The 72089-nt window shown below is 41.9% G+C and overlaps 1 protein-coding gene across 2 annotated transcripts; it reads left to right on the forward strand.

The window, feature by feature from the left end:
- Positions 1-8117: 8117 nt before the first annotated feature.
- Positions 8118-40898, forward strand: TIMD4 (T cell immunoglobulin and mucin domain containing 4). Of its 2 annotated transcripts, XM_044230662.1 has the most exons (9): positions 8118-8210; positions 13233-13571; positions 15911-16165; positions 17967-18050; positions 19157-19240; positions 36419-36465; positions 37866-37956; positions 39222-39261; positions 40168-40898. In XM_044230662.1, the coding sequence occupies exons 1-9, from the start codon at positions 8153-8155 to the stop codon at positions 40250-40252; spliced, it is 1083 nt and encodes a 360-aa protein (XP_044086597.1). In that variant the 5' UTR covers positions 8118-8152; the 3' UTR covers positions 40253-40898. The 2 variants fall into 2 exon arrangements, with proteins under 2 accessions (XP_044086597.1, XP_044086606.1); XM_044230671.1 differs by lacking the exon at positions 39222-39261 and having other exon boundaries at positions 40168-40324.
- The last annotated feature ends 31191 nt before the right edge of the window (positions 40899-72089 follow it).

Below are 72089 nucleotides of genomic sequence, written 5' to 3' on the forward strand. Positions count from 1 at the left end.
ACTACATATATCAAGTTTCAGATTGATGGGTAAATTAGCCATCCTTTGTCTTTTCCCCCCAAGATTCCAAGAGTCCATGGTTCTCCATGTATGTGATTGAACGAACATTTCCAAGTCAACCAATCTACTTTCTTTGCCTTGTATCAATCCGCACAAGGGAATAGGTTATACCTAAGGCATATTCCTACTCTACTATATGACAGACTGGATCCACATAGACTGAAAGAGGGTTGGTTCCACAGAGGAAGGGATTCAGAGTAGGTAATGACAAGATATGTCCACTATAATAGGTCATTCTTTCCTTTGTGTTCTTCTCACTTTCCCTGGGTAATAGCTACTTGAATAATAACTATTTCTTTGGGGTTCACTATTTGCATGGCACTCTGCTAAATGCTTTCCATAGACCATCTCATTTAGTGCTCACAGCAATCCAAGATGTAGGTACTACTATCTCCATTTTATAAAGGGTAATTAAGCATGAAGACATTGAGTAATTTGCTTATAGCCCCCCAACTGGTATGTGGTCAAGATGGAACCCAGGTACTGTGATTTCTCACCCCACAGGAAATCACAAAAAATAGAGAAGCTGATGCTGGGGTCACTGAGTGAGAGGAAGCTTGCCAAATAGACTCCCAAGGTTGCTAATAAGCAAGAGAGAGTACCCTTCTACCCCTCAGTAAAAAAACTCAGAAAATAGCTCCAATCCCAGGTTGAAGTCATTTCCTGACCTCAGAAATACAGTCATAACCTGCCAAAGCTGGAAGAGATTTAAAGATCTTACAACTAGTTAGTTCTAGGCACATTCTGATGAAAATGCTCTCAGTTATAGACTTCTTTCTTTTATGGGTTTTGCTCTCAAACTCAGTAATCTTTCCAAAAACATGGATTCCTTTTTACTCTCAGACAGTGCCCACCTTCTGGCTTATCAGGTCCTTCATGATCTGCCCTGGCCTGTGTTCCAGGCTTCTCACTTAGCACTTCTATTTCCTCCCTCCTGATAGGAGATCCAGCCATGGAGAAATTTACACACACAAGTGCACGGACACACGCGCGCGCGCGCACACACACACACACACACACACTGATCATAATCCTCAGATCACTACATTGTTTCAGTGTTGGTCTACACATAGCCCTGTTTTCCTTTCTTTCTTTTTTTAAAAAAATATTTTATTTACTTATTTATGCAAAAAAGAGAGAGAGAGAGAGAGAAAGCACGCGCACAAGGAAGCATGAGTGGGGGGAAGGGCAGAGGGATAAACAGACTCCCCACTGAGCCAGGAGCCTGATGTGGGACTCCATCCCAGGACCATGGGATCATAACCTAATCCAAAGACAGCTGATTAACGGACTGAGGCACCCAGGCACCCCACACAGCATGGTTTTTTTTTTTTTTTTTAAAGATTTTATTTATTTATTTGACAGAGAGAAATCACAAGTAGATGGAGAGGCAGGCAGAGAGAGAAAGAGAGGGAAGCAGGCTCCCTGCCAAGCAGAGAGCCCGATGCGGGACTCGATCCCAGAACCCTGAGATCATGACCTGAGCCGAAGGCAGCGGCTTAACCCACTGAGCCACCCAGGCGCCCAGCATGGTTTTATTCTGTTTCTTCATTTGGTGTGTGTGTGTGTGTGTGTGTGTGTGTGTGTGTGTGAACGTTTAAGTTCTACCTTTACCTTTTTTTTTAAGAGGGAGAGAGGGAAGGAGAAGGGAAGGAGGGAGAGATAGAGAATCTTAATTAGGGTCCATGCCCAGCGCAGGGCCCTCTGTGGGTCTTAATCTCACAACTCTGAGATAGTGACCTGAGCTGAAATTTAGAGTTGGATGCTTAACTGACTGAGCCACCCAGGTGCCTCAGTTCTACATTTATTTTTAAATACTATAATAAAGACCTGTGAAGCTGAAATTCTCTGGTTAGTCTAAAATACCTCACTGTTATCATCACTGAGCTTTTATATTCTCTTTCCTCTGCCTGAAATTCTTTCCATGACATCCCAACCCCCTCCAATGTCCTTGAGGTCTATATTTAAAAAGTGTCCTTGGGACGCCTGGGTGGCTCAGTTGGTTATGCAGCTGCCTTCGGCTCAGGTCATGATCCGAGCATCCTGGGATCGAGTCCCGCATTGGGCTCCTTGCTCAGCGGGGAGCCTGCTTCTCCCTCTGCCTCTGCCTGCCTCTCTGTCTGCCTGTGCTCACTCTCTCTCCCTCTCTCTCTCTGACAAATAAATAAAATCTTAAAAAAAAAAAAAGTGTCTTTGATTTTCTTCTTCCACCTTCAAGACTGGCTGGGAATCTTCTCTCAACACTCCCATACTATTCTCCTTTTCCTATCACAACATGCTATATTGTCTGCTAACTTGCTTGTCTCCCACTAGTAGGCACTAGCCTGTGAGCTTATTGAGGATAAGAATGAGAGGTCTAATATTCCCGTCTTAGTGTTTAACACAGTGCATGGCACATAGCATGAGCTCAATATATAGTTCAAAGGTTGGTAAACTCTTTCTCTTAAGACCAGATAGTAAGTATCTCTGGCTTTGTGGACCATGCAGTATCTGTCGCATTTACTCAATTCTGCCATCGTATTGTGAAAGCAGCTATAGATATTATGTAAACATATGGGTTGCATTAATACTTTATTTACAAAGATAGATGATGGGCTGGATCTGGTCCATGAGCCACTGTTTGCTGATCTCTGCTATAACTGATGAAGAAATGAATGAATAAAAATGAATGAGTGGGGTTATATTTAACCTCATTTGCCAGAACAGAAGTATTGTTTATCATAAAGAACTCTTTATTTAAAAACCTGGATTCTATTTCTTTCATATTACTTAACAGTCTTTTATCTTCTCTGGCCTCCAATAGCTTTATCTTTAAATAGTAATTTATATAATACCTCTTTTGCTTAAAATTTGGAATTGTCAGGTCCTGATAAGTAGGATCTATGGCTTATTTGTCTTTATCCCCAGAGCCTAGCAGAATTCCCTTAGGCCTAAAGTATAATAGGTTGACAAGCCACTTGCTGAATGATTGAAAGATTAGCATAAAGCAGGTATTTGGTGAATCAGTACTTGGGCCAGATAATTGTATAAACTCTTAATATTGGAAAAACTTTAGTCATCAGCTGAATTACCACTTTATAGGAGTCCTTCTAGGTTTAAGAACGTGGGGCATTTTGATTCCAAATGACTGAAGACCCCATGTAAATTGGCTTATGCTCAAAAGGAAATTTATTAGCACATTGATGTGTCTTGTTTCAGAGGTTCAAACTTTGTCAAGGACCTAGGATTCTCTATTTCTCCATTTACCTTCTGCCTGATTGGTTCTCTATTCAGGCAGTCTTTACCCATTGGTGATATAATGAATATCTTTGGATTCAGGCTCATATCCTCATAGTTGAAAAATCTGTGGAAAGTAGGGAGTGTTCCTGTCTCTCAAAAGTTCCAAGAAAAGTGTCAAGGTTATGTATCCTTGACTTTATTTGAATCAATTGTTCATCCTGATCCAAACACCATGACCATGAATGAAATCAATGCTGTCTAAACTGCACTGACTGAGAATGAGGAAGGACTGGCTCTCCAGACAAAAACCTCCATATGCAGAGGAAGGTGGCAAGGACATGAATTACCAAAAACTGCTATGGCCCTTTCTCAAGAATAATATGCTTCAATACAGCAATACAAATCGAGCATTCAATATTAGGATGTTTGTGAATTCCCTAAAGACTGTCCAGGGACCCTTATTTAGGAAGAGAAGATAACCAAGATTGGTCTCAGTCTCTCTTTCCAGTGTGTAACCCCTTCCAGATATTAAATTAACATTTGTATTTCTTAAAATAAAAGAATATGTATATTAAGAAAATCTTTGTTTTAGAATAGTTTTAGGTTTACAGAAAAATGATGAAGATAGAATAGAGAGTTCCCATATACCCTGCACCCAGTTTCCCCTATTGTTAACATCTTACACTGTGGAAATGGTATATATGTAATAATTAATAAACCAATATTAACACATTATTATTAACCAAAATCCAAAATTTCCTTTGTTTTCACCTACTGGCCGTTTCCCCTTCCAGGAACCTATCTAGGATGCCACATTACATTTGGTTGTCACATCTCTTTAGGTTTCTCTGGGCTGTTCACATTTTTTCAGACTTTCCTTGTTTTATATGAACACAATGGTTTTGAGAAGTATTTGTCAAATGATTTTGTAGAATGTGCCCCAGTTTGGTTGATGTTAAATGTTTTTTCTCATGATTATACTAGGATTATATTCTTGGGAGGAAGACTTGATCACAGAGGTAAATTGCCATTCACACCACATTTATCAAGGGTGCAAACCATCAACGTGACTTATCTCTGTTGATGCTGACTTTGAACATATGCCTGAGGTAACATTTGCCAGATTTCTTCACTCTAAAGGTAATCTTTGTTCTCACTGTCTTGGCTGGATGTTTTGGAAGAAAGTCACTGTGTCCAGCCCACACTCAAGGAGTGGGAGTTATGCTCCACCTTCCCTTTAAGGGTGAAGTCTCTCCATAAATTATTTGGAATTCTTTTGAATGGAAGATTTGTCTCTTCTCTCTCACTTATTTATTGATTCAGTCATTATATAAGTATAGACTTCTATTTTATACTTTGTGCTATAATCCAGTACTAGTTTATTTTGTTGGTCAGGTTGTTCCAGCTTTGGTCATTGAGAACTCTTTCAGTTGTCTCCTGTATTCCATTAACAATTGCACCATTGTGGGTTCTATCTATCATCTATCTATCTATTGATCTATCGCTCTATCTATCTATCAAACATCTATTTGTTTATTCAGCACTTTCATAATTTCTAGTACAAGATGTTCCAGATTCATCTGAAGTACTTGTTGCCCTAGTCCTAGAATCAGTCATTTCTCCAAAGATCCCTGGTTCCTTCTATTGGAGAGTGGTATTTAGAAACTAATATCTGGGGGCACCTGGGTGGCTCAGTGGGTTAGTGCCTCTGCCTTCAGCTCAGGTCATGATCTCAGGGTCCCGAGATCGAGCCCCACATCGGGCTCTCTGCTCAGCAGGGAGCCTGCTTCCCCCCGCCCCCGCCTGCCTCTCTGCTTCCTTGTGATTTGTCTATCAAATAAATAAAATCTTTAAAAAAAAAAAGAAACTAATATCTGGGTGCCAGGTGTGCTCAATATGTACATTTTTTAAAGTAAAATTATCTTAAAAGGCATAACTAAAAAAATAGTCAGTTCCTTTCCTACTCCTTCCCATAAAATGTAAGCTCTTTTGAGTTGTTTCTTCTGGTTTTTTTTTTCCCCCCTTCCATATTACAAATAATGTACTTATACTGGTATTGTTTGACTGATTACTCTGATCACTATCTCTTGACCTCCTCTAAGGGTGACTAGGGTTTGGCTTGCTTGCCCCCCCCACTTCCTCTCTGCCTATCTTCCCAATGTATTCATATTATAATTTTGTGTTAAACTAGTAGCCAGAGTTTACATTATCATGACCGTATAACTGTGTTTCACATTGAGCAAATGTACTATAATTACATATTCTTTCTTATATAATATTTTATCTTTCCTGATTGTAATAATTGTCTCACATTTTCCTTTTCTTAATTTTCCAAGTGTTTATCAAAATTCATCCCAAACCACTCTACCCTTTTTTTAAATTTTTTTTCTAAATTTATTTTTTATTTATTTTCAGCATAACAGTATTCATTATTTTTGCACCACACCCAGTGCTCCATGCAATCCATGCCCTCTATAATACCCACCACCTGGTACCTCAACCTCCCACCCCCCGCCCCTTCAGAACCCTCAGATTGTTTTACAGAGTCCATAGTCTCTCATGGTTCACCTCCCCTTCCAATTTCCCATTCTACCCTTTTTTGTCAAAGATCTATTGAATCTGTTTTCAAAATACCTAAATGCATGAGATGATCTACCAGTTACACTTACCACCACCACTGCAGACCTTATCTCTCTGCCCTTCTGCTCCAGCCTGGTTTGCTCATTGTGGTAACTAGTCCGCAAAGATGCTTCCCCTTTACTTCCAGTGACCTTTCTGATATTCACACTCTCATATTGTTCCCTCTACTTGAATCTGGGATGGTCTTATAACTTACTTTTTGACCAATAGAATGCAGTAGAAATGATACTAAATCATGTGTAGGTTTAGGTAACAACCTTTGCAGATTCTTCCTGAGCTTGTTGGAACACTCATTTTTGAGAAAGCCAGATACTATGTAAGAAATTCATTTGCTCTGAGGCTGTCATACTGTAAGGAAGCCCAAGATGCCTTGAGGAAAGGCCATGTGGAGAGAAAGGGTTGCCTATCCAACTCTTAGGTCTTCTAGTCATCTTATCAATTTGCTATATATGTGAGGGGAAAAAGTCATCTTGGATGTTGTCATCTTTTTCATAGTAAAGACTTTCTCCACATGTCTCAGATCCTTGGTTGTCTGTTTTCACTTAAAATGACACTAATTTGGAGTGCTACACTCAAGACTGAGGCTCATGCACTGGTGACTTTATTGAAGGGCAATTGTGTTAATATTATTGGGAAAAACCTAAATACCAGTATCTGTAAGTGTTTTATTAGGGCTCTTCAGTTTATCCAGAGAATAAACCCCTCAGTTCCCTAAGGAGAGGATTCCACAATTCAATGGGTATTCAATGGGAGGGTTTTCCCTGAGTCCCTCATTTTCATTTCTTCCCCATTTTTCTGGCTTCTCTGAGTCCAGAGCCCCATCCAATATTTGTATTTTCACCAATACTTTTACTGTGAGCCATGCTGAATTTCTGAGGCTCATTTGACTGGTTACAATCAAATGAGGGTTTTTTTTTTTTTTTTTTAATCTAAAGCATTTGTGAATCCTTAAATTCCTTCTCTGGGGCTGGGTGGGATCTGATGGTCACTGGTGTGGGCGGTCCCATGGCTGTGTTACCCTAAGTATCACAGGTCAAAGGAGGGTGCAGTGGTTAGGGGCATGGGCTTTGGGATCAGGGAGACTTGGGCTTGAGCCTTGTTTTCACACCTTCTTAGCTGTCAATGTCATTTATGTAGCTCCCTTAAGCCTCAGTTTCCTCATGTGTTAAATGAGGAAAAATATATCTATTTCTTAGGATTGTGAGAATTAAATAATACATCTGTATCATGTAGCAGAGTACCTGGTATATAACTAAGGATTCAATAACCAATGATAATGATCTAAATCTAATTAATTAATTTAAAGTAGGCCATAGGCCCAGCATGAGGCTTGAACTCACAACCTTGAGATCAAGAACTGAGTTGAGATCAAGAGTTGGTCGCCTAACTGACTGACTATCCCAGGTGCCCCTAAGTCTATTTTAGAAAACACAACTGACTAATTTGGTTCCTTCTATAACTGGTTCTGTGGTTCTTATATAGATCATTGAATCTATAGAGTCAAACCATGTAATCTGGTTTGTGAATTATATTTTATCAAGTGACTTAAAAAGCAGTAGAATTGGGTCTGGACCTTGGGTTTCTTTATTATCTGAGCCCATCCAGTGATGGCCACAGTATGTTTCTTCTATTGAATTCTTCTTTCCTTGTCTAGTAAACTCTAATCACCATTATGTGATGGTTGATTGCAGCCCTGCTTTTCTTTTTTCATTATTGGGGTAAAGGAATCAAAGATCTGAGTGAAGGAGAAATAGGTGAATCAGGCAAAGGGAACAGAGGCAAATTCTAGGCTAACTTTCCTTTGGCTCCTAAGAGGAGTCCATTTGTAAACAGCTTCCAGTGAGGAGAGTTCATGGCATTTTATTCTGAGCTGCACAGTAGCCAGGAGGACTGTAGCTTGAGCACAGCTCCCACATGCACATACACATCAGCACATGCGTGGATGCTAACACACAGGTAGGAAATCCCTCGATACACGTGGACAAAGGAATACACATGCAACCTCATGATCTGTGCACACATTTGGCATACACTAGTGGCCAGGAGAAAAGTGCTCAGCACATTTTATCGTACATCCCAGATTGAGGGAAGCCATTCAGGAGGGGGGAAAGGGAAGATTATGAAGCAGAAAGAGAAATGAAACTAAAATGTCCTGCCCTGTCAGCATTCACTGGAGTATAAGAAATGGGCTTTGGACAGACAGACAGACTCCTGGGGCCTGCCAACCATCAAAATGTCCAAAGGGCCTCTTATTCTCTGGCTGCTGATTGAGCTTGGGCGGCTTTCTCTGAGTAAGTGTTCTGAATCCTTCCATGCAGGAGTCTCTGGATAGCTTGGCATCCTGTGTTGGATTCTCATGGCTGATCAGGCCTCCACAGAGCAGAAGCCTGCTTCATTCCTCCTTCCCTCCAGGCTTCCTTCTTTGAGGGTCTCTCCCCTTTCTTGTTAACACAGGATTTTTATCCTGCAACTGGTTTTGGAGTTTTAGGGTGGGACAATTTGTGTTCATATCAGAAAGGACCATTTAAGAAGAAACACAAAATAAAGGGTCAGATGAGATGGGAAAAAGAAATTTCTTCTGCAGGTATTATTAGCACAGTTGGAGTCTGGGGAATTTGTTCTATGAGAGCTCCTATTATAATTCTTACTTTCCCTCTTGATTTTTAGGAATTATAGTTTGCTTTTTGTTTGTTTTATTTTGCTGAGGATGAGGCTTCAAGGTGAGGTTTCTTTTCTGTGCATTGTTTCCAGGTTTTGGATGCTGCAGATGTATGCGCTCAGTTTGGGCCAGCTTAGACTTCTGCATTCTGGCAGCATTGGGCAAAATGCTCTGCACTGAGCTGCCCTTGTGTCTTGGTCACTAACCATTAACATTGGGAACCTTTCGAAAATTGCTGACTTTTCTATGTATAAAATGAGGGGCTTTCGTAAGCCCAATTTGAACAATCCATGATTCTGGAACTAGGCAGTATCTAATGTCCCTAGCACTTTCTAAAGTTCATAGTTATTTGCACATGATCTTTCAAATACGCTGCGTGAGAAAACACCCGCATTCAAAGGAAAACAAATGTATTCTCTCTACCCTTTGAACCTTTGTCATGCTGATTTTTGTCTGACTTTCTTTCCTCTGAAACTGCGTACATGGTCTCCACCCAAGTGAGGCTTTTCTGGAGCAACCACAGCCTCTGGAGCGGTTTAGGTGCTTCTGCTCTGAATTCTTATCTCCCATGGAGTCATTCATTAGAAAATTTATCACCCTGAGGTAACTGATCATTTAATTGCCTCTCTCCCCTGGTACTCTGTAGGAGTTCATCGAAAGGAGGCAGTCCCTGTCACTTTATCAGTGTTTTCGCTCGTCTTTATCTTGTCCTGAGTAAGTTGAGGTGTGGAGGTTTCATTGTGCTGAAGGTTGCTGGAGTCTAAGTCCACATTTCCTGCCACTGGCTGGATGCTGGTTGTGTGGGCTTCTCCAACCTTACATGTAGGAAGCTGTACCTGGAGAATGGTCTGTTGCTTGTTTTTCATTTGTACCTTTTCCGAAATGACTCATTTAGAGGAGAGTGACTGCTCAGAATCACAAAGAATCAGTCAGGGCTGGAGATGCTCTTGAAAGATGCGGAATGAAGGGCAGCCTGGGTGTCTCACTAGGTTGTGTCTGCCTTCGGCTCAGATCATGATCCCAGAGTCATGGGATCTAGCCTCATGTCAGGAGAATCCTGCTTGTCTCTTTCCCTCTGCCCCTCCTCCCCCTGCCTCTGTTGCACTCTCTTGCTCTTTCAAAGAAATAGTAAATAAAATCCGCCCCCCCAAAAAAAGAAAAAGATGTGGAATGAAACCCTTTATTCTCTAAATGGTGAAGCTGAAACCCAGGTTGGTAAAGGACCTTTTCTGAGGTCACCAACTGGAGAACGAAACCAGCTGGCACCAGAACCTTCATTGCACCTACCATTTCTGAAGAGGGGAATTGATTTGATGCCAATGATTCCTCTACTCCAAGATACTTTTATAACGGCAAGAACAGGTTCCCATCCTATTTATAAATTCTGAAATGCTTGGTTACTTGTACCAATACTTTATTACTTTCATGTGTCATTTGATACTTCATGGAATGTGAAACTCTGAACTATTTCTGAAGCAAGTATTATATATCCCCTTTGTCTTTTGATGGTAATGAGGTCAGGATTGTTGTGGATTTCCTCCAAGAACACAAAAGCAGTAACTGGCAGAATGAGGTTTACAATGTAAGCCTAATGAGTATTTTTCTGCCACACCAAATTGCCTGCTTCCTTTTTTTAATATTAATTTTTAATCAGATTGGTGATATAGAAACACTCTTGGTGAAAAAACAGTAGCCATTATAAAGCTAAAATCCCTTTGACTACTACTTCCAGCCCCAGTTCCTTTTCTCTGATCACAGAGGTGACTGGTACACTGAGTTAGGTGTATATCTCACCAGACATTTTTCTATGCATTTGCCTTCATTCATCTGTGCCAACCAAAAAAAAAAAAAAAAAAGCAAATTGTCTTATTTATGTTAACAGATACTTTTATATTTTATGTATTGTTATGAATTTGTCCTTTTCATATATTAATAAGGAGTTTTCATGTCAACTGATATAGCGCTCTCTACTTTTACTAACCTTGGAATGGTTACAGGGAATGAATGATTCATTCATGATTCCTTGGAATGCATATGCCATAGTTTTGCCATTTGCCATGCACGCATTGTTCATTTCACTCATATATACTTGAAAGCTGTAGCAAACATTTGCAAATAGGATTCTTTGCGGATATGTGTTTTTCTAGTGTGCATAACAAAACATAAAATTGCTGAGGCTTAGCTAGGATATACGCATGTTTGGTATTAATGGAAACTGCCAGATTGCCCCATAGTTTGGCTCTATCAATTAACTTCCCATTTTATTCCAGTATATTCCAGTAGTCTAAATCATTTCCTAGGTCCCTGTCTGGCCAACCTTAATATCAATGACATTCTAAATTTTTGCCAGTTTCACAGGTGAAATTGACTAGCTGCTTGCATTTCCTCATCTATGCCTGTTTTGTCTGCTCTATCTGGTCTTTTCTTACTGAGTAATAGGATGCCTCCTTCCATACTATGATACTAAGAAAATAAACTGTCCAGTTTCCAGCAGAAATAATTCCTGCACATATTTGTTATTAATTTTCCAACTATAAGAATAAGTTCACATTGTAGGAGTTACTAGTTTTAGTTACTATGTTCTGTGTTGTTAATATAGGTGAAAGTGATGACAGTGAATTTCTTATTTCTTTATTTTTCCTTGTTTTGTGGTGGGCCAAAGGGACTTCCAGAGCATTTACAATCATTGAAACATTTCTACTAGGATGAAATGAAGAAACTGTGATTTCAGGGAAGGCTCTAGGCTGCTCTGTATTTGCGGACTCTTAAAGTTTGTGCTCACCTTTTTCTAGAGAGGGATATGTGGACATTCCTGACACTTGAGTCAGAGAGAAACCTGGTAATGCTGGCCTTGTCTTATAGAGCTTAGCCGTATAGGTCCACAAAGTTAATGAATGGAGAGTCTCACAGGAAGTTACGCTGGAGAAAACAATAAGCAGGATCTATAGACCCCAGCAGGTGCAGGATGAAGTCCTGATGGTCTGGAGCTTCAGCCTGTCTTTAAGAGCATTTTTTGTGGGGTGAGGGTATTAGAATAATTGCTGATGCTCTCTTAAACTACTGGGCTTGATATTTGCAGCAGTGAAAATATTTAATAGATTCTCAGAGATGGAAGTAATCTTAGAAGAGCTTGTCTCTTGGTCCTCAAACAGTGGGTGAGAAGCAAGCAACAACAGAATGACTTGGAGAGGGGCGCCTGGGTGTCTCAGTGGGTTAAAGCCTCTGCCTTTGGCTCAGTTCATGATCCCAGTGTCCTGGGATTGAGCCCTGCATCAGGCTCTCTGCTCAGCGGGGAGCCTGCTTCCTCCTCTCTCTCTTTGCCTGTCTCTCCAACAACTTTAATCTCTGTCAAATAAACAAATAAAATCTTAAACAAACAAACAAACAATGACTTGGAGAATTTGGTTAGGTATATTTCCACCAGAAAACCTTAGAGGTTCTGATTCAGGGTTGGACAATAAAATTTACATTTTTAACAAGCTCCCCAGGTCATGCTGATGAGCAGCCAAAGCTGACAAAGATGACTACTTCATCTTAGAAATAGTGATGCCTTCCATCTTACACAGCTTATCTGGTAGGACTAACCTTCCAGCATTTCTGTATGTCACAGCTGCCATTGTATCTAATTTCTGTGGTCCTTTCCAGTTCTAACATTAAAAATGTTTTCTTTTTTCTTTTTTTTTTTTAAAGATTTTATTTATTTATCAGAGAGAGAGGGAGAGAGCGAGCACAGGCAGACAGTATGGCAGGCAGAGGCAGAGGCAGAGGGAGAAGCAGGCTCCCTGCCGAGCAAGGAACCCGATGTGGGACTCGATCCCAGGACGCCGGGATCATGACCTGAGCCGAAGGCAGCCGCCCAACCAACTGAGCCACCCTTTCAAACTCCACCTAACTTCATATTCTCTAACAACGAATAGATGGTCAAGAACAATTAATTTCCGTATCCAGTACTGAAACAGGAGAAGGGCAATAGAATGTAGTTCAAAAGCCCATGTTACTGCCACGGCATTCTCTGGGTTGGAGGGTGGAGCGAGTCCCATTTGAAGCATTTGGGTCTATAGTACATGCTCACTGCTTATTGAGATACTGTGGGTAGAGTGTTGGTTTTGGATCTGCTCATATAAGTTAGTGGAATTGGATTAAAGTGATGGCCTTTTCGTGAGAGAATTTTTTTTGTTTATGGAATGGTACTCAAGATCATTTTGTTGTTGTTGTTCATTGAGTGGTGTTTTTATTTATTTATTTATTTACTTAAAAGTATTTTATTTATTTATTTGACAGAGAGAGAGGCAGAGGGAGAGGGAGAAGCAGGTTCCCCGCTGAGCAGAGAGCCTGATGCGGGCTGGGATCATGACCTAACCAAAAGGAGATGCTTAACCAACCAAGCCACCCAGGTGCCCCAAGATCAGCCAAAACGTTTTGTTGTGGAGACAAGTCTGGATACTCACATGGGTCAACTGTCACCAGTTAGGGTACAAAAGGGTGTGGAGTTAGGGACTCAGCAGCAGCTAAGGACATGTCAGAATTTAAGCTAAAAAGATATACACTACAATTCTTTTCATCATCCTGGAAGCAGCCATCTACACAAATGCCATGTAGCGTATTTGAGAGATTTTAGAACCACACAGCCTATTTTTCTCATCTTTCCTCACAGGTTCAGCTGCAGAAGAGACTGTGAGAGCATATTTGGGTCAGATGGTGACTTTGCCCTGTATACACTCATCCTGGTCTCACAACAGAAACAGCATGTGCTGGGGGAAGGGCAAGTGTCCCAAATCCAAATGCAATAATGAGCTTCTTCACACCAATGGGGGGCAGGTGCTGTTCAAGAAGTCATCAAAATATGAACTTCTGGGCATGATCTGGAGAGGCAATGTCTCCTTGACCATCTTCAACACCAATGAAGATGACAGCAGTGTGTACTGCTGCCGCATAGAGGTCCCCGGCTGGTTCAATGACGTGAAGAAGAACATTCGTCTGCAGTTGATCAGAGGTATGTGCACAAAGGGGCTTGTATCTGCAGAAGGAGATGCCAGCAGTGGATGAGGAATGGATTCAGTGGGTGCTGTTGGGCAGGCTGTAGGTGCTTAAGCACGAGTGGGCAGATGAAATCTAAGATGTGTCTCTATGGCTAGAGGAGCCACAGCAGGAAGCAAATGGCATGGGGGCCAAGAAGACCTTAGAAATGAGTGAGTGGAGGGTACATGGAGAAGACTACCAGTGAATTTCAGGATCAATGTGCAGAAAGCATCTGCTTCTTACCTAGGAGATTGTCACTTTGCAGAAATTTGTGTGCAGTGTTTTCAGATCTCCCAATTTTTATGTGCATGGCATTAAAAAAAGAACTGCTATGTAAACTAAATAAAATGTGTCCATGGGTCACCTTCAGCCCATCAGCCAATAGTTTGTGACTTCCAGCAGAGGGGAGAGGGCATGAGATTTGGAAACCATCGTAACAGTTTTCAGGTGGCCTTTCCTTCTGTTGATATTAGTTGCTTTTGAAGAAATGGAATATGGTGGATCTCTTAAAGATTTGAGATGCATAGAAAACAGCCTAAGGTTGAATTATGCTAACAGTAATCAGCTTTCCTGCTTGCTTGGAATGGAGCCTTTCGGAGAAAGCTCTGTGTTCAATCTACATCAAAGATGGAAGATTCTTGTGCTCTGTTCCTAACTGGGTAGGCATTTTGGGAGGCAGGGTCATATGCTTATAGCCAGACACTTAACAGGATTCTCAGGGGACTTCAGTGCAGTCTAGAATTTGAGAACAACTTATATGGATGCTTCTCCCTTGAGAACATTCATACACATTAGTATATTTTTCTCTGAAAGTGCTTTGTGATAAAGAAGGTATTTTTTCTGATTTATTTGAAGTTAAATGATGCTAATCCAAGCATTCTCTTTTCAAGCCTGGTATAACCAGCTATTATTTTATAAAATACTTGCTGAACTCAATATCCATGGGTCATTTCTAAGCTCTCTGGAATCTGTTAGAGTTAATTGAAATTTGTCATATATAAGAGAGGGTAGCACATATAGAATAATTGTGGCTGATGAGCCCAAATTCAAATATTAGGGATCAGTGGTGTTGGCGTAAGTTTACCTATAATATCTGAAAGAGACTATATTCTCAACCCATGTGGCATACTTTGGGCTCACTTTTTTTAGATTGTAATTTTATCTTATTATGGAAAGAACACCTAAGATGAGTTCTACTCAGCAAATTTTCAAGTGTATAAAATATTATTGTTAATTACAGGTGCTATTTTGTACAGCACAACTCTAGAGCTTCATCTTATTTGACTGAAATTTTGTTTGGTTTCACTTTTTTTTTTTTTAAGATTTTATTTATTTGTTTGACAGACGGAGGTCACAAGTAGGCAGAGAGGCAGGCAGAGAGAGAGGAGGAAGTGGTCTCCCTGCTGAGCAGGGATCCCCATGTGGGGCTCAATCCCAGGACTCTGAGATCATGACCTGAGCTGAAGGCAGAGACTTTAACCTACTGAGCCACCCAGGCGCCCCTGTTTGGGCTCACTTTTGAGGCAATTGTTCATTTGCTCACTGATGCAATGTTTTTGGAACACCTCCTATGTGTCCAACACTGGGGTAGGTATTAGATTTGTGGCAGAGAACGAAGTAAATACCAGATTTCCCCTCATGGAGCTTGCAGTCAAGAGGGAGAAGAAGGTGTTAAACCATAATTATCAGATAAAATGTGCAGTTAGGAATGCAATAAATAATGTGAAGGCAAAATATGGCAGTGCAAAACCAAGAAAACTAATTACAATGGCAGAATATGGGTGACCTCCTTGCAGTAGCGTCCTTTTAGCTGCTACAAGAGGGTTCAGTAGAAGTCAGCCTAATAAAAGGAGAGGCCAGGGAGTAACAGGTAAAAAGTCCCTCCAAGGTGAGATCACTGTTCAGAGAGATGAAGAAAGGTCAGTGGGCTGGGGAAAAGCAAGAAGAGTAGAGTGGAGACTTGAGATTGTAAAGAAAGGGCAGGATCAGGTGGAGTTTTGTGGGTCAAGTTTGGGGATTGGGTCCTTTATCTCAGGGGCATGGAGGACCCAGTAAAAAGTTTCAAACAGGGGGCTGACATAATTATTTGTCATTTAAAAAGATTATTTTAACCAATCTATGAAGAGCAGATTGGAAAGGCCAAGAGTAGAGGTAAGAAACCCAACTTTCATGGGCAGTATAGTGGTTCAGCTCAGGAGACCAGGTAAGGGCAGCAGAAATGAAGAGAAATAGACAGATTCCCCCATATATTTCTATGGTTTCCCTTCTCCTCTGTCTCTGATTGGTACCAGACATATCTTCTCCTGGTTACAGCCCCATCCACCAGGCGCTCCACAACACGTCTCCCAACCACCACCACTGCTCTGACAACAACCACAGCTGTGCTTCCAACAACAGCTATGATTACACCTGAGCTCACAAGCAGAACGCCACTTCAGACAAGAACCACCACTGCCCTCACAACAGTGGCAACGACATGCCCTCCAGCCACATCAGCATTTCTTTCTGAAGCCACCACAGTTCTTCCAACCACTGAGCTTTCCACGGAGGGGACCATCCTCACTGCAGGTACGTGGTACATTTGGCCATTCTTTCCCTTCTGCTGGTCACGTGTATCTTGGTCCCTTGAAACAGGGTTCTTTTTACTGAATGGGGCAATCCAGAGACTTGCTCTTGAATGTGTGTGTGTGTGTGTGTGTGTACTGGTTTGCTAGGTCTGTCATAACGAATACTGCACACTGAGAGACTGAAGCAACAGAAATTTATTTTCTCACAGTCTGGATGCTAGAAGTCTGAGATAAAGGTCTCAGTAGGATTGATTTCTTCTGGGGCCTCTTTTCTTGGCTTAAGATGGTCACCTTCTCCCTGTGTTTTTACATGGTCTTCCCTCTGTGAGTGTGTGGCCTAGAGTTATCTTCTTATAAGGACACCGCTCATATTGAATTCGGGCCCTTCCATATGACCTCATTGCACCTTAGTTATCTCTTTCTCCAAATATGGCCACATTCTCAGGTTTTTGGGGGTTAGATTTCAAAATATGAATTTTGGGGAATATAATTCAGCTTATAGCAGTGTGTGTGTGCGTGTGTTCATGTGTGTGGATCTCAGCGAGGATGTGGTTTCACTACCTGTTCCTTTTCTTTGTTTTATGGTTTCCTTTTTTCACCCTATTCCCCCCACCCTTTTTTTTGAAAGTCAGTTTTTTGTTGTTTTTTTGTTTGTTTGTTTGTTCGTTTTGTTCTCCAGTTGACCTTCCAGGAATCTCAGAGATATTTACTGAAGAACCAGGAAATGTCACCCAGGGTCAGAATCTGGTTTCAGTTTGCCAGGAGCTAAGTCTCTGCCTGGCCAGTAGAGACTGAGGAAAAGTCTCCAGATGCCTAAAATACTCCTTGATGATGAACAAGTTCTATGCTTATTTATTTATTTATTTATTTGACAGAGAGGGAGAGACAGTGAGAGAGGGAACACAAGCAGGGGGAGTGGGAGAGGGAGAAACAGGCTTCCCGCTGATTAAGGAGCCCTATGTGGGGCTCGACCCCAGGACCCCGGGATCATGACCGGAGCCGAATGTTAACGACTGAGTCACCCAGGCACCCCAACTTCCCTTATTTTCTTTTTCTTCCTTTTTTCTTCCTTTTTTCTGTCCTCCCTCCCTTCTGTTCTGTTCCTTTTTTTCCCCCTCTTCCTCCACCCAATCCTTTTTGATCCTGCGTCTTGGACCCTTGTTGAGTTACTAGCTCCATTACTCACAGGGCCTATCAAAGGTCCTACCATGTTTCAACCTCTGATTCTGATGTAAGAATATTAGAAAACCATTAAGAGATAGTGTGAAGGCTTTCTTAGGTGTCCCAGCTGCCTCAGTAAGGCCTAACTAGTTTAAATAGCTTGACGACATTGAATTTACTAGTCCTTGTACCTAGTAAATGAACTAGGTACTAGCTACTAGCGAGTACTAGTACTTACTACTAGTAGTAGTACTAGTAGCTAGTACTAGTACTACTACTAGTAGTAGCAGCTAGTAGTACTAGTAGCTAGTACTAGTACTACTACTACTAGTAGCAGCTAGTAGTACTAGTACTAGTAGTACTAGTACTAGTAGCTAGTACTACTAGCTACTAGTCATGAACCATAAGCCAGTCAACTTTTGTATGTATTTTTTATTCTTTTGGCCTTTAAAATGATCATCTGAAAATATAATATTTATAGTTTTCTCCCCTTGGTCCTAAAAACTACTTGGAATCCTTGAAGAAAACCTGAAATACATAAAAAAACACGGAACACAACTATAAAAATAGGCCCAAATCCCAGCACTCGGCGCAAACACTTATTTTTTGCTCCCTTTTACTGAACTTCTTTTCTCTTCCAGAGTCAGAAACTTTCTTTCTCTCCAAAGACCCTGAGAGAAACACTGAGGTGACTTCTGGAAGCACTGCCTTGCTGACATCCAAGGGTATGTGAACAATTTCTTTTTCTTTTCCTCATTTCTTACACTGAGGAGAGTAAAATATTGTTGAATCAGATGATTAGAGATGACTTTGCCATGAACCCCGCCTAGGACAAACTGGACAATATTTGTGGCTCATTCACTCTTGTGGCTTTGAGAGAAAGGGGGCTAGGGAGAGAGAGAGAAAGAGAGGGAGAGAGATTGGGACCGACCTTGATTTGTTTTTCAGCAATTCTTCATGGTAGCACTCTGTGGAATATTTGCCTTTCCGGTTTAGGCGAGGTAGTGCTTAGCTGTCTCATCCTAATTCCAAGCACAAGGACCTCTGTAGATCCCTTTGAGGGATATCCTCGCTTGTCTCACTGGCTTTCTGTAGTAGAGGGAGAATTCTTTCATACATGTGACCTTTCATCCATCCCTCAAGCCTTCTTTAGGTATTTACTAGGGCCCAAGGGCAGAGACTACCCTAAAGATAAGGCATGATTCACATCCATGGGGCTTCCAGAGAGAACTGCCCAGCCTTGGCTCCCTCTTCTACTCCTTATTGCCAGGGGTCTCTGGCCTCGGTTTCTTCCCAGGTGAGTTGGAGAGCTGTATAACTTCACGCATATAGTGGTCACGGCTGAGTGCCTCAAGTGGAAGATATTACTTATGGGGTTATAATCAGGTAGAAGGAAGCAGACATCTATGGAGTGTAAAAAAAAAATCAATCGGTTCTTACATTAGCACAGTATAGGGAGGTAGTATGATGGGGGGTCACAGAGCACACAGCTCTGGAGTCACAGTGCCTGGGCCTAAGTCCTGCTTCTTATCTGTTGTGTGACTCTGGGAAAGTTATTTTGTCTCTCTGGGCCTTGGCTTCCACATTGGTAAAATGGAAATAATAACCCCCATCCTTGTCTCTTTCTGAGGATTAAATGAGATCATGCATGGAGATCACTTAGAACACTGTCTGACATGTACTACATGCTCAGTAAACATTGGCTTTCTTTTATTTTTTATGACAGAAGGTAGTTTAGGGGACAGTGAGGCACCAAAAATAAAAAAAGAGAGGTATTTACTAAGTTTGTTTTCTCTTTTCCCTTTTTTTTTTTTTTTTTTTTTCCCTTCAGAGTCTGAAGCCTGGTTTCTCCAGTCAACATCCCAGGCCTCCATGTGGGAAATGAGTGACCCAGTGACTTTTCCTCAGACAGGAGGTAAAGGGATGTGCTCCTGCGTGGTTTTGTGTTTGGCCGTGGGAATAATCTGATCTGTCATATGCCTGCTTTTCTTGGGATTCAGCTCTTTTGGTCCCATTGTGGTCACATCCTCTGTCTTCCCACAAGCTAGGATGAAAGTGAAATGTGCTAACATCTTCCGAGCTGGCTTCTTCCCTCCTCTGCCTTATTTCTGAAACCCCTCTGTTGGGATTCCCCTTCTTCCTTAGCTGCTTCTGTCTTGAAGGTAGAAGTGCCAGAAAATCATTCATTCATTAAAAAAAAATTAGTAGTTTATGGTAGATTGCCCAAATTCTGCACTAATGTATTTTTGTTAGGGAGACGTAAAAAGAGTAGAAAAGAATTCTCTTTGACTCCCTGTCTTGAATCCCAGCCCTTCCTCTGAGATAATCATTGCTATTAGTTGAAAAGGAGCATTCTTCAGATCTTTTTCTATTTGTTTATGTGTGTGTATAGATATAGAAAAAATTCAGCTTTGTTTTGTGTGTGGATTTTTTAAAAAAAATTCTGTCCTAGCGTACGTAGTCTTCTCCATTTTGTTTTATTCATTTGATGTTATATATTGGCTATATATTGGACCACATTCTTTTCCAGTCCGTGTAGATTTGCTTCATTGTGTTAAATTGCCGTATGGTATTTTATACTATGGATACTTATAGTATCATTGCCCACTAAGGGACATTGAGGTTGTTCAAATAGCTCATTACCATAAGTAGTTAGCAGGGGTCATCCTTGTATGTGACAGTTGCCTTAAGTGTCTGTGCTGGTGTTTCTATCACTAGTGGGGTGACTAGAAGGAGAAATGCTGGGCTGAAAGAAATGTCCACTTTTAAATTCAATAGCCATTGCAAAATTGTCTTCCGGAAAGACCTTGCCAATTTATTTTCCCATCCAGAGAGGTTCTACCCTCCTACATCCTTCCTACACTTGATATGACCATTTGTTTAATTTTCTTTTTTAATCTCCCAAGGAAAAAATGTCATCTTATGCTTTTGCTCTTCTGATTAACAAAGAGTTTGAGCATCTTTCTATATGTTTACTAGCCAGAAAATGATAGTTCTTTAGCTCTGTGAAGGAGGCAATGGGACATCACTTGCAAAGGCTCAGAAGACACAATCAGAGGGAACAGACAAGAGTGAGTGGAGGGGGATACGTTTTGAAGGAAAACTACAAGTCAAGATGAAATGCAAGGCTGATCTCATGTTGAAAAGCTTTGGCATGTGCTACCTTTTCCAGCAGCAAAACAGAAAATCTGGACTAGTTGTTGTAAATCAAAGAGAAGCTAGATGCCCAAGTTCCAAACTTTCTTTGTCCGTGGCGTGGGGTAAAGGTGGGGGGCTATTTTCTGGCAGAAGGGAAGGTAGCCACTAGAAAAATCATGGAGGGTAGGCAAGAACTTTTCAAAATGTTACCATTCATTCCATTTAAACTCAGACTTATCTTGCACTGAATTGCAAGGGAACAAGAGGTCATCTTGATGTTTTACCCACTTCTGTAATATCCCTGGTAATTTCATTTCTCTCTTCCTTGATAAATCTCAGAGGAGAGAGAACACTTACCTACACCGCTGAAGAGGAGCTTGTTATAAGAAGGTCTATCTCTGTGTTACCTTTAGTTGTTATGGAAGAAACCAGGATTTATTGAACGCGTGTTACGTGCTGGTGTGGAGCCAAGCTCTTCTCATGGGTCACTTCATTCAATTCCTTTTTAGCTGATGCTCATATCCCTATTTTGTGCAAATTTCCCAAGCCACACTGCTCTCGAGTGCAGATGCAGGAAGTCTAGCTCTGAGTCTGTGCATATATATATATATGCACACACACACACACATACATACACATACATATATATACACACATACATACATTTATGTACATTTATTTACTTATTTAATTTTTGCCTCCCCTTCCATTTTGAAATAAAAGGTTATGTTCATTTCCTTTACCGTCCTCTCTTCCCATTGATTTTTGTCATGAAAACTTTGTAATCATCATTGCACTTCCCACCTGCTGAAGACTCAATTATGTATCAGGTGCTGTAGGTAGTTTATTTTGTGTGCCTTTTCTGATTTAAATCTCACAGTGACCTTCTGATCGGGTACAGAGAATATCCCCCTTTTACAGACAAAGAAATGGAGGGTCAGAGATATTATTGGAGAAGCTGCCAACCACTGAAGTCTCTGTTTTAACACTGTGCGTGTTAAGCGCATTACAGCAGTTGACTTTTCACAAAATCCTGGGAGATGGTACCATTGTCACCTCCCTTTCAGAGCCCGTGATGGTTATTAACTTATGGTAAATGACAGCCTCCATGTAACCTGTGTCTGTTCCACTGTGATGCCACTCTGACACCATGCTGAGAGGCTTCCCGCTCCGCCACGCCCCACCCAGTACCCTCCGCTGGAGCCACTTACAGAATAATTCAGAATGAATCCTACTTCTTCATCCCCATGAAAATGATTTCAACTCATTTCGGAGCCTGCATGTTTCTGTGGGTTTTTTCCCTTGGCTAAATATCCCTGACCCCTTCCTCATTTCTTCATGTAATTTTGGATGGCAAGCCTTCCATAAATGCGGGCTGGTTTAAACCCTTCAGGAAGATCTGGTCAAAATTATTATTCCCTAAAATTAGCATTACCCAGAGTGACAATTCTTCATCCTCATTCCATGGCTTTCTAGAATGGAGTTCAGAGATGTGGAGTGACTTGCCCACGATCACACAGCTGGGAGAGGGAGAGTTGGGAATCACACCTAGACCTCAGGGATTTTAAACTATGTCCATGGGCTCCTGGGCAGAGTGTCTATGGATAGGCTAGAGGGTATGAACCCCGTGAAATTATATATATCATTCTGTGTGTATATCTGCACACACATTTTTTTTTTTTCAGAGGGAAAAGTCTAGGACATTTCTTGAGATTCTCCAGGAATGCTGCAAAACTCCAGATGGTTTGGAGCCATAATTCAAACACAAACAACAACAATAAAAACACTCATAGGTGTCTCCCCTCAGCTAAAGAGAGTCTGTTCGAGGAATATAAGCTCTGACCCCTCCAAGTGCTTAGGAACTCAAATCATTCTGTCCAGCCTGAGGGTTAATTTCATTGTTTCTTGGCAGCAGGAATGTGTGAAATGGTCCCAGATTGTTCCATGAGGATCTAGTCTCTAACTAGGGAGGGACCCTGAAGCTGTCTTCAATTAGCCTGGGATCAAGTCTTCCGCTGATTATGCCTCTGGTCCTTCTACTGCCTCAGTAACATTTCTGATCCTTTCTTCCTAGTCTTTCCCGCTCGCTGTCTCCCAGGTAGCACTGAGTGGGAACTGAGAGCTCACCACAGGGTCTCAAGTCTCGGGCTTCTATCTCAGCTCTGCCATTTTGTGTGTGTATGGAGGCGCTGTTTGGGGGTTTTGGTTTGTTTTTGTTTTTTTTCCAGAAACCCAGGTGAATTACTTGTTTTATCCTTTCCTAAATCGCAGTTTCCTCAAAATGTAGAGTGAAGATAATAGGAATGCTTAGTTCATAGGAATGTGCAATGAAGAAATGCACGAGACAGACTAGTGGCTGGTAAATGATAGTGATCCTGGCAGATACCTATTTCCTCTTTTCTTTCCACCTCTTTTGTTTTTTCTACTCACACACCTTCATCTGTAGGCCACTCCAGCAGGTGACAAGAGGCCACTGCCACCAGCTCCCAGCTGGTTTGCTGTTCCTTATAAGTATACAGACACTTTTTGGTTTAAGGATTTCTTTTTTTTTTAAACTGCTAACCATACCAGGGAAACAGCCAATAAGTGACAAAATTACAAACTTGGGGAAACTAGAAAAGCTTTTAAAATATCAAGTAGTCATTCTCTACTCACGGATGGAGGAAATCTGAGATTCTGAAAGTTCTTCACTGAGTCCCTTCACATGGGCCCTCAGATTTCCCAATTATTGGTTTCATTCCTGCTTCTGGACACTGTTCATCTTCTGCCCCTTGACTTTTGTCCATCTCACATTGCTCATTCTAGAGAGGCTCCACTCTATAATGTAGGCTTGGAAACCGAGTCATGCTGGAAAAAGAGCTGTAGTTGAGTGAGTCATAGGAGAGCTTCCAGATTCATGTTATACCATCTAAAAGACAACTACAGGGATGTATCTCCTGCTTCAGTGCCCCCTCCACTTTTAAGGCATTTGCTGCAGACATCATTAGAAGAGGCCCTACCCAGGCTGGCAAATCCTCACGTCCACTCTGAGGCTGCCTAAAAATGATGCTCAGAGATGTGGAATGACTTGCCCAAGATCACACAGCTAGACAGGGGAAGAGCTGAGACTCACTCCCAGGTTTCAGGAGCTTTAAACTTGTGTTCATGAACTCCTGGGGGAGGGGTGTTTTCTGTGTAAAACCGAAAACTGAGAAGATGGGAAACTAAGACCTAGGAAAGGCTTGTGAGTTGAGAGGCCGTGCAGTGACTTGGGAAGAGAGATGAGACCAGAGGCCAGTTCTCCTGATTCCATGAATAGTTGGCCTTTGTTCGAGGACTAGCATCCACTGTCTCTCAATGGAGCTTCTCCAAGGGGAGATTTCATTTTTGCTCCTAAAGTATTAGGATTCACTTCTTCTCAGCCCTAGATGGAGCATTTTACCCATCACCAGCATGAAGTCAAAGCTGCAGAAGGTTTCAAATGTAAGGCACCTATATATGCATGAGGACTTTGCTATCAATCCAATAAAATTAGGAAATAAAAGAACATGCTTTTTTTTTTTAAAGATTTTTAAAATTTATTTGACAGAGAAAGAGACAGAGAGGTAGGGGATGCAAGCAGGGGGAGTGGGGGAGGGAGAAGCAGGCTTCCCACTGAGCAAGGAGCCTCATATGGGGCTTGATCCCAGGACCCTGGGATCATGACCTGAGCTGAAGGCAGATGCTTAACAACTGAGCCACCCAGGCACCCCGTGAACATGCTTTGGTGATAATATTTTCCCCCTCTTAAGAGTTTTATAGTAATTTTTTTTTTTTTTTTTGGTCCCAGGGAGGATGGTGGGACAATGGGGAAGCTATGCTTTTAGAAAGATCTGTTCTATTACTGTACCTTTCATTTTACAAAGTCATCCCAAGCTTCACACTCCAGGGCAAACTGACCTTTCCATGGAGTCAGAGGGTTCTCAGAGGACAAAGTGGTTGGACATGAGATTTTCTGTCTTTATCTTGGCATTTGGTTTGGATACATGGAAATAAGTAACATGATTTTTGGTAAAAGCCTTTCAAATCTGTCATTAATTAAGCATGGCTGACTGAGCGGCCTCTCTATACATGGCACAGGAATAAAAGAGTTGTGACATCTGCTCCATAGGGGTCACACTTTAGTGGGAGGGACAGGCTGTGCATAGCAAACAATCACCCAGTAGGTTTTGTTTTGGGATAGAAGTATGGAAAGTTTTCCTGCTTGGATGAGAACATTTCTTTGTGCAGGGAAGGGTGAACAGGCAGGTAGAATGGCACGAGCAAAGAGATGGGGACTTGTTGAGAGCAGGAAATCTTTAGAGATTGTCTAATAGTCTAGTTTAATCTAGTGGAGACAGGAAGCCAGGTATGGTCTAGATTCTTAAAGGACTTGATTGATAGGCTGAAGAATTTAGATTTTTATTCCAGGATGATAAGGAACAATTCATGCTTTCTGGTAGGGAATGACATTTCCAATTCTGTTTTAGGAGACATTGCTCTAGTTGGAGTGTGGAAGTTGTATGAGTGAGAGCAAGCCTGGGGGCAGAGAGGCTACTCAGGAGGCTCCTGCAATAATTCAGGCCAGGGATGAGTGTCTAGACTAGAATGATGGCAGCAGTAACTACGAGAGGTGACAGAGTCAGAGCCACTTTGGAGTTGAGATCAAGACGTTTTGATCACCAAAGTAAGAATGAAGGATGATAGATTCTCTGTACCTGGGAGATTAGATCGATGTGACAGGTTAACTAGTAAGGAGCCCCAGGAGGAAGAGTGAAATCTGTTTGGGAGAGCTGGAGTTCAAAGGCCCCTTGGAAATGTGGGGCTGGGTTGACTTACAGATGGGGTGGGGATGGGGGTCTTTGATGATTGGCACTTACACTCTGATCATATAATAATTCCTGTGATTCACATAATTGCTGATCAGGAACTTGCTACTTAACCAATACTTTAATACACATTATCTCATAAGGGACAGTTCAGGGCTATAGATATAATTTGGGGAAACATTGATAGTAAATGATACTTACTGAGTGCTTATTATATACCAAGCCTGGGTACATTGTCTTATTGTGAGGCATTGTCTGGATCTGTGAGAAAAATTCTATTATTATGTCCATTATAAGGAAAAGTGACTCAAGTTCGGAGACGTTAAGAAATTTGCCAGGGGGAGCCCGGGTGGCTCAGTCAGATAAGTGTCCGACTCTTGATTTCCTCTCAGGTCCTGATCTCAGGGTCCTGGAATCAAGCCCTGGTCAGGCTCCACGCTCGCTCACTGGGGAGTCTGGTTCTCTCCCTTGCCCTCTGTCCCTCTTCTAATCCCCCAAATAAATAAAATAAGCTTTAAAATTTTTTTTCCAGAGTTTGAACCTGGGTCTCTTGGCTCTTGAAACTGAGCTCTTAAGCACTTTATTATATTGTCTCATTAGCACAGGAGTAACTAAAGCTCCTGTGAAATCACCTAAAGATACTGTGTGAGATGAAGAGGGAGACGAAGAGGTGGACGATGGTAAACTAACAACCACACTAGGAGAGGAGGCGGAGAGGGAGACAATAAAACCAGGAAAGGATCCAGGAGAGCAGGAGTGCAGAGAAGGCTGGGCTGACAAAGGTAATGGAGGGAGTAGTCCAATGTTAGGAAATTCAGAATGCCAGTCAAATAGGATGAGCACTTAGGTGGCTGTGAACTGTGACAGGGGGACCATTAAGAGAACAGCCTTAGCTCTATGGGTGGAGTTACTAAAGTCCAAGATATTGAAGAATAATTCCACACTGTTAAGAAATGAGTGTTAGGTGTTCTCTCAAGGGGTTTGAGGATGAATAATTTAGAAGAAGGGAGAGTGAATAGAGCAAGGGTGGTCCTGGTGTAGGAGAAGGGGATCAGTCAAACATGAGGGAGGTAGGGTTTGGTCTAGAAATGGAGGGAAGAGAAAAGGGAATGAGGCTAGAATGAATGAAGGTATGGAACCATCTGATCTCATGTTGACTTCCCAGGGGAACAGGAGAACACTGAGGAACCGATGTTTATTAGACTTGGCCTTGGCCTGGAAACACAGGGTGCTTAGTAAAAATATGGATTGCTCTAGTCTACCCAAGACTTGCAGAATTAGGACCTCTGGGTGTGAATCCAAGAAATTGTTTGCTTAACAAACTTCTTCAGGAGACTGTTCTGAAGCTAGCCCATCCCTGGCCCCAAGAAGGCATTTAGGATTTGCTGGTGTAGTGCATACTCCTTGTTCTACATAGAAGGAAACTGAGGCAGAGAGGCATTAAAAAAAGTTCAAAGAGAAGTGGGAACGAGGCCTCAAGTAGGACTCTTTTCTGGCTCTCAAAGCAGAGCACTTTCCCCTACACTGTGCTATTTTATTAAAGACAAAATCGAACCGTGTCAAAACTTGACATTTTTCTGGGTCCTCAGTTGGTCAAGGACACAAAGAAATTGTAGGGGGATTACCATTTTCAGTTCAAGTTCAGCAGAAGGAACAGAAGAAGGCAGGGGAACGAAGCAAAGCTCATTTTCACTCACAAATGCTGTTGTTAGGAGGAAAGAAATTGGATGCAGTTGATTTCAAAGTCAACATTTTTTGTGAGGCATTAGCTGATTTGTTTTATCTCTCATAACCACGCTGTTCACAGGCTCGAATCAGCTCATAGGCTGGCAGTCTGGGGATAAAGGCAAAGGACAAAGAGTGAATTCTCATGATTCTTCTCACAATAGTATTTCTATTCTACCAACTGTACAAATGATATTTTTTCATTAATAAAGTTGGGATTGAATCTGTGTAATTCTAACATCTAACTGCTCACCTTCAGAAAGGTCAACCAAATAAGAACAAAGAGGGTTGCCAAGCTTTAAGAGAGGTATGGCCGTGGAAAGCAAACAGAGTGAAATAGAAAGAAGGTGCCAGCCACTGAAACAGAACCCGGAGTCGGCCCTAAGATGGGTCCTCGTTACTGGAAAACCAAGTGAGCTGGATGACACTTTGCAGACCAGAATGTTCCTCTGACACGAAGCTAGGCACCGGAGAGATCTCTGGTCTCCCAGTGGGTAGGATAAACGGCACGTTCTAGGAGGCACGTTCAGCAAGTTCTAGGAGGAGGTGAAGTATCTGTTCTCCCACTATGATCAAGCCATTGGCTAAAGGTACCCATACCCTTTGACAAGAGTCCCAGCCCGGGCAGCCTCTTGAACCCTGGGATGCTCAGAAGCACAGCGCTGGGCGGGGGGTGGGGGGCGGAGGAGGTGCGAGGGGGCAGACGTGGAGTGTGGAAGCAGATATAACTGGGAAAACTTTTCAATCAACAATAACCATGCCTCAGGTAAACCTGGCTGGTTATGACGCTACCACTGAACAGAGCTTTACCATTTATTAGCAATTGTTACTAGCTATGCAAGCTTGGGCAAGATGTGGGACCTGAGTTTCAGGTTCCTCCCCTTACAATAATTCTGTCCAAATTTACTTTCTGCAGATTTATTTTTTAAAAAATACTTTTAAAAAGGACTTCATTTATTTATTTGAGAGAGAGAAAGAGAGAGAAAGCATGAACAGGAGGAATAGCAGAGAGAGGGGGGAAGCAGGTTCCCCACTGAGCAGGGAGCCCGAATGCGGGGCTCGATCCCAGGACCCTGAGATCATGACCTGAGCTGAAGGCAGAGGCTTAACCCACTGAACCACCTGAGGGCACCATCAGTAGATTATTTTGAAGTTCAAAAGTGATAATGAGCGTGAAAGTGTTTTGTGTACTTCGAGCTGCTTACCTCGTGCTCATCATCATCACCACCAATAATAATAGTTAGAATCTCCTTTCCAGAAACTGCACCCTCCAAAGCAGCCAAAGATGAGGTTTCCATTCCAAATGGATCGCTACCAAGTAGCAAGATATTCACTCTCCAGTACTGATCTTTCCATAGCACGTGTGTGTGAGCGCTTGCCATGCTTTCCAAAGGCTGTAGAGCTCAGAGGATAAGAGCTTGGGCTCTGCAGGTAGATAACCCTGGCTCTGAGATTTGCTCTTTCCTCTCCTAGCTATGTGACTTGAGCAAGTCACCTGACAGCTCTAGGCCACAGGAGTCTCACCGTGCAGTGAGCACAATAATGGAGTTTCCTGCAGAGCATTTTTTGAGATCAAACATGGAAGTCCTTCTCATTATGCCTGGCATGTAGTATGGTTTAGTGCTTGGTATATGGTGTCTGTTTATTATTATTGTTCTTGTTGTTGTTAATACTTCTGAGGTTTCTTGGTAAAATGAGGACTTTGCGATCACCCTCAGTCAAGATTATTGATCATCTGGGTGTAAGAAGAGCCATACAGACATTGCCCTTCAGAGAGGATTCCGTGGGGGAAGGATTAGGGATGGGGTCTTATCTGTGCCTCAGTGAGACCCTCAGATATTGGCACGTAAGAGCAGAAGTCTGAGGTGACAGCTCTGGGTTCTCACAATGATGATGATGATGTTTTTGTTGGTGGGGAATCCTTAGAGGCAGTGGAATCTTGAGGCCAAGTTTGGAACTCTGTCTTTTTTTTTAATCTATTCACTCAACAGAAAGAAAGAGATCACAAGGAGGCAGAGAGGCAGGCAGAGAGCAGAGAGCCCAATGTGGGGCTTGATCCCAGGATCCCAGGACCCTGGGACCATAACCCCAGCCTAAGGCAGAGGCCCAACCCACTGAGCCACCCAAGGTGAGTGAGTCTTAGATAATGGTGTTCTACGGTCCCTGGTTTCCTTCTATTATCTCATCAGCATAAAAAGTGAAGTCACCTTACCATTCCTTCTGCTTTGGGAACTACATTGGATGCCAAAACATTTTGGTCTCTGTTCCCTTCCAGAACTGGAAAAAAAAAAAAAGGTGGTCACTCAATTTTGCCCCTGGTGCTAATGAACATCTGACTCTCAGAGCTAATGATTGATCTATTTAAGTACATAGGGCTCTTTTTGATCATTGCTCATATTAAAAACATTCAGTGGTCTCTGAAATTTAAGGGAAGTTTGTGAAGTCAAAAAATGTGTGTTTCTATTTTCAAAAGACTTTTGGAAATTTCAGATCTGCGTGAGTGCTGCCAGGCAAGTTCAGAAAATATGGGTTCTAGTCATTTCCTTTGTCACTCGCTGGTGTGAAATCTTGAGTAAATGAAACTGTCTCTAGATTTTAATTTTTCCTTGGTGATGATAAAAAAGGGGGGAGTATCAGAGGAGATAATTTCTCATTCTTTTCAAGTCTAAAATACTCCGACAGATTTGGGCATCTTTTTTCTTTCCTTTGGATTATTTAAGACCATACCACCAGTTGTCCAGAGGGGGGCAGCATAAGCCAGATCCTGACATGAAAGAACTCCTGAAGGCCTCAGGTCCTCACTTTTAAAAATTCCATGATTATGTTAAGACTGTATCATTGGGTTGACTTACATCAGAACTAAATTTGTTTTAAAAGTAGAAAGACAAAAGTAAAGTCCTTGTGTCTATTAATTTAATGATGAATCAAAATATGTAATAAATGTACCCACAGAGAAGATAGAGTGCTTTTATTTCCAGTTGATTTCTGGCACCGGCCAGAGAGTCTGTATTTTCAAACAGGATTTTAATATGCTCTTTATCTTTTCTCTTGGAGTGGCTATCATCATGATTTTTTGAGTCATTCAGAGTTGGGTTCAAATTTCCTTTTATTGTGTGTGTTACTTTAAGTGAGTGATTTAAACTCTTTCAGCCTTAGTTTATACATCTGTAGAATGGATAGTATAAGCATTAAATGAGATCATTTACATAAAGTGCTTATCACTATGTCAGGCACACTGACAATAAAGGCTCAATAAATTGATTTTGAAGGGAGTACCAAGTAATTTTGAAACCAATTTCTGCCCAGTGGATGGAACAGTGGTGATATTCGAAGTGGATTTTAAAAGATTCTCTTATCTAAAAATTCAGTGCCATTCCAGATCTGCACAGAGCACATAGTTTTATTTCAGTGGGTGGGTTCAGGTCTCCTAACTTAGGTATAATCACCTTGAAGGGGAAGTCTCACCATCTTAGGGCCTGAGGGTCTGAAGGTTTTAAGATTAAAATTATGCTCTGATAACTACACCAGAACTCAGCAAACTTTTCCTATAAAGGGTGAGATGGTACCTGTTTTAGGCCTTACAACCCATGCTGTTGGTCTTAACTATTCAGAGTGGCCCTTTTGTGCAAAACCAGCCCACGGTAAAGTGAACAGATGGATACTGCCTTGCTCCAACAAAACTTCATTGATGGGCGTGGAAATATGAATTTCCTGTAGTTTACATGTGTTAGGAGTTAGTCATATTTTGTTTTTTTCTCAATCACTAAAAAATATAGAAATGATTCTTAGCTCTCAGGCTGTACAAAAATGGGCATCATAGTGGATTTGACCTTCAGGCCATCGTTTGCCAACCCTTGATCTACACCACCCAGACATATGACACATTCTTTAGAAAGGGCGGTGTGAGTCTATTTCAACAGGGCTCATCCAGCACAGGCACTGAAAACTGCTTCCTACCCTACTGGATTGTAAGTTCTTTAAAGGTAAAGCGAGTGTTTTTATGTTATTGTTTTCACATTTACCCTTAATTTTTTTATATTATAAAATAAGTATATGCTCTTGTAAAGTAAAACAGTAAAACAGTAGAAAGTGAATTTCCTTGCATTCCAAACATTCTCTGCAACTACTCACCCCAAATGACCCAGAAGAAGAAATAATTGCTCTAACAGTATGGTCTATATCCTTTCAGATCATTTTCTTTTTCTTTTTTAAAAAAATATTTATTTTTAGAGAGAGAGAGAGAGCGAGGGAGGTGCAGAGGGAGAGAGAGAATCCAAATCAGGCTCCAGGCATAGCTTGGAGTCCAATGTGAGGCTCAATTCCAGGACCCTGAGATCATGACCTGAGCTGAAACCAAGAGCCTGATGCTTAACCGACTGAGCCACCCAGGAGCTCTGGATCATTTTCTTTTTCTAATAACATAGTAACATCTATCATTATTTTTTACAAAAATTTAAAAATTTTTTTACAAAATCGTTTTGAAATTTGCTTTAACATTTATTCACCAATTTTTGTTTAACAAATCTTTATTGTAAAGCACTGTGTGTCATGCATATATTAGATTGAACCATATGAAATGCGGGTATTTAAACCACTTTTTAAAAGCTTTTTATTTTGAGACAATTTTAGACTCAACACAAACTTGCAAAAATAGTACAGAGAAATCTTTACATTCCTCCAGCTTCCCCCCAACATCTTACCTAACTATAGCACATGGTTAAAGTAGGAAGTTGACATTGGCACCATACAATTAACAAGTCTACAAACTCTACTTGGATTTCCCCAGTTTTTACATGCATTCATTCTTTAAAACCAACCAAATAAAAAGTAAAAAAATATATATACAGGAGCACCTGTGTGGCTCAGTAGGTTAAGCCTCTGCCTTCAGCTCAGGTCATGATCTCAGGGTCCTGGGATCCCCCCCCCACCCCTGTCTGCCTCTCTGTCTACTGTGATCTCTCTCTCTGTCAACTAACTAAATAAATAATCTTTAAAAAAGTATATACATATCCTGAATATCTTTGTATGCCAGACTCTTATACCTGGGGGGGGGTGTCTTTTACCAATAGCATCACCTAGCTCTCCTTTAGTTGTGAGTTAATGGGTTTCTAACAGCGGACTTCAAAGTTTCACTTAGACGGTCACTGTTGAGTTGTTTCAGAGAAATGCTACAAGAGTTGGCTCTTGACTTAGGCATCTTGCCAGGTTTCAGTGATTAACACGTGGTATATATTCTACAGTTAAAATTTTCTCATTTGAGAAGATTTAGAAAGTATACAGGAGTACTGATAAAAATTTTAATTGCCTATAATATTTCCACTCAAAGTCAGATGTATTTAGTCTTTCAGTATTTTAAATTTTCTTTGTGGAGGAAGAGGGATGCATGTGTTTCTTAAATATTTACATATTCATTTCCTATACTAAATATAGCTTCAAATCCTTTTAAAAAAATTACTGTGAAATGATCATTTTCTTGGGTCATTCAAATTTTTTGTAAAAAGGCATCCAGAAATATAAAGGATAAAAGGGACATAGGAGATCAGTTGTGCAATACCATCATTTTCAGATGAATAAACTGTGGCTCAGAGAGAGGAAATGTCATGCCCGGGGTCACCCAGCCGAGAAATGTGGAGCATACAGATACTCAGTGACAGTGAAGGGTAGGGGAGGCCCAGGGGCAATCTCATAGTGCTCAAGGTCTGGGGTTAAGTTTTGTAAGAATTCCATTTTGCTGGAGTACCCATGCCTATCAAGAATTCAATCAAGAGCCTAAAATTAAACCAGAAAGCCAATTTACTAATTTACAATGAGAACTCTGCCTAGAGAGTTCATATTTGGGTAATTTTTTAAATGTAAATATGTTCTCACCCTGTAGGCAAATCTGATTTTAATCAGAAGTATTGGTGAGTCCATAGACCTGGGAAAAGTGTAATTAAGTTGAAGATTATTTATTGTTATTAATGTTAATTAATTTCTTTTAGATAGAAGATATATATATGGTGAAGGTACAAAGTGTACAAAAAAACATTTAAATGAAAGGTCAATCTTCCCCGCATGTGCCCATCCCCAGGGCTGAGGTTCCCATGGAAGATCTTAATGACTACGAGCCTGTACAGTATCTGTGTCTCTGTATGAAGTTCCCAGGGATGCTGTAAATATTTACCAGAATGTAGTGGTGCAAAACAACACAAATGTATTATCTCACAATTCTGGAGGTCAGAAACCCTAAAGTTGAGGTGTCAGGGGGGCCATGCTCTGTCTAAAGGCTCTAAGGGAAGAGACTTTCTTGCCTCTTCCTGCTTCTAGTGCCCCCAGAATTCCCTGCCTTGGGGCCACGTCCCTTCGATCTCTGCCCGTCTTTCTGTGGCCTTCTTTGTGTGTGTGTCTGTCTGCGTCTTCTCACCTTATAAGGACACCTGCCATTGGATTTAGGACCTATCCTAAATCTAGGATGATTTCACCTCAATATCCTCAAACTAATTACAGCTGCAAAGATGCCCTATTTCTAAAAGTCTGCAGTCGGGGCTTCTGAGTGCTCATACATTTGAGGAGGACACTATTCAACCTACCATAGTTCCCCCCCTCCCAGAATTGCTTTTTGTGCAAATTTGGGGTATGGGGCAGTCCTGCCTTTGCCTGGATGTGCTTTTTTAAGGGTTCAGGGTCTTAAGAATGTCACGGCCAAGATAGCACAGAAGACCAGGAAATGAGTAGTCTTCGCTTGTCTACCCCACCCCCCAGCTGCTAGCATTGCTGTTTCACAAGGATCAAACATCGCCATCCACTCGTGTTCCTTGCTGCTCTTCCGTGTCTAACACTATCGCTGTGGAGCGCCTCCCACTCGGGCTTTTGGCATTTTCAGAAGAAGAAGAGGAAGAGGAGGAGGAGGAAGAGGAGGAAGAAAAGGAAGAGGAGGAGGAAGGGAGCGGGGAGAGGAAGTAGTGTTCGGTATTCCTTGGCAGTGTTTGTGTTTGCAAAATGTCTCTCCTACCAGACAATTCCAATTTAAAATACAGATTAGCTCTGACAAAACTGACCTAGGCTGGCTTTTCTCTTTGATGGTTTCAATTTCAGTCTTATCTATCACAAATGATTGTAATACTACAGGATTTTGACAGAACAGAGGTAGGAGTTTTGAATTCTTACCTGTAATTTCCAGCTCTAGGGAATAATAGCGGAGAGAAAAACAACAATAACTGAGTTGTAGGATATGAAAACACGCTGAATTTTCCCCTCAGAGTTTGAGGCTCATAGGCATTCAACAAGTCACTTTCCCTGTCGAACAAATAAGCTCTCTTGTACCAAATTATGAGCTTTAGAAAACCCATCACATTTTTCTTACACCCAGAGTGCAAAGAAGCTTGAGAGAAACAATGATCAATTTCAGTAATTATTCACCTTGATTTTTATTTTACTCAGGCCTCGAATACGTGTGGCTTTATGTTTTGTTTCTTTAGGCAGGTTTTATTGTCCATATGATTTTGTGTCCTTTCTAGGCATTTTCTCCTGTCCTGGCTTATGTGACCCTGGTTTTACTTGCTGCTCTCTGCTGTTTGTTTCTCTCTTTTCTCCGCCTTCTCTGTCCACCTTTCAGGAGCTGGGGTTTCTTAGGATCCCTGCTCTTCTCTCTCTGAACACGTGACCCTTGGATTTCTTATACATTCAGAGGATTTTAACTCCTCCCTGGAGACTAATGACTCCCGAATCAGTATCTGCAACTGCAACCTTCCCCAGAGTTTGATTCAGATTCAAATCCATCAACTGCGTGTGAGGCGACTGGTGTTTGTGTGTGTCTCTCGGGCACCTTACGCCGTGGCTGTGAATTTGAGCTTGGCGTCTGTCTCCCCGGGATGGACCCTTCTGCTTCTGCTGTGTCCAGTCTTGGTGGACAGTGGGGCGATGGCCCAGAGTCTCAAGCAAGAATCTGTGAGTTATCTAAGACTTGGTTCTTTCTCACCCCCATGTTCAGTGTCCATATCCTCTTGATCTCCCTTCCAAGCATTTCTAGAATCCTCCTCTCTCCCTTCATTTCTGTTAACTCTGAATTTCAGACCTGGCATCAGAGGATAACTGATCTTCTCATCTTGGCTATTTCCTTATCCTCTTAACTGGACCATAGCATGCTTAAAACGTTTCTGCGGTTTCCCACTGCTTACAGAATTAAACAGAGACTTACCAGCATGAAACAAAGGCCTTCCCTGACTGGTTCCTGCCCATCTCTGTGGTCATCCCGGCCATTCCCCCCTCCCACTCATCTTCTGCCTTCACAGCTGCCTGCCATTCCACACGGAACCACACTGGTTCACACTTCCATGGCTTTGCTGATGCTGCCCTACCTAAAAGGCCTTTACCATCTTTCTTTGCTAATTCTAACACAATCTTAATTCAGCTCAGATGGTAGTCATTCAGCAAACACTTATGGAGCACCAAGTGTGTGCCAGGCAGTGTTAGGGTCGGTCTGTTGAGGAAGCAGAGAGGGACATTGTCCTCAAGGAGTTTGATTCTAACAGCTCTCACTGAGCTACGATGTTGGGCTATGTGCCGCTCCCTCCTCCTGCGCTCCCTGGCAATCTCGCATACCCCATCATCACCAGTGGCCTGTGAGGCTGCGATGACCTTCTGGTCTGCCTTCTCTAATGTACTGTGAATTTCATGGTTGGGGGAGGGGTTGAATTCATCTTAGTATTCTTAGTGCCTGGAACAGTGCTTAGCAGAGTATGTCTCGCTTGAACTCAGCTATCAGTTATAAATAAATGAGTCCATGTCTCAGCTTAAAATTTACATTCTCAAGGGCATTTACCGTTGTTCCTCCAGAACAGGTCAGCCATCCTGGTAGTATGTCCCTAAACATATCTATTTATTGTACTATTATTGTACTATTTATTCCTAGAACATTGTACTGTTGTACTCTTTATTCCCAGAATGTTGCACAATTATAACATTTTTTCAGCTATTCACCTTATTTGCTTAAATTTGGTTTTCTGCATTAACTTGTAAGTTTGTCAATAAGGGTGATAGTATATCTAGCAGATAAATGCTTAATATGTATTTGTTAACTAATAGACGGACCGTTTTCTTGCTGAATTAAAAACCCCAGACACATTGCTGGCACCAGCTGAAAATTTAGACCCCAGTTGCCTGCTGGCCCAATGCCCCGTCCTACCCATCTATAAAATGGAGATGTTCCTGGGGGATAATGTTGAATAGCTGGTGAGCTTCAGATAAAACCATCTTAAAACAAATGTGTTGTAAATAAATTATATGAAAAAGGAAAGATGGGATTAAAAGATTAAACATGTCAACTGAAATTCCAGATGCGCTTTGAAATGCCTGTTGCAGGATGTGGTATTTTATTCCCCCAGAGGAAATATAAACATTTCTCCCCCAATCTTCTTCCTTCCCAGCAACGGAGACAGAAATGCCTGTGCAAAATGGAGTTAAATCAGAACAGGTAAAATTTTTGAGACGTATTGAAAGCATATGACTTTGATTTTTAACCACAATAGAGGTTTGCAGAAATGAACTGGGGAGGCAGATACATCTGAGCAGCAAATGTAGGTAGGGGAAATAGTTAAGCAATTTGTAGGCTGATGCCTTGTGCTCCTGGAAGAAATCATGTTCCTATCGTTACCTCTCTACGTGCAGACGTTTTGAAAAACAAAAAGAAATAAAAAGTACAAAAACATAGAAAAATCATCCTGTGTGCCTTGTGTGTGGCCCAGGATTAGTGACATCCTGCAGGACTGACACTTGCCACCAGCATCCTTCTTAGTCGCTGAGTGTACCCTTCATTAATTTTTATTGTCACAAAAGTGATTCAAGCTGCTTTAAGTAAAAACTGCAGGCAGAATTGACACCTACAAGCAAAAAGGGAAGGCCCCCCACATCCCTTCTTTCTTCCTTCCCTTCTCCCTCCTGAGAGGGAGATTGCTAGCTCTCCTTGCTGCTGTGTCCGAGAAAGGGCCAGGCAGGTGAGGAAATGGATGTGGCCTAGGCAGCAGGGGTGACATGGCTCCCCCAGAACTAGGAGCTGCCTGAAGAACAGCCCTTTTCAAACGATTTGGTGTCAGGACCCCTTTAGACTCACAAACATTAAAACGGAAATTGAAAACGATGTTGATGAATTCATTTAAAAGCAAGAATAACAAAACAAATCCATGACACGTGAACATGAATAACATGAAATACAACTATATTTTCCCCAATGAACCATATTAGAAAAATGGCCTTAGTGGCATTGTTTTACGTTTCTGCAAATCTCTCGACTTTCTGGCTGCATGGGAAGCAGAATGTCGCATCGGATTACATATTCTAGTATTGGAAGGATGACCTCAGCACATTACTGGTCAAGCCACCTCGGGGAAGACCCCACTGTCCATCTTATGAGAATGACAGTGAAAATGGCAAATAATGTTCATGAAAATCATTTTGCTCTCATGGGTCCCCTGGCTGCACTTTGAGAACCAGTGCTGTAGAAAATTAGAAATGAGTTCCTTTTTCTCTTGAATCTTATTGCCTCCGGAGGTCTAAATCAGCTGTGAGGAGAGCTGCCCAGGACTGGGCAGAAGATTTCCTACCTTCAGACCCCTGAACCCCACAGCCCATATGCCTGATGTCAAAGACAGGAGAATTGGGTGGTCTGGGTAAATATTCCAGATTTGCAAAGATTTTTTTAAAAATTCGGATTTGCAAGGCTGTTTTGCCTCTATCTTGAGCCCTATCGGGCAAAGTTGTTGGTGGGGGGAGGCAGTGAAGCTGCTGGTGAGTGGAGGGTATGATTGGGACAGGAAAATCATGCAGGGAGAATGTTCAGAAAGGACTAGCCCAATCGCCATCCCTTTGTCTCACCAGGTAAAAATGATCAACTCCGACCTGCTAATGATCATCGCTCCCTCCCTGGGATTCGTACTGTTGGCTTTGCTTGTGGCGCTTTTCCTTCAAGGTAAGGAGGGCAGGCACAGGTGGGATGGTGCCCCTCACAACTGGGGAGCATCCAGGAGGATGTGGGCGTGGCCTCATTCCACTTCCTGCCCCTGTGTCCTTCCCCCAGAGTCCCATTTCCATCACTGACTCCATCCTGTTCAGGGCTGTAACAGGGAAACTTATTCTCCCTCGGATGCTAAAACCTTCATGTATCATCTTCCTGATGAAGTTTATATTTTGGAAAAGAAAAGCAAGAACTTTTCTGGAAACTCAATCACTGACAGTCCTGCTGTTATTTTCCTGATGTGTCTAACTCCTTTCCTCCTCATGACTGCCTTAAGTGAAAAAGGCTATTATTATCATAGTCTTAGGGTGGAGGAAACCCTGGGCCAGCCTGCTGCTCTGGATAGGACTTCCCCAGGAAGAAAGCCATGAATGACCTCAGGCTTCTTCTTGCCTTAAAGCAAGCTTTGTCTACCTGGGCTCCACAGATAGACCTCAGCGGACAAGGATTCCCTTGGAATCCTGTGCAAAGGTACTTGTGTGTTCCGATCTGCACTTCTCAGGGGGTGGGACCCACAGTCATATTAGATTCCCCACCTGTCTGTGACCTGACACCTCCCCACCCCACCACACCTCTTCAAAAAAATAGTTTTAACACACTGTAAAAAGGAGTCATGGAACAGGGTTTATACTTGTCATGCAAAGTAGAGGTATGTGACATCTGGTTCTGTTGTAAAATGGGGGGAGATTGTTCTGTAGTCATTAACAGAAACTGTTTAGAGGTGGTAAATGAGGAAATAGAACTGCTCACCATCTTGGCCCTTTCACGCAACAGTAGTGAAACTTGCGTGTTTCAATACCTGTTCTTAGTGAACACGGACAAAGGAAATTCTGATCTCAGTAGGAAGCCTGCCATCAGCCTTCCCGCAAAGCCCTTTGTAAAAGCAGAGGCCACTGGTCCTCATACAGTTTTGGAATTTGTGAGTATGTCTCATAAGGAAGTGTTTTAAAACTCAAGTGAGTGCTTCAGCTCTGCGTGACCAAAGACGTAAGAATGAAGCAGCTTAACATTATTGCCAACAATACGGGAACAGATGCGTAACTGATGGGCACTGCCTTGGGGCCCGAAGAAGTAAAAGGAATGACTTTGTCTGCCAAAACCAGCCCCTAAATTCTCACCTTTGGCCCAACTCTGCTCTTGGCAAGGCAGCTTTGGGCTTTCCCAGAATTTCACATGTTCTAGCATGGCTACCCTGCTTACCCATGGCCTTGTCTTTTCAGGGAAAGTCATGAAAGCCAGTTGTTTCTCGAAACACACAAGGTAATTCATCTTGCATGACTGATTGTTGTAATGACTGCACAAGCTGTTACAAATGATTAGATACTACTCAGTGGTTTAATGACTTGTGCTTGTATTCTGTTTAAATTAAGGGTTAAAGAAGTGTGGTATTAGAGGTGAAAAAGATATGGGATTTAACTCACATTAACCTTTGTCTTGATTAACACTGCTATATTTCTCTTAAATGTAAATACAAAGGCAGGTTGCATTAATAGAAGCATGGCATGCAAAAGAAAGAAGGTGATATGCCTCTGTCCTCTGTGCTCAGAATTGTTCCACTCTGGGCAATTCATTTTAAAAGGACATTATTAAACAGGAGTTTATGGGGAAAGAGTTGGCACTGTGGAAAATGAAAAGAATATCATTCTTGGGGTTTGGTTCCTCTGCCCAATATTAGACCATCAGAACAGTTTTGTTTTGTTTTATTAAATAGTTTGAAGCATCTCTGGAAAGAGATTTTGGACATCTGTCCTGTTCTATAGCTTTTGGGGAAAGAAATGAAAAGAAGTGGTATAAACTCTGTTGAAGACTGTAGCCTTCCCTTAATTGCACCAATACTAAATTATCTGTTACCAAATAAATATTAACAAGTAGGGAAACTGAGACTCAGCAAGGCAGCTTTCCAAAGTCATACACACATTGTGATATTGATTTTATATTCTGTTAATATAGAAACTTTTAATTCCCTTATTGGAATAGACTGGGAAAAGCCCTTTATCTCCTACAGTGTTGGTTTTCCCATGTGTGAATGAAGAGGCTTAGATGGGATGGAGTCTGAGCCCTTTTCAAAACTCTAACAACCGTGGTTAGTTATGTTGTGGGTGAGCAACGTCCATTTCTTTCTGGTCATTGCGTTTTCCATTCTCAGACTCCCCTTTCTCCTTGCAGGCTAGACAATGTTGGAGAATGTAAGAACAACTTTGGTGACATGCAGCATGGAAGAGAAGACGAAGATGGTCTTTTCACGCTCTAATGCGCCACCTTTTCTCAGAATGGAGAACGGGGACATGATGTGGGAATCTTCAAAAGAAGTCTTAGAATGTGTTGTCTGTGTTGTTTTGTTTTTAAAGTCCTGTTGATTCCACGGGTGTCATGGTCCAGTCTTGCTTTAATTTCACAAGTGGAAGTACTTTAGAGACCTTTAGCACCTTCTCTGCCAGGTGCTTTAATCTCCCAGGTAGCATCATGCTAAGTGATCGTCCAGACTGTGCTTGATTAACTTCGGTGATGGTGAGCTCACTACCACATCTAAAGGAGATCATTCCCTCTCAGGACAGTTCTAAGACTTAGAAATATTTAAAACAAAGTCTGTCTCCAGATAGCATCTGCTTATGGGTCATAGCTAAACTCATTGTGTTTACACAAAACATGTGTAATCTCTTCTCTCTGGCAGCTATCCGGATATAGGAAGAAGGGCCTCATGTCTCTCCAAATTGCCTTGCGTCTGGGACACAATTTTGGGTTCCTTTTTGACCCTAGTTGCCCTTGCCTCCTATGCATTTGTATCTCTCTGTTTATGCCCAACTTTTGGTGTGCACGCCCCCCTCTAGGGATGGTTGGAGCAACCCTGGGTCTGGGTCTCATCAGTAATGCCAGAAGCAATATAGAACTTCACCATCCTTTCGGCTCACATTTTCTTTTTTGAGAAAAGGTTCTCTCTTAACCAGGGCTCTCTGGGGATGGGTGTGGTGGCACAGAGTCAGGAGTTTCCTGCAGCAGGAGGTAAAGGTCTAGGTGGAGGTGGGTGTCAGAGCCCTCATTTAAGCTGGCGTGGGTTGGACTTCCCGTCTTCAGTCCTCCCCCCCTCCAATTTGTTCTCCATGCTGTAGCAGAAATCTCCTTTTCTAAATGCAAATCAGAGAGTCCTATCTCCTGACTTCTAGCCATGGTGTGGAAGAAGCCCCTGGGCTCTGCCTGAGGCCAGGCATCTACTACAGATGAGTGAGGCTAGGGAAGTGGCGGTGCTGTTCAGAGTGGAACGTGTCTGTGTCCACTGGATGGACTTACCACTCCAACTTAGAGTAATGTCCTGGGCAACCCAGGACAACAGGCTAGAACAAGGAAACCAGTCTGAGACTCCAAAGTCTAGAAGGCAGGGTGTGGGTTTTACCAAATGAAGAGTTAAGATACATAAATCTTTAAGCTGAGACTCCCTGGTCAGAGGAGACTGTTGGTCTAGTAATTCCTCTTTCCCTCTCCATGCAATCAGGATGAATTGGTAGCCACCTACAAATAACTTCCTAGTATCTAGGGCCCAGGAGAGAGGATCGCTTCCCTTAGAGAGCTTAAAAATTTAAATGAGATGAAACATACACGGGAAATGCAATAGAATGGAATCAGTGTTGATTTTCTATTTGCACAAGGAAGGACTTTGATGGAGATGTGGTTCTTATAGTTGATTTTTACATGGTGGGTCCACAATCCAACCTTGAGGATTTATGACAAACTAATTCTGCAACCTTGACCTTGGTCTTTCTAGGCTAAATCAGAGATAACATCCAATCCTTAAGTAGCATTTGTTATGGTCTAGGTACTTGACTGTTTCAAGGCCATCTCTCACTGAATCCTCACAGCAACCCAGCAAAAAGATATATTACTCCTGCTTTTGGAGTTGAGAAAACAAAAGCAGAGAGAGGTGAAGGAACTTGGCTAAGGTCGCATGGACCAACCCCCTATGACAGAGCAGGGCCTTGAACCAGGCTGGAAGGACTCCATGCTCTTAACCACTACCCTGTACTTCACAACCAGGGCCTTAGTTTAACATTCAGTGCATACAGAACTGCAGTATTGGCCTGCGTGGGTCCCAAATGGATTTCAGTTTGCTCAAATCCACAGCGACCTGAGTGTTTTGATGGTTCTCCCATCCCAACCCCATCCCAACCTCTTTATAGCTCAATCTTCCCTTGTCTTCATATTATTTACTCAAAATCTTATTTGCATTTGCAGAGGAAGCTGCAAGTGGAGAACCTGGCAGGAACCTTAATGAAGCCAGGTGGGACACATTTAAATGGGAATGTGTTGAACTAACTCATGAAGAGTTGGAGCCAGCTGTCAGCGGGCTTAATGAAAGGTTAACAGGAATCCAGCAATGGGTGGCTGGGGAGACTCTTTGTCTCTCCAAAGAAAACAAAAGTTGAGAAGTGAGCTCCCTGGGTGAAGGCAAGATCAGAAGGAGGAAGCCACTTGTAACCAAAAGGCTGGGTCTCAAAATAGAATTTCATTTGGATTTGTCAACATGTTATCACCATTAAAAAAAAAAAAAAAGGCATCATGAATTTCTCAGCTCTCTGAACATCAAAGGACAGCAAAGAGAAGGATGCTGGAGTAAGATGAATGCTGGTATTGTTATGAGGGTCTCAGGGTGTGCTGGAGCTAGCTGCTCATGAAACAGAAGATGCATTTATTTTCCATCTGAGCTGGAAAGGTGCTGTTCTGCAGTTGTGTGCTTTATCGGTGCTGCGTGGGGAGTGGGGGCTGGGAGTGTGTCCAGGAAAGATCCCGACACATCCAGCAATTCAACTCTCATGTTTTATCTGATGAAACTGAGGCCCAGATGAGGGGACTGAGTTACCCTGGGCTACACAGGGCCAGAGGGTAGACCTAAACCACGACTCCTGGACTTCTCTCTGTGGCCATGTCATAAAACTGTTCTTGGATTTTTCTAGGTCAACCTGGATCTACCTGATTGTTTACCCTTTTGAGGTCACATTAAGTTCCTGGTGCATGCCAACTTAGTGTTTCTTTCCCTTGAACCATCTTTCCCAGAACACCCTTGACCCTGTGGTGGACTGCCGTACCCAGAAAGAGGAATGAGAATGTGGAACTGTGAAGCTTGGCTGTTCTGTTCCTTTTTGAAGAACACCCTGTAATGAGGGTGACCAACTTGTCCCCCCCCCCTTTTTTTTAAGGATTCCATCCATACTCCTGACAGAGAGAGACACAGCAAGAGAGGGAACACAAGCAGAGGGAGTGGGAGAGGGAGAAGCAGGCCTCCCACCAAGTAGGGAGCCTGATGCGGGCCCGATCCCAGGACCCCAGAATCATGACCCAAGCCGAAGGCAGATGCCCAATGACTGAGCCACCCAGGTGCCCCACTTCTCCCATTTTAAAACTCAAAGGCCCGCATGCTGGGAACCCCTTCAGGAACCCCTAATGACTATAACAAGTTTACAAATCCAGGCAAACTGGGATGATTTGTCCACTGAAGTCTGTAACTAAACCAGACATGGAAACAACCACCCTGACTTCCTGACTCTCTTGCAGTGATCATTTTTTCACTGCTATGGTCCAGTCTTAAGATAGACTATTAAATCTAGATGCTAGACCCTTGTTAATCAAAACATGGGGCTCAGACCATATCATGGTCATCACCTGTGAGCTTGTTAGCAGAGCAGAGTGTCAGTCCCCACCCTAGAGACCGGAATCAGAATCTGCATTTTAACGAGGTTTCCATGTTATTTGTATGAGCATTAAAGACTGAGAACTGGCCTAAAGCACTGATTGATTTTCAAAGTCAGCTGCACATGGAAATCATATGGGGATTTCAGTAACAAAATATAATGATGTTTGACTCCCCTCTGAGATCCTGATTTTAATGGGCGTGGGGGAGACCTGGCTATCAGGGGAGTTTTTAGGCCACCTCAATATGCAGCAATGACTGTGAACCACGATTCTAAAGGGAGGGCAGCTTTGCGCCAGAAGGAAATGTTGCTAATTAATCAGGATAACTTTTGGCCCAAGTTACAAGTTTATGTGGGTCTAGTACCCCCACATGATTTTGCTCAAAGAGATGATCAATAAAATTGTTCAAGAAGATCTGAGGAGACATGATAATGACCTAAATATCCCAATTACTATGGATGAGGCCCATTAAAGTAATTAAAAACCAAGATATAGTATTTGGTTTGTGGAAAGTGATAATGAGAAAACAGAAAAGATAAACGGAGAGAGAATGTCTGGGGGTCAAGGTGGTGCTATTAATCTTTCAGAAACATCAGAGGGGTAATGGGATGATGCTAAGATTATAAGAGAAACATGGAAGACTGGTTAAGTGGAAACCTTCGTTGCAGAGCAAAGAGCTTGGAAATAGGCAACTCTCTGCCCTCTTGTACCTAAAAATAATGGGAGACCCTTCTCAGGGCACAGTTATTCATTGACTTAGAAAGATTGTATTCAGCCGCAAGTAAGAGAAGACTAAAAAGTGGTGACTTAAAGACTTAATTATTTCATGTAACAAGAAATCTGGATATGGGCTGTTTGAGGATTGGTTCAGCAACTTCATGGAAGTGAGATATTAGAGTCTCTGTGACTTCTTTTGGCTCCTTCCCGTGGTTGCAAGATGGCTGTCACAACTCTGATGTGCCCTCACACAAAAGGATCCCAAACAGGAATGAAGGACATGGAAAGGAATAGGACATTTCCCCTAATATGACTCTTTCCCTTTATCAAAATTGGAAATCTGCCGTAGAAGTTACCAGAAAACCCTCTCGTATGTTTCATCCGCCATATACTTCACTGGACCACATGCCTACCCTTTGGCCAAGGCGAATGAGATATCTGGGACTAATTTACACCAATCATGACTCAGCCCCAGGATGTACACATAGCCATTTAGCCAAAACTTACAATCAATCAGCAAGGGAGAAACTGGGAATGGTTGTTGGGTCAATGACCTTGATTTCTGACACATTCGTTAAATGGAAGTATCCTGGGTGTCTCCTGTGTGCCAAAGGGCTCTGTTGGGTGCTGAGGCAGATAAATGAACGGGACAGACCTAGTCCCTCTTCTCTGACGGCTTACCATCTACAGAACCACTTCCATCTGTATTATGCATTTTGTGATTCCAAATGTTTGGATCATTTTTAATGTACCTGAGTAGCAAAAAGAATGGAGGGATATAAACAGGATAAAAGCTTAGAAATTCCTCATACACACCTTCTTGAAGCCGGGGAACTGAACATCTCATGCGAATGTCAGGCATCAGTAGAAGAATGAGGCAGATATATTCAGCCCAGGTCAGTGAAGAAAATTGTGACAAAAATTCTTAGCCATGGTGAAACTTTGTAAGTCCGTCGGAGAGTCGGCAGCTAGGAGTAAAAGTGCAATGATAGAGTAAGGGAAATAACCTCTTCTGTATTTCTACGTGCTTTCCTACTTTTCTAAAAGTTTACAAACCCACAATACTGTCAGAGCAAGAGCACATCCCCATTTGATAGGGGAGAAAAATAGAAGCACAGAGAAGTAAAGTCACGGCCTGTGTTCCCACCATGGTGAGTGAGATAGGACTAGAAGCAAATGTCCTGATTTCCCCTCAATCCCATGGGGTGCCCACTGTGTGTATGTAGTTTTGTGCCTGAGCCTAATAACAGCACTAGAAGTCATCCCTAATATTACTTGAGCCCTTTCTGGATGTCAGACTCTACTCTAAGCCCTTTACATGCATGATTTTTATAGAATCGTAAGAATCTCTCTATGAGGGGGTTGCCAGTTTTATCCTTGTTTGACAGCTGAGGAAATGGAAGTTCAGATTCATAAAGTAGGTAGCCTGCTGCTGCACTGGGGTTCAAACCCTGGAGCAAACCCTTCAAAGCCCATGTCCTCGACCCCTGTGCTCTGGACCTTCCAGGTGTATGAAGGGCCTTAGTGAGCTCTTCATGATTCTACTCCCTTGTGAGGTGGACAGGATTGCACTGGGGATCTTAGGTTCAGTGTCCTCCCTTTCTAAATCTGTCTGATTGGGCCAGCCTGGAAATGGATGGGGGAGTGTGAAGGGCACAAAGCCAGAGGGTCTCACATTCTTGAAGAGACTCAAGTTTAGCCTTACTTTCAAATGGGCCTGTCTATTTGGGCTCAGAGATTAATCTGGACCTAGCACTTAACTTATTCCATGAGTGTGGCTCCCTCGCCCTTTAAAAATGTACCTGAGAAAAGAGAAAGCAGAGGGCCTGGGTCCCACTCTCCTGCAGAGCCCCGATCCCCGTCTTCCTCTTCCCTGCCTCGCCCTCATGCTGCCTCTTATCTCTTCTCTCTACCCTGTTTATCTCTGTTCCCTCCTCAGCTTCTTTCCTTCCCTTCTCTGGTCCCTCTGGGATGTGTCTTATCTCCCTTCAGCAGCTCCATCAATAAAGTCCTATCATTTTTTTTTTCTCCTGCTTCGGGATGCCTCAGCATCATTTTAATCTGTTCCTCTGAGCTTTGCTTTTCAATCTCTTCCCAAACTTAATCTCAGCCCCTTCTTCACTTAGATGAAGAAAAGGCCAGAACAAGATTACATTACCTGACAATACCTTCTGGCTTGGGGATCAAGATGATTAGAAAAGACAGCAGAGTCTTGCTTCACCACCGTGCCCTGGGTATGCTGTAGTGAGAAAAGTTTTTTAATTAACTTAAGACTCACCGTCAATTAATGCTATAACCTCCACAGCCAGGCCCCTGCTTTGTTGCATTGCTTTTTTTTTAAACTATTGTTGAAAATTTTGCAACGTGTTGTTGTGTGGAAAGAGCACAGGTCTTGGAATTAAATGGGTCTACAGCCCAAAGCTGCTCTTGCCCAGCGGGTGGCCCAGGACAAGTTTGCTTGCCATCTCTTAGCCTCGGCTTGATCATTTGTAAATATGGGATAGTCATGGGAGCATCCTTACATAGCAATACCAGAAAAGCAGTTGGCCCGGTGCTTGGTACAGGGTAGCGGCTCTATGACTAGTAGGCACTGTTGTTAGCTCAGGTCCACAGCCCTAGTCAGTGTAGAGTTTAAGTCTATGTTAACTGGAAGTTGCTGGCAGGATCTGCAGAGTTCTGCACTGAGGATACATATGGTGCACTTGCAGAACTGGAATGTTGAACTTGTAGACTTCTGGTCTACCTCAGGAGCTGCACGTGTGTCCCCTGATCTGGGTTCTCATACTTTAGATGGCCTAAGACTCATCTGAGAGTATGTTAAAATGAATTTACTTGGGTCTACCCCCCAGAGATGCTGATTCACTGAGTTGGAATTGGGCCCTGCTACCTGAATTTTTAATGATCTTGGTAGAGATCTGAAGCATGGGGCAATGGATCCTCTGAGAGTGTGTCTCACAGGTTGACATTTAAGCAGCCGTCATGGTAGATTCCTGACCACTCTGCCCTGACACCTTTTCCTGGATTCTGATCCTGTTTTTACCTTCCTTTGTCTTCAGACCCTGTGCCCTGCTCTGGTTTTGCTCTGATTCTGTCCTTTCTTGGTTCACCATAGCCAGCCCCAGACAGTCTCACCCTCTGGTTCATACCTTCAACTGTCCCTACCTGCCTGAGCTTTGGCTCTGGCTTAATCTTGTGTTCCACACAAAACTGTTCCAAAGTGACCCTATCACTCCTGAAGCTTCTATGCACTAGTTATGGCTGTCATTTGCCATCATCTCCTGCCTCTCATGCATGGTTTTTGTACTCGCCACCCCTCTGGGCTTCCAATGGGATGAAGATCTAGAAAGATGTCAGGGGCACCATTTTGAATTTGAATCATAATTTTAAAGCACCAGAAATGTGGAGACTGGACCCTGCACTCAATTTTTATTGCCCCTAAGATGTATGCTGGGTTACTTTTCATTTCAATTTTAAATCCACCTCATATATCTTGGTTCATTGTGGGGGTGTTTTCATCCCTGCCAAATGGTGAAGAATATAAGAAAAAGGTGCTGGGTTCTATCTGGATTCTTTTTTTCTTTTTACATTGTGGATATATAGGTAGATAAATAGATATATAGTTTTTAAAAATTGTGGAGAGAGAGATATATATATGTACACTTAAATATATGTATACTTAAAATGGGTAAAATGAAAAAATTCATTAAATGATATTTATTTATTTCTGTTATTTATATATATTTATAATATGAAATTTTTCATTTTAACCATTTTAAGTATACAAGTCAGTGGTATTAATTATATTTATATGCTGTACAACTATTGCCATGATCTATCCCCAAAATGTTTTGTCATCCCAAACAAAAACTCTAACTATTAGGCAATAACTCTCCATTCCCTGTTCCCTCAGCCCCTGGTGATGACCATGTACTTTTTTTTTGCCTCTATGAATTCCCCTATTCTAGATATTTCATATAAGTAGCATTGTACACTATTTGTCCTTTTATATATGGCTTATTTCACATAGTGTATGTTTTCAAGGTATGTCTGTGTTGCAGCATATATCAGAACTTCATTCCTTTTTATGGATGAGTAACACTTCACTGTAGGTATATACAACACTTTGTTTATCCATTCATCTAAAGATGGACACTTGGGTTGTTTCAGTGTTTTAGCTGTCATGAATAATGCTGCCGTGAACACTGGCATACAAGTCTTTATTCAAGTACTGGCTTTGAATTTTGTTGGCCACATGCCTGAGGGTAGAATTGCTGGGTCATATGGTAATTCTGGGTGTTTAGTTTTTTGAGGAGCCATCCTGCCGTTTTCCACAGTGACTATACCTTTTTAAGTTCCCACTAGCAATGTATGAGAGTTCCAATTTTTCTATATCCTCATCAACACTTGTTCTTGGCCTATTTGAAAAAATATATATAGTCATCCTAGTAGGTATGAAGTGATATCTTCTGGTTTTGATTTACATTTCACTAATGACTACTAGTATTGAGCATCTTTTCATATGCTTACTGGTCATCTGTACATCTTATTTGGACAGATGTCTATTGAAGTCCTGTGCTCATTTTTAAGTTGGGTTTTTGTCTTTTTGTTGTTGAGTTGTAGGAGTTCTTTATGTATTCTGGATATTGATTTCTTCTCAGACATATGATTGGAAAATATCTCCCATTTTATATTTAGTCTTTCAATTTCTTGATAGTGCCCTTTACACAAATGTTTTTTAATTTTAATCAAGTCCATTTTGTATTTTGTTTCTTTTGTTGCTTGTTATCTTAGTGTCGTATCTAAGAATCTATTTCTGAATCCAAAGTCATGAAAATATACCTCTGTTTTCTTCTAAGAGTGTTTTGGTTTGGTCTTATATTTAGGCCTTTGGTTCATTTTGATTTGTGTGTGGTATGAGGTAGGGAGTCCAACTTTATTTATCTATTTATTTATTTTGAATGTGGATGTCCCACTGTGCCAGCACCATCTATTAAAGAGATGTTCCTTTTTGCCATTGAATGGACTTGGAATTCAAGCTTAACTTTATTTCTTTGAAAATACTATGCATGCTTATCTGATATTCCACTCTTTGGGGTCTTTTGGGCTCTGTTTTTGTTGTCTTTTGCCTTGTCATATTCTTACTCATGTCTGCCTGGCTATCTTGACTGTATAAAGGTATTGCATTTGGTACAATTTACATTTATTTGTAGGAATAATTTGAGTCCTAGCGTATTGTGATCTTTTCCAGAAAGAACTTGCATTTGCTATATTGTGTGTCATCAGTCTAGGACCATCATAACTCAAGTCTACTGCTTCCAGTTCCATGGATTACGTCGATGACTTGAAGTCAGGTTGTAAGCTCCTGAGAGCCCAGAGTTCCTACTGGTTCACCCTTATCCTGAGGGGATAACCCTTTTTGATTTAGCTCTTTTTGATCTAGCTAATACTGAGAATGGTTTATCAACCTCCCTAAATTTGATGAGTTCTACACCCTGACATTTTTCATCTAACTTCATGAGGCAGCCAAAACCACAATTTACTTTTGTAGATATATTTTTCCAGATTAGAAAACACTTCCAAAACAAAGGCAACTTTGAGTTCTAGAGTTCCTTTCTGATTATGTTCTTTCGTTTTAGGCCTAGTGATTTTTCATTATTTTGTTAGCTCTTTGCTATTTTATTTTATTTTTTTAAGATTTTATTTATTTATTTGACAGAGAGCAAGAGGTCACAAGTGGGCAGAGAGGCAGGCAGAGAGAGAGAAGGGGAAGCAGGCTCCCTGCTGAGCAGAGAACCTGACCTGGGCCTCAATCCCAAGACTCTCACTGAGATCATGACCTGAGAAGAAAACAGAGGCTTAACCCACTGAGCCACCCAGGCACCCAGCTCTTTGATATTTTAAAGAACACTAAGAAGCATTTTGTTTGGGCTTCTGTGTCTTCAATGGTTAGTCCAAATTACCCAATGAACATTTTCAGAACTCATTGGTCTTAAAAATGTATACTTCCCCAATAGCCTTGCCAATACTAATCATTACCAAATTTATTAATAAAACCATTTTCTTTGAAACGAAGATGAAAAGAACAAAAATATATTTACTTCCACAATAAGATTCTACTGTTTAATAGTATGCATTGATTTATTTCTAATCCCAAAAGTCTTCTTTCTGGTATGTTGGTACATTTAACCGGAGGAGAACAGAGCAAGGGAGATTTGATATGTGTTATAAACATTTGAAGAACTGCCACTGAAAAGAGGAAGTAGTCTTGTTATATGTAATTCCAAAAGGCAAATTTAGGACTGGGAATTTTAAATTCCAGAAATCAATTTCTATCTAACCAAAGGAATCTTCACCAGAATAACTTTGAATATGTGGTGAGTAGGGTTTTAGTTACCTAGCATTCATCTGTTCTGATTTCTTTGATACTTCTCTTTCACCTTTCCATTATTTGTAGTTTCCTTGCACCTGACTTATCCTTTATTCAACCGAGCCTGGGAGATCAGAGCACTGCATCTCCCTACCCTCTTCTCTGCACTAATGAGTAGGTCAGGGATGGACACAAGACCCAAGTTAGGCCAATTAGAGCCCCAAGGACCCAATTCCAAGCTTTTTGTTTCAGTTATGCAGGATGTTGATCTTTTCCTGCTGACTGTGAAGAAGAGAATGGGAGGCGGCCTCTGCCTCTGTGCTTGCACAAACAAGGGCGACTCTTCAAGGGGAAGTGCAGCTCAGACAGGGGAATAAAAGGCAAACCCTGGTGACACTGGTTGAGTCTCAATCATGCCAAGACTGAAAGTATAATCTTAGACTGTTCTTGTGGTATTTTATGAGGAAATAAATTGCCATTTTGCTTTTACTAGCTTGAGTTGGCTTTTCTGTTCTTTTAAATGTAGAAAATTTTAACTAAAATGGGTAGGAAACTCCATATTCACGATAGTATTCCCATAGAAGGGGATGAGCAACCTTCAGAGTAGTTATGGAGGGACACCCAGATTATGCAAAAGGTTGACTTTGAGAACTTCCAACTCTAAGTTCTTAGCTTCTCCAAAACTCTCCTTTTTTTTTTTTTTTTTTTTTTTTTTTTGCTTTTTTGGCTTTTGTTCTGCCCACCAGACCTTGTAGCCTCAGAGAGGCTCCAAGAACACGGGGTTGGCCATCCCTTGGGGCCATCCCTCAGGGCCAAGCAATACAGAAGTTAATACATGTCCAGGCCTGGGATGCATATATAATGGAGAAATCCATAATGTTTAATCCCAGAATGAATGATTTAGAGTCGGATTATTCACTTTGCACTAAATTAAGTTGTCTTATTTAGCCAAAACAAGGCTTCTTGACAGGATTTTCGTCATAGCCTTGGCTGAGTAATGAGTTTCTTTGGCAGGATGAATTATTGATAAGACCTTTGTATTATCTGCCTGGCAGATGAAGGAAAACTTTAATTTTAAAAGATGTTCGTATTCAGATGTATATGCAGAAAAGAAGTTTTGAATACTGTACTTGAACGTCCCATCACTAACCTTCCTATGATTATTTATGGAACAGGATCCAAGTTATATGACAGTGTTGGGTTATTTTTAGGCCTAAATAAGTAATATTCCCCATCTGTGGATGGAAACGTTTTTCTCTCCTTTTGTTGTTATAATTCTGTATGTTTAGATCCAGATGTTTAACTTATTTTAGGAAATGGGGAAATTTCTTTTCAAGTCAACTGAAATACCAAATACTTAATAATGATGACTTACATTTTTATGATGTGTTTAATTTTGTCAAATGTTTTCACGTCAACTTCCTCCATGTATAATAGTTAATTAGCACTTAGAAATGTACCAAGCACATTACAGGGATTATGTTATTTAATTTTCACAAAACCCTACAAACCAGCTACTATTATTATCTCCATTTTATAAAGACATTGAAATGTTGGCTGGGTAACGAGCTTGCCCAGAGTTACATAGACTCACACAGAGCCAGGGTTTAAACCCAAATGTTCTGGCTTTGGGCTCAAGGTTTTAAACCATAGCCTAAGCAATATATCGAATGGTTATTGAAAATGTAATAGGGTCCTCTGCATGGGATGCCACATCTCTTAAACATCACATTGGCAAAGGTCACCACTACTTTGTGGATTACCTCCATCCCCTTTTCATTCTAGAAGAATCTCTCAATTTTTTCTTTGGCTTTACCCATTCTGTTTCGAGGGCCATCACCCCTTCTCTCTGCTCTTCCTGCCATTTCCCAAGTCTGTCAAGGAGCATAAGGTCCTGGAAAACAAAAGTCAAGAATGTTCTGAGAGCAACTTTTGTTCTTAATTTTGCAACACAAACCACCCTAGAAGTGTGGGAGCACAAAGGTCCCCCTATCTGGTCTGGGTAGCATGGTGAGACAAAGAGGAAGCACAAAACATAAAATGTATCTCAACACATCATCCTTCCACATCATGCCTTCCCTTCACCTCCTTCCTGAAAAAGAGCGAGCAAAACAGCCATGATGGGTCCTGCTCCCTTCCACAGCCAAAGTACAGATGTCAAGTCCGGGTGCTGTTGAAACGACGTCTTAGGAGGAACTTAGGAGGATGGGACACTTCATTAGAAAACGGTAGCTGGAAACCTACCCCGAAGAAGAGGGGCTGGGGGGCTTTATGAGGAAGAACAGACCCAGTTGGCAGAGTGACCAGAAGTGACCCATAAGCTGAGGGAAACTTCTAGAGAGCAAGTGGAATGGTATGGGCTCTCTTGGAGGTCATTAGTTTCCCCCAAATCAGGGTACTTAAACAGTGACTGAAAGATGTGCTTGCCATTGTGTTCTAAAGGGGAAATTTAAATAATAATTGGGGTACTTGATCTTTAAGGAGACTTTTCACCCTGGGATTCTGTGTTCAGGGTAATCAGCTGGGTTTATGTTGTGGTAGATTATTACCACTACATAGCAAATATTAGCAGTTATCACCACATAGCAAATACCAGAGAAGCTAAACTATTCATCTTCATAAACTCTCTCTCTGTGTATTGGTGCAATCCCTCCTTCTGTGAAGGAGCCTTATGTCCTGAGAGAAGCTTAGACTTTCATAATCTGTGTCTGAGTGACTAAGAGGTCCCCTAAAGCAGAGAGTCCTGGAAATGCAGTCCAGGCTGGCCTCCAGGTAAATCTGAGTGCTTCTGGCACAGTGATAGGCTGCTAAGCACAACCAAGAAAGCCTAAAAAGTCAAAACAGGCTCCGGCAAGAGGGCCTTGTCTAATCCAGGGGCCAGTGAAGGGGGGAAATTGAAGACCTCATAGCAGATACTGTTCTTGTCATGGATAGAACTGTAGACAGTCACTGCCTCAGAAGATGGTCTCTTTCTAAAGTCTTCATGTCACTTTCAGGGAAAATGAGATGCAGAAATGGCAGAGAACTTGCCTGACATTAGACTGAATTAGTAATTACACCTGCAACAGAAACTTCACTGCAGTGTTCCTACTTCTTCCACCCCTTAGCACGGGGTGAACTAGGGAGGCCATGCTTCTCGGCAGGAGTATCTTCCCAAAGCCTCCGTGCCATGCCAAAATTTGAGAAAATAATAAATTTGGAACATTCTGCAAGCCTAGGTTGAAAAGGGAGGCATCCCCCACCCCCTGCTTTGTATTCAGTGCAGCACTTCTCATGGCTGCTACTTAACATCAGTACAACTCAAATTATATGTGCGTATAGATAACCTGGGGATCTTGTTAAAATGCATCTTCTGAAGGTGTGGGGTAGGGCCCATGATTCTGCGTTTTCGACAAGCTCTCAGGGGCTGTTCTGCCTTTTACTTGGCTTGCTGGTGTGATAAACAGCCAGAGCCCCAGGCTCAGCCCTCAGCCCCTCCTAGGAACAGCTGTACCCATTTCTGCCCCTCAGTGACCTGCACATGAGGGGCTCACTGGAGGGCCTCACGGATCTCTCGTGAACTCAATATAAGGGATAATGATCCAGGGCAGGCCTTTCCAGAACGACTCCCTTTCTGTACAGGGAAGGCTGCTGAGGTCAGAGTTTGACAAGCCGTCCTCCTTTGCTGGAAATTGCAAAGAGGTTCTTCCAAAGGTAATTCTACAGTGGGCACCATTGCAACTGGTTCCTGCTGCATTTCATTCTAAAATCTCCCAGACACTGTGGCTTCATGTTTGTTGAATGGAATTAGGGTACATTCGCAGAGGCTCTGGGGGCTTCCTCACTGTTCTACAAAATCAAATTGGGTCCATCAGACCTTTACACTCTTAATGCTTGCCTTTCCTCTCTTTGCCCCCTTCCACCCTGCCCAGAAAACCTATTTGGAGCATACAGAAGTTCATTCTGAGAATTTCATTACCATTGTGCCATGCGTAATTCATTATTTAACCTTGGTAGATGGCAGGAAGTGCGATCTTAAATAGTCCCACTGGAAGAAAATCACAGGGTTAATAATCTCTGCTCTTTGTGAGTAATTGGAAAAATGGTATCCTGGTAACAAGACACGAACAGAAAACTTGTTTTTAACAATTTCCATAGAATAGAAGTCAAGTAGTGGCTAGAATCCTTCATTTCCTTGTTAAGTTTTGTTTCCCCCGACACCCCACCCCCCCCAACACCATCCCTGGGACAAGCCTGTGGGCGCCAGTTCCAAGAGTGACCGTTTGTCATTCAAAAAACAGTGTTGTGCCACAGCAGTTGGATACAACTACCCAGAGTCTCTTTCCTGGCGCAAATGGTGGTAAAACACACTATTAGCATTTTTCTTCATTTAACAGAGCGTCCAGGGATTGTTCCTTATCAGTGGTAAGTAGATAAGCTTCGTTGAATTTTTAAATGTTGAATGGCGCTGGACCGCATGGAGGATGCTTAATTTATGAACTGATCGCAGTGTTGCTGGACACTTAAGAGGTTTTCCATTATTTTTAACTGGCAGTTTTACTAAGTAGAGAGTGGGACAAAGGGAAGAAAGCTCATGGTTGCCTGAAGCCAGATAAATGAGTGACATGTGCCTGAATGTTGGGGTCCACTTGAGTCTTTGGGAGATCCTCACTGAGAGGAAGACCTTTTCCCTGATTGGGGGCCATGAAGATCTGGGAGAAGAAGGTTCTTATCAAGGCAGAGGAATAAGAAGGTTCTTATCAAGGCAGTGTTCAAGTCCTCGGAGATGGGCTGAAAGGGAGCGGCCGAAGAAAACCCTCTCTTGGGGTCAGGGCAAGCCGGCCCCTCGGTCCAGCTGCAGCATTTATCAGCTCACCATACCCTCCCCCCAGGAAAGAGGAGCTGGGTTATAGGATTAATCTAGTAACTGGCTGCACACGGTCGCTGAGGATCGCACGTGCACAGCCAAGGGTTTTCCAAGCGAGGGCGGCATATGTGAAGCCATTTCCAGGCCCGGCTATCGGAGCAGGGCTACTCCTGAGATCTCTTCGTGCTCTTCGGTTTTTGCAGCAGTTGGCATCTGTTTGGTTGTATAGACGAATTTGCTGTGTTAACACCTCCTATACAGTTAAAGGGGCCTGGCACCTTGCAGGAAATCCATGAATTTTAGCTGGTTCTGATTCTCTGGTTCTGTATTTCTGATAACCTGTTCCTCATTTTGACCATCATGTCCCACTGTTCCAAACAGGTCTGGTCCAAATGCCATTCGTGGAAGCCAGCAAGTTCCAAACCAAGCCTCTTATCTCGCCTCTCCTTCCAGAGCTTCCTGGGATCAACCCTCTCCTCTGCTTGCTGCCAGGGTCCCTGCTGTCTACACTGTCCCAGTACCCCCCAAACTGGTTCCTCTGCCTCTGGTGTTTCCCCCCTGTCAGTTCATCAAGGATCAGCTCTCCCAGGGAGCTTTCTAAGTCATAATTCCAATCAAGGCCTTTCTTTTCTTCAAAATCTTTGGTTCACCTTGCCCCCCCCTTTCCCAGTGTAGCTCCTACCATTTCCTTGGAGTGCCTTCCGTTCTGCCAAAATGGTGAAAATAGAGGTTAGAACCCATACTCTCGTCACTGCCTTGCTAGTTGATGTCACTGCTTTTTATCCTATAAGACAATTTCAGAAGCAAGTTCCACATCTTTAATACACCAGAATGTGTGAGGATTGGCATTTTCTGGGTGAACTGCATTTCCTGCATTGTTAAAAATTTCTTTTTTCCTCAACCTATCCTCAAATCACAGCTAACTCCCCTGGATTTTGTTGTTAAAACCATTTCCAAATGTTTATTTCTACTCTCTGAGTAATTGCTGACATGACAAAGAGAAAATTTTATTAGGGTAACATCCTGAACCTCAGTAATCATTGAAGACTCTAGGTCGAGGGAAAAAAAAAAAAAGGTTGACGCAATTAAGCTTCAGTAACCTGACTACCTTTAAAGTTTCTTTTAGATCAGTTACCCAGGGGGGCGCCTGGGTGGCTCAGTGGGTTAGATCAGCTACCCAGGATGGTCTTGTCTGCGCCGCACACCCCACCACCCAACCCCTCCCGTTTGGCACCTTCTCTGAATAAAAAGCCACTTTTAAGACTTGGAGCATAGGAGCCACAGGAAACCCTGAATTCATGTAGCCATCATTCACTTCTGTGGAAGTGAGAAAGTGAGGAGAGAGGATTTTTGAGCTAAGACTTGAAAACAAAAAGAAAAGACATACCGGCATTCATGGTGTTTGGAACATTAGAGGCCATTCGATGGAGAAACAAAACAACAACAAAACCCACAAAAAGACAGGAGGTGCTCGCATGAATGCAAACTACCCCAGAAATGCCCTCCCACAGACGCTTTTTATTTTTTGCACCACCATGATTTTCCATCAAGGCAAACCAGAGCTGAACAGTAGTGAAAGTGGTAAAAATGGATTTACTCAGAACTATTGCAGCAGGGAACGGAGACCTCAGTGTAGAACTGGGCTCAGTTCCAAATAGAACACGAACAAAAGTATCTGCCTTGAGCTCAGGTCATGATCCCAGGACCCTGGGATCGAGAGCCCCACACTGGTCTCTGTGGAGGCGGAGAAGAATCAAGGCCATCCCACCTCCGGTTTAGCCTTAGCATAAGTACAGCCATCTTAGCTCCAGCAGCCATCGCAGACCCCTGTGCCCGAGGGCTGAACTTTCCCCTACTTTACTTTAGTTCCAAGAACCCCCACCCTGCTTTAGTAACAGGAAGCCCCACTCTGCTTTGGTTCCAGGAATCCACACCCCTGCTTTAGTAGGAGGAACCCGTAAATACCCCTGCCTAACTAAGCTCGGGGTCCAAGTCCCTACTCCCCTGTGTCGGGCATACTTGGGCCCAAGTTTAAGCTTACTAAATAAACCCTCGTGTGCATCGGTGTTGGCTCCTTGGTGGCCCCTCGGACGTGAAAACTTGGGTACAACAGGCTCCTCGCTCAGCACAGAGCCTGTTTCTCCCTCTTCGTACCCCCTGCTCGCTCGTTCTCTCGTTCTCTCTTTTTCCCAAATAAATAAAATATTAAAACAACAACGAGAAAAACAAAAAAACACGAAACAGTGGGGATTTTAAAGCCAAGGAGCAGGGAGGGGGTCAGTGGATGGGAAATTTACTAATGGGACATTTCCGGATGAGTCAATGTCACAGGAGGCTTGCAGAAGACGGGCCAGAGTGATCAGGTATCACCTGGGTGTTGGGAGGGATGAGGAATTTGGCTAGATGATCAGCTCCACCACCTCCCCACCCCCACAGCCCCCAGGGGCGTAGGGGATTCTTGTACTTGAAAACAAGGCCCAAGGATAAGGTCTAATCAAAAAGGGCTTCCAGAAGTCTAACATTTGGTTAGAAGAGAATCTTTGTTAGGTTCTTGCTTTTTTCATCTACAGTATTTCTGATGACTGCTCTTCTAAAACCTCTACTCTGCCCTTGGGATTTATTTAAACTCCTCCCACTCTGTGTGCGTGTGTGTACATGCACACATAAATAAACAAATTTTGGTCCTCAGGCACGAGATATGCTTGTCCTGGGCATCTTGATTCATGAACATTGGTCTCCTGGGGGAATACAAAAGAGGATTTTCTATTGCTTGAGGATTTTGACTATTTAGGGTCCAAAGGCTTGAGATACTTTATTGGCCAAAGAATTTTGGAGCCAAAAGGATCAAAGTTGAATCACTTCAGCTTTGAAAACTCTGCTGTCCACATTGTGACAAGATTTTCGAAATACATCTACTACTACTTTACCACCTGTTGTTTGCAACAAGACAACAGTCTTCTCCCTGATTATTTCTGGATTGGGACCTCTTGAGGATGAAGCTGAGGTCTTGGGAGGAGAAGAATGAAAAAGTGGCAGAGCAGGGTGCAAAGCTGTGTTTAAGCAAACCAAATCTCTGCCAGTAGATTATTTACAAATACGTTGTAGTGAAAGCTCCTCATTCCTAGCAAATAATTGAGTTGAAGATCAGTCTTAGTGGTTTTTGTCTGAAGCTGTTATTTTGATTTGCTTCCAAGTTCTATCCCTGCCCCACTATCAGAAAGTTTTCATGCAAATATGCCTCACAGGAAAGACTTGAAGGTGAGTTGGTGTGGGGAGGGGTGTTAAGCATTTCTGTCCTGCATAACTTGACCAACTATAGTGCCAGATTTATTACTGCATCTTTTCTGGCATTTCTTTTTGGTCTTTACATTTTCCCATTGGGGTAACTGATATTTATATACAAAGTAATTTAAAATAGTTACGACTAGCTTTAAGGCAAGCTAGATAATTGCATTTTTTTAGGGTCTTTTTCCCCCTTCTCCCTCACAAATGTAGCATTTTTTCCCTTGCTAACAGTATTGCTTTCTCCTTGTTTGCAACAAATATTTGTTGAAGAATGGATTTGGATAAACAGTCTGGATAGCTCTCAGCTTTACAAAGGGAGGGGAGATTAAGAGGGCATCCTTGTGCTTAGCTGCCAACATTTTTGTAGGAGTCGGCCAGTTTCTCTGGTTGCCCTGAAAAATAAGAGTCAAAAATTAAAAAAAGGACTTTTGGAGCTTGTATTTCAAAATTGACCCTCTTTTGGTGGTGGGGGGGAGAGGGAAGGGCAAAATTTTAGTTTTAAATGGCCTATGTGATACACAGGAACATTTCGACAGCAAAACCGTAATTGAATATTACAGAGAAATAAAAACGGTAATTGACTTCTAATGAGTTTCTTTTTTTTTTTTTTTTTTTTAAAGATTTTATTTATTTATTTGACAGAGAGAGATCACAAATAGGCAGAGAGGCAGGCAGAGAGAGAGAGGAGGAGGAAGCAGGCTCCCTGCTGAGCAGAGAGCCCGATGCGGGACTCGATCCCAGGACCCTGAGATCATGACCTGAGCCGAAGGCAGCGGCTTAACCCACTGAGCCACCCAGGCGCCCCATCTAATGAGTTTCTAATACCACTGCTAAAAATGGGAAAGAAAACTCTGCCACTACCACAATTTTTTGAGGTTTTTATGCACACAGACCCACACAGTCACACATATATTTATTTTTCATTTTCCCCTGATGTTTATTAGCTATAAATTGGTGTTCCCATGACCTTATATTTACTGCTTTAAACGCTCACAAACCTAGGACCTTAGATTTGTTCATATGTTAAACTTTTGAGTCAATCTATTTTCTGTCTTCAAATTTCTTATGCAGGGGGAAAAAAAAAACCAAACAAACTCTGGATTATAGGAGAGAGTTGGCTATTAAAATGCAACTCCAGACCTGTTGGTCTACCAAACTCTGAAAAAGTGACCGGGCATCGCTCGATCATTGATCATATGAGCTTGTCTGAAGCACATCTTGGCGGAGGCAAATGCATTAAAAGAGGCTCATGAATTGCTCTGAAAATACCATGAGAACATAGAGTCCTGAGGCTCTGTCCTTTTTCACCTTCCTACAATATTGATGGATATGGTGTGCAGGAGCGTGAGGAGGCTTCTGAGACCAAGGATATGTGGGCAGGCTTTTCCATCCTTGTTGCCATCAACTCTATTGTAAGAAGACCATGCAGAGCAAATACCAGCTACTGTAATCACGTAACCAACCTCTCTCTTTTCCTATCTGGGCATCTCCTCTAGCACTTAGTGACGGGGTGGGATCTGGGGAGCTGTAATGGATAGGAGAGGAGCTGATTTCCCCCTAACACCTGATTACTGCTAGAAACTTAGACCATCCCCCTGTAAGTATCCTAGACAACTTGCAGAATCACTCACTAGGAGCAACTCCTGAGAAGACCTGAACATTGACCAAAAGGGACTCCAAATGTCAGAAATGCTAGGATTTTATGGACCAAGTAGCTTCCTCGGTTGCTGAATATCTTTTGATTACCACCTTCTGGGGGAATGCCCACTGGTTCCTCCCTCTGCTTCTTGACGGCAATGGGCAAGAATTAGGAGTCTGCTTTTGGATTCTGTAGGCCACTTCTTATCTACTAACAGATGCGAGTATGATGAGCTACATAGGATAGGGAAGACCCTCATGAATATGAAAACCTTGCTGAACTACAGTATGGGAATGTATCAAGTGCTATCAAAGTATAATTGGAAGGTAATGGCTGATATTGGGATTAATATTAATAGGTTGGTTGTAAGTTTTATAACAGCATCAGGTATAGAATTGAACCCCACTGCTATCAGAGATGGGTTAACTAGTATAAGGATTACTGGGATTGGATGTCAAAATATGTGGCTTCAGGTTTGTCCCTTACCCCTGTCTCATATGTGATCTTGGGGAATCATGTCACATCTTTGGATCCCAGTTCTCTCGTTTGTAAAAGTACCTGTCTGCCTTGGGTTATTGGAAATGATTAGGAGTCTTTTTGGACTGTGCATCATGATGATAGGGGACTATATGACTGGCATTTAGCTGAGAGAGTCCATGTTCTGTAATGCAGGGAACCTTGAAGCACAAAGAAAAATCTCATTTAAAATGTGAATGGTGCCCTAGCTGAGAAACACTGTGATGACTTTGACTTATTATAGCCAGGCTGCCAGGACTAACAGAGCTCATGAGAAATGCAGCTAAGGACAGAAACAAAACATTGCCAGAGATCGTTTGATTTTTTTATTTTGTTTTATTTTGTTTTTAATAAGGTGCCTTTGTAGGAAACAAGAAAGCCAACATTTTCAGCCAGCTTTAGAATTCTTCATAGTTCATCCTGGCCTCTAAGACTTTTTAAAATGTTCTTTTTATCTTCTTTGGATACATTTTTCAAGAAGCTCTTGAGTTGTTTCAGGAGACCCATGATGCAACTGTAGTCAAAAACAGAAGTGTTCCCATTGCCCTTAGCCTGTCCCTGCCTGGTGTGTGGAGGCTGCCCAGTCCGGGCCAACCCAGAAGTCCAGTGTAAATAGCAGGCTCCTGCTTCTACATGTGGCTCGGAGATTAAATTTTCTAGAACAAAATCAAATAATGCTCTGTGGAAACAGTCACCTTGGTCCCAAAGTGATGGGATAAAAATGCACTTTTTCCCGGAGGAACTGGGCAGACCCAAGCTCAGGAATGGGCATAGAGATGGTTGTTCAGAAAGACCAGTTTCTTCATTTGTAGGGGGAAAAAGCTTGAGGGTATCCAGGGCTTACCTGAGGTCAGACAGCAAGTTTGTGGCCCACAGTAATGAAAGGTAGAGTAACCTGGTTTTGTACTAGACCCTCCCTAGATTTATTCTTAGCAGAGTCTGATTGTAGGTGAAGCCTTCACTGCAAAGATCAAAGTGTAAAGGCCTGTGTGCTTGCCAAACAGCCAGAATTTAGTGTATTAGCAATTTGTGTTTCCCTGGCACCAGGAGGAGGGTTATAGAGCTACCCAATGACCCCAACCTGGTCTTCTTTTGCCAGAGCTGATGAAGCTATTGTAATGGCCAGGATTTCTGTTGGGAATGGCAGAAACCCAGTTAACTTAAATAGTCAAGACTTATCAGCTTGTGTCCTTAGTAAAAATGAGAGGTTTTGTGAGAGGCAGGGCACAGGGAAAACCATCAGGACTCCCATTTGCTTCTTTGACCATTATCTCTCCCCTTCCTGAGGGTGGGTCAGGTGTGTGTATCTGAACAGGCCCATTTGGCAGGATGTTGGCAATCCTAGAGTTTCAGAAGCTTTTAGTACCATCACAGCAAAGACAAGAGATGATCATTTTCACTGGTTCTGGCAGATGACTGGTTCTGGAGGAAAGTTTTTGTTAGGTTCATGTTCTTTCTCTGAAACAACTGCTGTCACCTTGTAACTAGAGTTCTCTCATTGGGTTAAAAGCTTGAGTGGCACCCTGGAGGCTAGGGGACAAGGTGGGGAGAGTTCATGTTTTCATAACCATAGGAAAACTGTTTTGGTCATTTAAACCCATAAGTATATAGAGCCTAATCAAGGTCTAAGAACATAACATAGGAGATGCTTATGGTTGGGGCTCAAAAATAGGGTAAGCTTTAAGTCAGGGAAAGCTTTATGGATGGTCTAGGACTTGACCCAGATTTCCAGCTTTCAAAAAGAGTGGAGGCATCAGAAGAGTAGGATTAGGTAAGCCTAAGCGAAGGGACCGATCTGATGAGATGGACAGTTACCAAAGAAAATATCTGGTCTATTAGCAGTATTTCTCTTTCTAGGTCCTTCTTTCCCTTGAGAACACAGGAGATGTTCAATAACTGTTGGATGAAAGCTGATTGGCTGTTATCATATTTTATGGGAGCTAGTGACGTTAACTTCAAACTCAGGAGACTGCATATCTTTTCTGTAATAGGAAATATCTGGGGGTTGATGGGCCATATAGCTTCTGTCTCGACCACTGAACTCTGTTGTTGTGTGAGAGTAGCCATAGACTATACAGGAACAGGAACGTGTAGTGTTGCAATGAACCTTGACGTACAAAAGAGGCTGCGCAGCCCACCAGATTCGGCTCTCAGGCTGCCGTTAGATGATCCCTGTTCTTCCTCCTCTTCCTGCTTCCACTCCGACCAGTCTCCAAGCCAACTCTTCATGTTAGTTGCCAGAGTGATCTTTTTTCAGGGTATCCTCAGAACCTGTTAGTCCTTTGTAGCCATATTTGTTTTGGATAAAAGGCCGGCTCCTTCCCGTGTGTCCAGAGCAATACCTGGTCTGGCCCCTGACTATTTCTTGAACCTCACCTTCGCTCCTCTCCCTCCTTAAGGATGTATGCCAGCCACTCTGGTCTTCTGTCCCCGCGACTTACACAGCATAATCCTGCTTCAGGCATGTACGTATCCACTGACCTCACTCAAGATTGTTCTTCTCTTGTCCTTCTCCTTTGGTTTTTAGCTAAATTGAACTTCCTCATAGAGGCTGTTTATAATCACCTTGTCTAAATTGAGCAAAGCCCCTTCATCATTTTTATCTCAGCCCTACATGCTTGTTTGTCAGAACACTTTTTTTTTTTTTAAAGGATTTTATTTATTTGACACAGAACGAGATATCACAAGTAGGCAGACAGGCAGGCAGAGAGAAAGGGGAAAGCAGTCTCCCTACTGGACTTGATCCCAGGACTCTGAGACCATGACCTGAGCCGGAGGCAGAGGCTTTAACCCACTGAGCCACCAGGCACCCCTGTCAGAACACTCACCACACTGTATAACTATTCACATGCTTTTTATTTCTTGTCTGGTCTTCCACTAGGCTGGAAGCTCAGAGATAGGCACCACGTCTCTTCTGTTCAACCTTATATCCTCAAGTCCTGGAAAAGCCCCAGGTATACAGTAAAGCTCTATAAATGTCTTCAGATGATTTAATTGGCAGCCTCCTGATTGTTCAGAGTTTTGTTCCTTGCCTCAATCTCACTCGACTTCAGATTCCAATTATGAGCTCTTTATATCCCCCAAACCAGGCTGTCCAGAGCTTCTAATTCTCATGCCAGCTGGACTTCTCTCTTCTCAGTAATTTGGGTTTATTTTCAAAAGTATGATCTATTTCAAATCCATAGAAAGAGCCACGTGCCTACCACTGAGATGCTAGTATTTCCTTGTTTATTCTTTCTGTATCATCAACATTTTAAGTTAATTTAAAAAATTTAAACACTTCTAAATTAAGTACAAAGTTTTAAAAAAGCCACTTATTATTCTTTTTCTAAGACTTTGTTTCCGAAGTGGAGATTGTTTTAGAGAAAATCCTGGGTGATCAAGGACTGAATCTCTTTTAGTGCATTTCCTGGGTCAGTGTATACTCTTCCATTTTCGCATAATAATGTGTGACGTTCTGCCCACTTGCCCAAAAAGAATATGAAGCCTGATCATAACAAGACACAGTTACCTCATTTTGCATAGTTTTGGGTTTTATTGTCAGGGCGAAGCTGCTTGCCAAAATTCTAAGCTAAGGAAATAGATTGAAATCGGACATAAAATGTAACCGAGTCCTCTTACAGGCAAAGTAGAAACACCAGGGCTGTCTTTCAGTGGTCTCATGACAACACAGCGATTCGTCAGAAGACAAACTCTTTCCTTCTTTAGTGTAGAAGACATCAATTTATTCATTTCTCACGTTTATTCTGAGTTCTCTCTCTCATCTGTACCTCCAGACCTCTGTCTCCCCATTTCTCTCCTTCCCCCTTTTCTTGACACTGCCCTCAGCGGTGACTGTGTGGGGAAAGCCCTCACATGGGTTTCTGCTCCTTCATCATCTCTGGGGTGAGGAAAGGAAAAGGCCTGATGCTGCCAGAGGGCGACTGTAAGGTGCTTAGTGTTACTGCAAGAGGCACTTTTCAGACATTAAATCCTTAAAACTCACAAAGCCTGCCTGATCCACAAGAGGTCAATATTTAATATTCTCCTCATTGTAACAGATGGCAGAGTAAACTGCAGAGCAGCTGTGACACTCACTTCTTCAGAGCTGCCATCAGAGATTTTGATCGACTCAGGCTGTCAGTCTTAAGGTGGCTGCCTATGAAATAAATGCTCTTCTGTTGGTGGCAGGGGGTGGGTAGAAAACCCTTCCATCACAGGGAGTCTTACAGAGGACCTCTGAGAACACAGTTGTGATGAGCTCTGTTAAAATCCCACCACTGCCAATTATACCTGCTGTGTGACTCTGGGGAAGTTACTTAACCTCTCTGGGCTCCCGTTTCCTCTCCTGTATAATAGAAATATTAACAGCATCCCCATATTGGGGCTGCTATTAGAACTAAGCAGGCGGAACCGCTCAGCACAGTGCCTGGTGTGTGTAAATCCTTCATAAATGTTAGCTGAAACTTGACACCCGTGGAGGGGAAGCTGTTTCCCCAGGAGCCCCATCTGCTGTTTGTCCCCACTGCCCACCACTTGTATCCCTGAGACATTCTCACAGAATGCCTAGGACTTTGTAGAGCACATTGCCAGTTTTCCCCTGAGGTTTTGGATTTCGTGGTCTGCTGCAGATTAACAGGCTTGTCCTTCTACAGTAAAATTTAAGATGAAATTCATGAAGCAGCTGCCCCATGGTTCTCAGGAGTAATGAGCCACAGCTCTAGAACAGAGCCAAGCCTTCCTAATGGCCCCAGATACATCGCTTCCTTCCTAGGGGGGATGGAGGTGGACTGGCCCACCCATCTGCCTTGTCTGCTGTTCAGGTTGTAGAGAGAGCTCTGGGACCCTCTCATCTTCCACAGCACTACACTGGAATCTCCGGGGTTTTCCAGGTGATGGGGGCCCTCCACGGGTTCCAGCCAGGTTACAGACCAGTTCCCAGCAGCGAACCTCCTGTCCTGGGAGGTGAGAAGATTACCTTTTGCAAACTCATCATTGTTAGGCTATCAGATGGCCCAGATTTTCTCACGGGTGTCCTTGGAGGCTGTTTAAAAACTCATCCACAGCCTCACCCCCTTTTTTACTCCTTTTTTCCTCTCCAAACTCTTCATGCAAGTCCATACTCTTTGCTGCACACCCCCTGGCACGTTGACAGCACCATCTAACTTCTTGCTTCTCTCTCCTGGTTTACTGTCTGTTTTTGACAATGTGGCTTCAATCACAGGCAGCCTCGGAGGAGCCTATCCATCACACCTGCACCACTGGCCTGGTGATCCTCTGCAGCACCAGAGTGTTTGATCTTTGTCCTTCTCAGGACTTTTCCCCTGGTGCTCTGCCCTTCATCACCTGATGCCTCATCGACTTAGATTGGTGCCACTCCTAATGCACACACACCTTCAGGAAGCCAAGGTGTCCTAAGGTTTATGAAAGTTGGTTTTCACAAATGGGTACAATGGGGAGGCTGAATTGGGAGATAATTATCATATTGACTATATACATAGAAATTCCTGCTTCCAGTTCCTAGCACAGTGCTCCCAAAAACCTTGTAAATCGGGGGGCTAGGAGAATCTTTTGTATTAACGTTTAGTTATTGACTCCAGTTCCTGATGGAGACCTACTAAAATCCTTGTAATGTCCTAAGTGAGAAGAGCACTAGGAGTATCTTTTGTTCTAATATTTTGGTCTTTGATCCAGGTTCCTGACCTAGGGCTCCTAATTCCTTGGAACTTCCCGGTTGGTAGTAGAGTCTTTTATTCCAACGAGGTGACTGTATTCCCAAATGGCGGCTGGTCACCAGAAAGATCAAGCCATAGTTAGAAGTTTAGAATTTTCAGTCTTGTCTCCTACTCTTTGGAGAGAAGAGAGGGGTTTAAAATTCATGCCTCCATGTGAAAGCCTTAATAAAAAAAAATCCCAATAGTATGGGTTCAGGGAGTTTCTCGGTTGGTAAACTCATCATGTGCTGAAGACAGCACACCCCAACCCCATAGGGACAGAAGCTCCCATGTTTGGGACCCTTCTGGACCTTGCCCTAGGTAGTTCTTCATCTTGCTGTTCACTTATAACCTTTACAGTATCCTTTATTATAAAAAAGAAAAAACACTAAAAAACGATAAATGTTGGTAAATTTTCCCTGAGTTCTGTGAGATGTTCTAGCAAATAATAGAATCCAAGGTGGGGGAGTGGTCATGGGAACCTGGTAACCTGGGACATTTTACTTGAGGTTGACATCTGAAGTGGGAGGCCATCTCTCCTGGGACTGAGACTTTGACCTTGGAGTCTGTGTTAACACCTCTTAGTGTTAGAGCACTTAGTGTTAGAATTGAATTATAGGATACCCAGCTGGTATTAGAGTCACTTGATGTGTAGAATGTCCACCCATCTGGTGTTAGAAGTATTGTGAGTGGGGTGGCAGTGGGAGAGTAAGGGAGACACACAGGAATGTTTGCCTTACACAGAATGTCTGTGTTTTTTAAATTCTTTCAGGCTGTGTTGACAGATTCATTTCCTATGAATCCAACATATTGTCTGTTGGTTGAGTAGGAGAGTAGGTCTTAAGAATTCTGAAATTTATCATCCTTTATTCTTACAGTTCATAGGGAAGAAAACCTCACTCTTGGGAGATACTTGACAACTCTTCTTGGTATATGGGCCCATATGTCAAATCATAAGATTTGATGTCCTGAATGCATCTCTTCTATCCTGGGGGTAATGGAGGGGGCCTGGCCCACCCTTCTGCCTTGTCTCTTGTTCAGGCCCTAGAAAGACAGCTCTGGGACCGTCTTGTCTTCCAGAGCACTGCCTTGGAGTCTCCGGGGTTTGCTAAATGGTGGGGACAAATAAGGGTAGTTCAATAATGGTAGAGAACAGGGGCCAGGTCGAAGAATAGGGCCCTCATTCAAAAGTCAGTATATAGTTTTAGATCTACCACATACTCAACTGGTTACTCCAAGCAAATCCTGTTCCTTCCCTAGGCTTTATTTCATCATTCATGGAATGAGAATCACTGAAATTCGAAGAAGTTTGTAAGGATTGAATATAATGGTGTACCCAGCACAGTGTCTGATATTTTGTAGAAACTCAACAAATGTTTTTCAACTGTCTGCATCTAAAGAGAGGATGGAATATGATGGTTTTTAGGTAGGACATCTGAATTTCTTTCAGTGATGGATTAATTTAGCTTTTTTTGTTTTGGGGGGAAAAGTTTAAAGAATAACATCAAAATGTCTTTTTCTCATCAACCAGGATAAACATTACTGTCTTGATATTTGACATCTCAACATCCATTCTACCTAAAATTACATGTCTAAGACAACCATGATGACCTCAATCCCCTTGCCAGTATCTTATTTAGGAATGCATATATTTGGTTTGGGAATTGAATAATGTAACAGGGGCCATGAAGACATGAGGGTAAACTTTTGGGGGGATTTTTTGAAAAGGTTTCCTAACTTAGGAGAAGATAACTTAGGAGGAAAAAAAAAAAAAACTTAGAGGAAAAAAAAGGAAGGAAGATATTGATTTACCCTTTCTGCTTCTGTCATCACGGATCTGACTCTAATACTCAGAGCTGTGGCAGCCATCTTGTGGCTATACAGAGTACTGGTCCCAGGGGCAAAGCCACCACATTGAGGATGCAGAACAGAAATACGGCAAACCTGGTTTTTGATGATGCTCTCAAACCACAAAGTTAAGCAACCCTGAAAGTAACTCTCCTTTTGCATTTCCTATTAAATCTCTTAAGCCATTTGAGTCACTGTTTTCCCATTATTTGCAGTCCAAAGCATCTATTTGTTACAGTAATTACTGACATTTGCTCTGTGTATCCCTGAATCAAATTATACATTGTGTTAATTAATATGGCTTAATTGTAAATCCCAATACCTGGTGGGGCAGTCCTTTTATTCTTTTTTATTATATTTGGTTATACTTGGTTCATTGCTCCTTCACATAAATTTAAGATTCAGCTTGTCCATTTATATATGCACACACACATACACATGACACACACACTTTTAAAAAGCAATAATAACAACTAGAACATTAACTACAGTCCTGTCTGGACAATTTAGAGGAGAATGGCTATCTTTATAATAACATATCATGTTTATAGTATTTGTATATATGTATAAGTGTATGCATGTGTATATATATTTATATATACATTATATATTTAATGTTTTATAGCTTACGTTTTTAGAAAATGCATATATAAACAATACCTCTCCTGTGAATATTTTTAGTTCTTCTTACTAGGCAGTCTTTCTTTATAGTATATAAACAGAGTATATGGAATATATGGAGGATACATTCCTAGAAACATATAACCTGCCAAGACTGAAGCATGAGGAAATAGAAAATCTTAATAGACCAATAGATTAGAAAGGAGATTGAATGAGAAATCAAAAATCTCTCTTAAAAAAGCCCAGGGCCACATGACTTCATGGGTGAATTCTACCCAATGTTTAAAGAATTAAACCAATTCTTCCCAAACTCTTCCAAAAAAGTGGAGAGATCCCAAATTTATTTTAGGAGTCCAGTGTTATCTTGATACCAAAGCCAAATAAAGACATTACAAAAAAAAAAAGTCCAATATCCTTGATGAATGTAGATGCAAAAATTCTTAACAGAATACTAGCAAACTAAATTCAACAGCTCATTAAAAGGATTATTCACTGTGATCAAATGGGATTTATTTTGGGATGCAAGGATGGTTCAACATATGCAAGTTAATAAATGTGATATACTATATTAATGGAATAAAGGAGAAAAATCCTATGATGGTCTCAATAGGTGAAGGAAAAGCATTTGACTAAATTCAACATCCTTTCATGATTAAAAACTCTTAACAAATTGGGTATAAAAGGAACGTACCTTAACCTAATGAAGGCCACATACAAAAAATCCATATCATATTCAATGGTGAAAGCTTGATAGCATTTCATTCAAAATCAGAAACAAGGCAAAGATGCCCCTCACCACTCCTATTCAACATATATTGAAAGTCCTAGCCAGAGCAAGTAGGCAAGAAAAAATTCAAAGGCATCCAAATCAGAAAGAAAGAAGTAGCATTACTTCTGTTTGCTGATGACATGGTCTTATGTATAGAAAAATTCTTGAGACTCCACCAAAAACCTGTTAGAACTAATAAATGAATTCAGTGAAGTTCTAGGAAAAAAAAATCCAAGTAGAAAAATCAGGTGCACTCTTATATACTAAAAATGAATTCTCTGAAAAACTTAAAAACCCCATTTACAGTACTATCAAAAACAATAAAACATTTAGGAATAAATTTAAGGAAGTGAAAGGTCTACAGACTAAGACGTCTGTAGAAGAAATGGATGAAACAGTTAAATGGAAAGATACCCCATGTTCATGGACCAGAAGAGTTAATATTGTTAAAACGTTCATATTATCTATGAGCTATAAAGTCAGTGTAGTTCCTGTCAAAATTCCAATGGCATTTTTACAGAATTAGAAAAAAAATACTAAAATTCTTAGGAAACAACAAAGAATACCAAAAGCCAAAGCAACCTTGTGAAAGAACAAAGAAACCTTATGAGAAAGAACAAAGCTGGAGGTATCAGGCTTCCTTATTTCAAGTCTTACTACAAAACTATAGTGGCCAAATGGTATCGTGTTGGCATAAAAACAAAAAGACCAGACAGAATTGAGAGCCTAGAAAGAAATCCACACATAAATAGTGAACGATTTCCCACAAAAGAGGTGATAATTTACAATGGGGAAAAGATAGTCTCTTCAATAAATGGTGTCGGGGAAACTGGACATTCACATGAAAGAGAATAAAGACTTAAAGACCTGAAACCATAAGACTCCTAGAAGAAAATAGGAAAAGGCTCCTTGACCTCCTTTTAGCAAGAGTTTCTTGGGTATGATATCAAAAAGAAAATCACAAAGGCAAAAATGAACAAGTAAGACTATGTCAACCTAAAAACTTGTATATAACAAGAGAAACAAAAGGAAGGAAGGGGGGAAGGAAGGATGAACAAAGTGAAAAGACAACCTAGGAAATGGGAACAAATATTTGCAAACCACATATTTGATAGTTAATATTCAAAATATACAAAGAATTCATATGAATAATAAAAAATGGATAATCTAATTTGAAAATGGGCAAAGGACTCAAGTAGACATTTTTTACAAAGAAGACCTACAAATGACCAAGTACATGGAAAGTTGCTCAACATCAGTAATCATTATTTGCAGGAAAATGCAAATTAAGACTACAATAGACTAAACTCCTCATTGTTAGAATGACTATCAACAAAAATTTAAGATAAATGCTGGTGAGAATGTGGAGAAAAAAGGAACCCTTGTGCACTGTTGGTGGGAATGTAAACTAGTTCCTCAAAAAATTAAAAATAGAACTTCCATGTGATCCAGAAATCCCACTTCTGGGTATGTATCTGAAGGAAATGAAATTGTTATCTAAAAGACTATCTGCAAAACTATAATGAGATATCACCTCACACCTGTCAGAATAGCTAAAACGAACAATGTAAGAAACAACAGTATTGGCAAGGATGTGGAGAATGGGGAAGGCTCCTGCACTATTGGTGGGAATGCAAGCTGGTGCAGCCACTGTGGAAAACAGTATGGAGGTTCTTCAAAAAGTTAAAATAGAGCTATTGAGGACCCAGCAATTGTATTACTATATCCTTACCCAAAGGATACTAACTCAAAGGAATACATGTACTTCAATGTTTATGGCAACATTGTCTATAATAACCAAATTACGGAAAGAGCTCAAGTGCCCATCAACTGGTAAAAAAGAGGTATCCATAAAGATATCAATAGAATATTGGCATATACACAACAGAATATCATTCAGCCATCAAAAAGAATGAAATCTCGTCATTTGCAACAACATGGATGGAGCCAGGAAGTATTATGCTAGGTGAAATAAGTCCGAGAAAGACAAATACCATATGATTTCACTCATATGTGGAATTTAAGAAACAAAGCAAATGAGCAAAGCGGGGGAAAAAGGAGGCAAACCAAGAAACAGATTCTTAACTATAGAGGAAAAACTGCTGGTT

Source organism: Neovison vison, chromosome 1, assembly GCF_020171115.1.
Source record: "Neovison vison isolate M4711 chromosome 1, ASM_NN_V1, whole genome shotgun sequence".
Lineage (NCBI taxonomy): Eukaryota > Metazoa > Chordata > Mammalia > Carnivora > Mustelidae > Neogale > Neogale vison.

Bases quoted from the DNA above. Each gene is read 5' to 3' on its own strand.
- TIMD4 (XM_044230662.1), top strand. From the start codon at position 8,153: ATGTCCAAAGGGCCTCTTATTCTCTGGCTGCTGATTGAGCTTGGGCGG. The intron at 8,211-13,232 runs GTAAGTGTTCTG...CTTTCCTCACAG, and splicing joins GCTTGGGCGGCTTTCTCTGA to GTTCAGCTGCAGAAGAGACT. The intron at 16,166-17,966 runs GTACGTGGTACA...TTTCTCTTCCAG, and splicing joins GGGGACCATCCTCACTGCAG to AGTCAGAAACTTTCTTTCTC.